Raw genomic sequence first — 71,094 nt, forward strand, 5'->3', positions numbered from 1 at the left:
CATCTTCAGGTAACTCTCCTTCCCTCCCCACACTTCAGTAGCAGTCCTAGAGCTCTTGAGATATGGCATACGAAACCATCCTATGCACTGCCCTCCTCCCAGGGTGAGCAGAGAGCTGCCCTGTTCCTGTCTCACGTGGGACAGACCCCTCTGGAAGAGGAGGCAGAACCCTGCACAGCTCCCCATCTGCTCACGGCATGCTGCACCCTTTCCACCTGGCAATGGGTCTGCTCAGCTGCACTCAGCACTCCTCCGACAGATCCCCAAACACAGGAGCCTTACACAGTGGGACAAAAGATAGTCAAGACCTTACCTGAAAAAGGTACAGCATTTTGTTGCAGTTTTAATAAGGGTATGGAGCAAGGCAATCACCACGTGCCAGAGAGAAGCAGGAGGAATGGGGTAGGGAGTATACATAAAGCAAACAGACAGCACTGGCATCCAAAGTCATATGGTCTGTAGTCAGAATTTTAGTACGTCAGTCAAGCCAGCTGAAGACATTATGTGACAGAAGAGTGGGAAAAGGACTAAGAGTCCTGAAGGAAACAGGGAAGTGACCTCCACAGCAATGCTAGTTGATTGTAATAGCATAAAACAGATTTTGAGGGAAAAACTTTCAAGACAGAAATGGGATAAAGCAGCACCGAAGGATAGAACATACCAAACTCAGCAGCTTTCTTGCTAAAAAGTCATTTGATTTCTAGTTGGTGAATTGCAGGAAATCATTCATCCAGACTACACTGAATTGTTCGCTATGGCACCATATGGGAAGTTATGAGTTATTTTAAGGCTGTACATTTCACACAGGAAAAACACAGCAGGACACATCAGCTAAAGAGCAACAATGGTATTTCAGAGGACATAGGCTGGAAGAGCTGTGCAATTCTTTAAGCATTGGGTTAAGGTCTGTAATACTTGTTAGCTAAACCATGCAAGGAAAAAGGAATTACTAGCAAAATATGCTGAAACATACGCTGGATACAGAGAAGGATTTCACAACCAGAAGAACTGAATTAATTGAAAAAAATAAGCTAAATGGTACAAAACACTGACTACTTGTTTCTTTTGTCTTAAGAATAAGATGCCCAAGAGCAGGATGCCCCCACCCACTAGCCGATACTTTGGCCTTTGCACAGACCTCCTCCCCGCTGCCCGAAAGGGGAAGGAATAAAACACGAATGGAGCAAGTAGATGTACTGCCTGGAGGGGTTAATTCCATTTTGCTACTGCAGGCTGAGGAGAGGAAAGGGTTTTGAGGAAGCCTTTGCTATAGATGACTTCCTTTCCACAGCAAAGTTTGCTGACAACAACTCAGAAATATAACCGGCGCTAACACTTTACAGTGTGGGTATTGATATTTTATTTTTTAAAAAGGTAAGAAGAATACATCATTTCAGTGATTGGAAACGTATACAGAGTTACATATTTCAAGGAGTTCACACATTAAAGAAACTCTTTTGAAGCCTGTTTCTTTAACGCATTGCCATGGGACCAACAAATTCTTTCACAACAGATACTGCTCATTTCAAATACTCTGTATGGCATTGAGAGCACCAGAGATCCTCTGGCACACCAGCACTGCTAGTGTAGGAGGTGCCTGAACTCAGGCTGTCATCAGAAATAATGTGGTAAGAGTGCTGTGAGCTCCAGGGATGCCCCAGCAATTCTGCAAGGTAGAAAACGAAATGCTCCAACAGCATAATTCCATGATCTAAGGCTATCCTGGGAAAATCCAACAGTATCTCAAAGCTGTCAGAGAACAGGCAGTTCCCACACATCTTTAAAGTAACTTAACTCATCCCCAACCCTGGTATGTGGTAACAGCTTTTTAAGGAGTGCATTTATATATCTCTTAAAAAAAATACTATTGTGAAATTTACATGAACACACACACAACTTTAACAACACCATGTTTTCAGTGGAACTTGGCTATTAGCTGCTTGCAGTATATATACAAAGCTGATTAATTGGAAAGGCTGCTACAGGGAGCTAAGCTTTCTTTCCAGGTTATCCCCTATGTGAAACAAGAATTTCTTATTTTATCTTCCATGAGTTGGCAATATTAAAAATTGTGATTTAAACACCAGGGTGCAGTGGCTTGTAAACATTTTGTCTTAGTATTTTATTAAAATCCAGTGCATTCTCACTTTCCGCTCTGACATTATGGATCAAATGGATTGATATAATCTTCTGGGAGTTCATGGGAGTTGTAAAAGGATTAGCCAATTAAAATCTTTTAGACAAGTCCATTCCTGGTGTCAAGTCATTGACTTTAGAGCAACACCAAGCATGGATTTGATCCATCATAGAATCACAGAGAATTTTTTTCCAGGATGTTGTATTTTCTATTCCATGCTAAAAAAAAAGTTATATTTTGCACAGTCCCCACTCTGCAGCAGATGGGGACGAAGGTTTGAAGGGAAGCAGTTTGCCAAACTCACAGGCCAGGCCAACAATTCAGCCCAGGAGATCCCAAATTCCTGAACATGAGGCCTGTGCCAGAGGTGTTGGATAGCAATGCCCACTTCTCTCCTGACTCCTACAGTCCTCAAGCCCCTTTTAGTAGGGAAAGATTACACGATACTGCACATGGGGAACAGGCTCACAGGAAAGTGTCTAAAGTAAATGCATCAGGGATATAAAAAAAAGCTATAATATCTCAAGACAGGAAAAAAAACTCTTCCTGTTGTTCTTGAAGCTCTTCTCAACTCCTTCCTCCTTTTGGCCAACTGCAGTCCTGAGTAATGAATGTCTGCCAGACCTGGGTGGCAGCTTCCTCAGACCCTTTCCTTGTGCTTCACATTGGCCAATTTGACTGTCTCCTGCTCAGAGGCAGGTGGAGAAGGCTCATCATGGCACCCAATCATCAGCTGATAGACCATCACTCCTGCAACAGCCCCGAGGAAAGGAGCAACAACTGGAACCCACCACCACTGCTTACCAGTCCTGGAAAACAAAGAGGAAATGCACAAGGTTAACAATTGCAGGCTAGGCATTAGGATACTTTTTTTGGGATGTGGAACAGTGCAAGATCTAGTTGCAAGTCAATGAGGATATCTGGAGGCATAAGACAACAGCAACCGTGGGTCCACCACAACACCCAATACAGGAGTTGCCTCTTGCTGCAAGTTCTGATGAAAAGTATTTCAGAACAGCTGCTTCCAGGACTTCCAAAACTGTTTCCCCACAAAGAAAGGAGAGAAACCATTGCAGTGTTTGAACTAGGCATCTTAACTTCCTTCCCACTACTTGCAAGAAAGCATCCCTTGAAAACACAGCTTGTATTGTTCATGATTTAATTGTCTCCAGTTATAACAAAATCCAGTTATAACAAAGGCCCTACATTTCCTACCACGAAAAAAAAGATTATGTTCAAGGTGCACTTGAACTTCTCATAGATGCTCTGAGGTTTCATCCCTGATAGCAAAGTTAAGTCATTTTCTGGAAACTGCCCAACTTATATGATTTCTTTAGAAGCAGCAGAGCAAACAGTGTCTTTTTAAAAATGTCTATACAGTCCAGAGATACCTCATGGGTGCTAAGACTTTCTGTTATGCCAGAAGTACCACCTAATTGGACTCAATTTTTTTTTCCCCTTGATGCCCGAAGTCATCGGCAAGCACTTACCAGAACACTTCAGAGCCCCAGCCAGCAATGGCTGTGAAGAGACGAGGCCCAAAGTCCCTGGCAGGGTTGACAGCATAGCCAGAGTTGAAGCCCATGGAGGTTCCAATAACAAGGACAACAAAACCAACTGTGAAAGCTTCCAGACCGGTGGGGACAGGGTTGTTGTAGGGATCCACGATAGCCAAGACGCAAACAATCAGGGAGGCAGTGCCAATGAACTGGGGAGGGAGGGGAGAAAAAAAGACAAAATTTATTCCAGGCCAATCTTTTAATCAAGTTACTTAACTCCTCTGAAGTTTCATGGTTTTAGGGTTCATTCTCTAAAGAACTGCACTAAGTCATCCCATGGCATTATCAGGCAGCACCCTACTGGGAAAGGGACAATGGAGCTCACTCCTAGCAGCTGACAAGCTCCATCACAGCTACACCTTTTCCTCTACCCACAGAAGAGATACGAATAGCCATCCAAGCAGCCAAAAGCAGCTGAAGACATCTTCCTGAACCTGCTTCCAGGCTGCCACAGCTGAGCAGCTGCTCTGCCTTTGTGGTTGGCGGCATCTTCAGGGAGGAGAGAGACCCCTCCAACACGAGCCAGCACCCCACACCCACTTGACCTCTGGGTCATGCAACAGCCACAGCAGTGCAATGGGAGTGAGGAAGAGACACCCATCAGGAGCTGAGACCGAGTGATGTCCTTTTCACTGGTGTCCTGGCAAGCGTTGGGTCTAACACTGGTTAGTGCCTTTAAGACAAGCTTTCTTGCTTTAAGTCTTTCCAACTCTCACCTTCCTATGGGCAAGTGAGGTACCCATACAGAAAGGATCTTGGAGCTAGTATCTCTCCTCTTGAAACTGCAATTCATTCTCTAATCAAATGAGAGGCCCAGAACCACCCCAAAAGACCCCTCTTCAAATTCTGGCATCCTCCCAGCACCCTCTTACCTGGTCAAAGAATCCGTTCACAACATTCAGATGCTGAGATGGGTAGGTGGCAAAGATACCAGCAGTGGCATTCTGTCCCGTTACGTACAGCTGGTTGTTGCCAAAAGCCCAGATGGCATCTGGAGGTGGGGAGAAGGCACCAGAGTTAGAGCCCGAAAAAAGAAACACTGATCTGAATCCTAATTCCTCCCACAAGGTGCTTAAACATCTGTGGTGCTACAGAAGTCATAACAGATATTGTTATGGATCTGATCTGCAGCAAATATGATTTGGGCTAATCTTGCCATTTCCTCTAAGCCAATATGCAATTATTTTCACAACTTGGGGCTGTCTCGTAGAGCAGTTGCCCCCCATCTACTGCTGTATAGAAGCTGGATAACTACCCTAAGCAGGTTGTATAGGTTCCCTCCATGGTCAGTTAAGAGAAAAGCAGATGTTCATCCCTGTTTTAGGCAGCTAGTTAGGATGGGGTTAGTTCTCTTCTGCAGAGAATCTGACTTCAGCCCACCAACTACTGGAACACTGCTTAGCTCTAACACCCATTAAATGCTGAGCAATTGTAAGTGCTGATTGCTTTTACTTGTTTTCATTACAGAATTACAGCAGTACTGCTTTGTTTGGAATTAGCAGCATTAAACCTTTTCCTGATCAGCACAAAGAGTGTTCAGTTCTCATCCATTGAACACTGTTGTATTGAGGAGCACCGTGAAAGAGGAATAGACTTATGAGGAACTGGATTTCTGGGATGTTTTCCAAGATGTACAATCACCCTGATAAAGGCTGCCAAAGCTGCTGGAAGTCCAATTGTCTCATACTAGCATCCAGACAATGCAGAAAAATTCAGGTGAAGTTTATCTTTTTTTTTTTGACAAGGAGAGTAAAATGGCTCTGGAACAATGCCCAGATGTAAAGACTATTACTACTAGTGTTTCATCAACATTTCTGGAAGATCTGTTTTAATCTGGATAATAGACACATGCACTTGCACACATGGACTATCTGCACTTACCATAGTACAGCCCAAAGACTATGCCAGCTCCCAGGAAAGCTCCAAGAGTCTGGGCCAGGGCATAAATTGGTAGCTTGATCCAGGGCTCCCGGGCCAAGAAGCACATGGCAAAAGTGACAGCGGGGTTCAGGTGTCCACCTGCAGAAAGACTGGAGATTAGTGCACTTTTGCAAGCAGAACTTGGGTCCCAGAGATAAGCCAGGGCACACCAGTCTCCAAACCAGTGCCACACAGGAAAAGTGCAGCCATCGAGGACTACACACCAGTTGTCACAAGTGAGTTCCAGCCTACATAAAGCCACAGCGTACCTGACACTTGTCCTGAGATCAAAATGCCAAGCATCACAGCGAAGCCGAAGGCCAGGTTAACAGTCAGGAAGCCTCCATGAGTCCCTCTGCTGAGCACGATCTGTGCAACAGAGCCACAGCCAAACAGCTGGAAAAAAAAAAAGAAGAGATTAAAGTTACCCTCTGTTTCACATCAGGGCCAGCTGCTGACTGACACCCTTGACTGCTCTGCTCACACCTGCATGCACCATTGAAGGCCTCGGGTCATGGATGAGCTGTAAAGCTTCAACCCCCAGTCATCATATCCAGGGATAAGAGGGAAGGAGAAAGGACACAAGGCAAGCCTAACACCTGGCTGGGGGAACTGAAGCAAGGACCAAAAAATCTGAATAAAGATCAGCCCACAGCTCACATCTCTAAGAGACTGAACGTCTTTATACAAAAAAAAATTTTAGGCAGCTAAAGGTAGGCAAGAAGAGTCAGTGAGACAGCAACAAGGTATTTACAGTACAACTTGTTCATATAAGGGATCTGGGCACCTTACTGTTAAAAACTGCTAATAATAGTCTGACCCAGTAGCACATAGATTGGCAGGGCACCATTTTGCGATTGCCTGAAATAAAAACATGGCTGAAAAAGGGCAGGGTCAGCCTGGCATTCACAGACAATCCTTCATGCAGCCCTGACTGAGGGATTGGGGCTGCCTCCCTGAGCTGAGCTACCTGCAATTGTCCCAAACCCAAGGCACGCTCCCTGCTGTGGGCCCTTGGAGCACAGCCCACACCACCCCAAGGCAACCACATCCCTCCTATGGCAAAATTATGTAGAAAAGGACCAGTACAAATTACGTACGAAAGGACCAGCTGGCCTGTTTCTGAAGTACCAACATGCATCAAGCACTTTGGGCAACAGAAGTTTTCTGTTGGGTGATAAGGGGTGTTGCCTAATAGCTAGAGGGGGCACGTGCTCATTTTCAAAGATATTTGCTCTGAATGGGTGATCCTTGTGTTCCCAACCACATCCAAAAGCCATGCTTCCTATGCACATCCTTAACAACCCAGGCTAATTTACCTAGGTGGTTCAGTTCATCACTCATCCAGCTGGACGCCTTCTGCCTGGCCAAGTCTTTCCACTACCTACCATGTACTTTAAGAGGCCCTAATCCTGACCTTCTGTTTGCTTGTATCTTCCACTGACTCTGCTTGAGCTGATTCTCAATGTGTACCAGGGATTACTTCACCACCAGGTACTCTGAGCATCCTTAAACAAGGACAGATATTAGAGCCCGCTCCTGGCCTGCTCCCAGAGGCCAGAGATCCTCCAGGTTAGGCATCAAAGCTCTCCTTACTTCTACTGAATGTGTGCCCATATCTACCCACCCATCAAGTCTTTCTGCTTCTATAAACTCCATCATTTTAGAATTGCTCAATTGCCACACAGGCAGCATCTGCTCCTAGGGGACAAGCCACCAAATAGGCACTGGGAGGCAGGGGTGGATCTCTTCATCTCTCCTGCCAACGCTGGACATGATGTTGAGCAACACACAATTCAGAGTAAAGGCAAAGCCAAAACACAGCTAACTCATCCCCCTGATAACAGATGAGTTTCTGTTAGTAAAAGCAAACACTGCACTCATCAGCCTGCTGGGAAAGGGGTGGCCAGCTAGGCTGGAAGCGACCTCACGAGGTGGACACTGCACGCAGGTGCCTCCTGACAAGGAGCCAGGTCCCCAGCACAGGATTTCGTGCAGAAAGAACAAAGGAACAAAGGAACCTGCAGAACTTGTTAGTTAACAGGAGGTGACATCCAGCACTGCTCTCTACCAGGTGCAATCAGAACAGCCCCTCCAATGTCCCAACCCCAAGATTCCCAACTGGAAAGCCAGGGCAGAGAAGACGCCCAGCTGAAGGCAGAAGGGATGAGTCTTGTTTGTTGTGCAGCAAACAGCTATCACTCCCAGCCATGCCCAGGCTACTGAGGGGAATGTAGCTCCAACTGAACAAGTAAATACTGGCTAATAACCAGGGTGACATCTGTTCCTTCTCTTACCCCAGAGGAGCCCCACCACACTTCAGTCAGAGGTTTGGACAGAGTATTTGGCCATGGTGTTCACCTCTAAGGCCACACAGCAAGCACGTCAGTATGGCCAGGGAGGGACGAGCCCACAAAAAGCCGCAGTGGGCATCTGAGTTTGGCAGGGCTGGCCCCAGTTTATTCCTATTGATGAAGGTATTTGCGTTATTCATGCTGAAAGAACTGGCAGTTCTGCAAGTGGATGGTGGTTGGCTCATTAGCCACTTATCTTTTAGTCACAGAAACCACAGAGTAAAGTTCCCCACCCCGCCATCCACCACTTCATTTACCCACAAAGGTCTTCTCTCAACCTGGAGGAGTTCCAGCTCTGCCATTTCTCAAGAGGTTGTTCCCCATCCTCCTCTCCCCCCCCATCCTACACCTTGCAATCGCTCTCCAACTTTTCTGCAGGAAAGAGCCTATGGGCCGTGCAAAAACACCTCCGGGCCACTCCACGGGAGCATTACAACTGTTTATCAGATGAGCCCTGAGCACTCTTTGGCTTAATTCAGCACAACAACAGGAAACCTAACCCTAAGCAGATGATAAAAAAAAGTAAGGTGATATTTATGAACAAGTTAGAACTTTGATATGCTTGTGTGCAGTTCCATCCCCTACCAATGAAGTCCTCTAAGCACAAACACATTCTTACACATGACATCCAACCGCGGCACCTGAACTTTAGGAATCCATTCAAATCATGCCCATCCCCGCTCTTGTGGCTCGTGGTTTTACATTATAGCATCTGGTACACTCCAGCAGCGCTCAGCAGCAGCCACTGGCACACCTTCCCTAGCCAGGTGTATCCTTGACACAAGCGATACCACACAGTTATGTTGTGTGGACGGACGCAGCTTGATGCATTTACAGACAGAAGTTAAAATAACTATCACCATGTCTGTGCAAAATACATGTTTACATGGAGTGGGATTTTTTGCACCTTTATACATCTGAGTTATGTGATGAGTCTGATCTGGTCATCTTGAATTCCTCCCCCACACTCAACGGAGAGAAATTGCAACATCTGGAAGGGAACCCATCCTCCCAAGATGGGCAGCCACACCAAGTGGTTCAATCTAGGGTCTCACTTTCCTCTGCTGATGTAGCCAGCACTCAGGACAGCCAACTCTGACTTTCCTGTTTAAGTCTGGGCAGGACAAACCCCACTGCCACAATGACACTTGTCTTTTGATATACTCTTTCAAGACTCTAAAGAGGCATCAGTGACAGACACAGCACCTGGAGCACATACTGTCACTGTGGTCTGCCATGCTGCTCAAAGGGACAGAAATCAGACAAAGTTTACAACCCCGTAGCAGATTGTCATGATCCACTTTTCCAAATCCTTGCCCTTCCAGGTGCCTATTATTTTGTTGTGGTAGTGACAAAACTTAATCACAACAATTTCCACTTCCTCTATACGTTAATTTTCCCTCCAATTCCCTCTTCCAAACCACAAAATACAGGATACCCTCACTTCTTTTTTTTTTTAAGTATTGGAAAAGGAAGACTTAAGAGTTCAGGAGCAGTGCCCTGGTTCCAGTTAGGACAGAGTTAATTTTCCTCCTAGTAGCTGGTAGGGTGCTATGTTTTGGATTAGGATGAGAAGAGCGCTGATAACATGCTGATGTTTTAATTGTTGCAGAGCAGTGTTTACACCAGGCCAAGGACTTTTCGGCTTCTCGCTCTGTCCTGCCAGCGAGCAGGCTGGGGGTGCAGCAGCAGCTGTGTGGTGTTTAGCTGCCAGCCGGGTTAAACCACAACAAGCAGTTAGTTTGAACTGAAAGGCAATGAAGGTCAAATAAAAAGAAAGTCAGCATTTATCCATTTTTTAACAAAAGTGCTTTAAGTCCATGCAATGGATGTAAAAGTCCTTAGTCAATATTAGTCCACTGTGGTCAGGAGATAGCAGTGCACACCCCTGGGAAGATGATGCCTCACTCTCAGGATTTTAATAACCCGATGCCACCACATTGATTTTACATTACCAGAAAACATCCCAACCAACAGAAACCCAGGTTAGTCCCCCACATGGCATGGTGTGCAGCAGTCAGCTGTTATATCCCTGTGAGCCACTAGGCAAGTTCAAAAGCAATTTTTAAGTGCTAATAAAATGATTGCAACAAGCCATTACTCCGATGCATTAAAGCTACTCTCCTAGGAAGCGAGGTCGCTGCACCCATTAACCAGGATAATGGAAGCCAGCTCCCTAATTTCATCTCACTGGCTGAGGCAGATCTAATGGTTTCACTGCCAGCAGGGAGGCTTCTCCTTCACAGGCTGATCCAACTCCTTGCACTGCAGAAAATGAAAAGGAGCCCACCACAGCATCAAACAATAATAATATAACAGGAGTCGTAGCAGGTTGCTGGGTGTAGCTTCATACTCAGGGAAACCAAACCTCCCTGTGTCCAGGGCACGTGAGGCTTTGTCACCTCGGGTGACAAACACCCCCGTCTTCTCCCTGGCTAAGGACAAAAAAGGCCTGGAGTTAGTCAGAGCTGGTATGAAGGAACCTTGGAGGACAAAAAGTTGAAAGAGGTAATGAAGAAGCAAGGCCACCTGGGTTCACAGACAGCTCTTGTGCAAAGCAGCTCTGTGGGTGAGCTCAGGAGGGTAGCACCCAGCGCCCCCCTGCGCAGTGGCCAGGTTCCCTCCCTCACTTGCCCTCTCCCTCCTTTGTCAGTGCTCTTTCATGCCTCCAGGTGCAGTGCCTGGATGCATTTGTACTTGGACTTCAGACAGACTGATCTCTAAATCAAGATGGGAAAGTTTTGTTGGCATAGCCCAGGAGGAGTGGTGTTGCCCAAGCTGCAACTCTCCGGCTAGCAAACAAACCAGGGATTAGGCAAGGATCCCACTGTAAGTCTACCCTAATCACCTTGGTGGACGGGAAAGGTTGCTCAGCCCTCACTGCCCTCTGGTTAGGTGGGGAAGATGCCAGAAGGGCAGTCAAGCCCAGGGGATACTCTAAAGGAAGGGAACCTGAGCTATTGATGGAAGATTTTAAGCATCAGAGACCTCTTTATTCATATCAAAGCGGAATTCAAAACCTAGGGCTTTCCTGAAATCCTCCCAAGCAGGGAAGGGAGGGAGGGCTCTCACTACAGCCAGTTTAAAGCCACCTCCCAAATCCTTCCCCGCAGCTCACTGTGAGGCTGGGTTAAGACACTGCAAAGCCCAAACGTGGCCTCTTGCTGCCCTCCCCATCTAGTGGGGTGGATCTGAAGGCAGATCCATCTCCAGCATCCACAGACCTTCCTCAATGCCACAGCCCACACAGCCAGAGGGACCTCCACCAGCCACAGGGACAGTGCAAGGAGCACCATTCATGCCCTTCCTCGAAACCTCTCTCAAACCAACAGGTGGGTCATCATTTAGAGTTTGCAAAGCGGGGGAGAAATATCAGATCCTACAGTCTGGCTTCTTGTCCAACACAGCTGGAGCCAGCCTGGACAGAAACAGCCCAGCAGGGAAGGGCAGAGGTGGATGGTCTGTAATGTTACAGCTCTCTTTTCATCACCAGCTGTCTCAGAGCCAGGTGGGGTGGCAGGACTTGAGAGATAAGAGGGAGTCTGAGGGGAGCTGCACCATACACACTCATGTGCTATGATAACGCTGCTCAGAGATAGAGACCGCTCTCAGCACACACCAAAAAGGAAAACAAAAAGCAGCCAACAGTGGAGGATTTGGGCATTAGTGAGGAAACTTGTTATTTTAGCTTGTTTCCCCCACACACATGCTGAAGTAGGAACACATTGTGGCATCCCTGATGTCCCTCAGATCAGGAGGCTTCAGCTCTCAGAACAACCTGGGTTTCTGGTGGGGTTTTGCTCACAGGGTTGGGCATTGCTGGGGGAAAGCCATGTCCCACGAAAGGATGTTTTCAAAAAAAAATAAAAAATCAAACTCCAAGTGCAACAAGCTGGCTTTAAGAAAACTGGCACAAATCAAACAGCGACACTGGAAATTGCTGTGCCACCCCAGATGGCTGTGGCAGACTTTAAGCTTTGCACTGCCTACAGTTAAATGAGGTTCCCCCCTGCCTTGATCATCCCAACCACTTTGCTATTTTGGTTTCTGTGGTCTGCAGCACACTCATACCCCAAAAAGCTCCCACCTGGCCACAAAGCCAGGACAGCCTGACTGAAAAGCTACTGGGAGCAGTTCTGTTCTTTCCTCATGCCTCAGCAGCAGTGAATCATAGTTAGTCCAGTTTGGAAATCAGTTACAGCAGCAAGCTACTTCTCTTGCAAATGTGAAAACCTAACAGAGCCACCTTTGGTATTCACAGCCAGCAGAGCAAAGCAAACAGACCCAGCCTTTAACGAAAGCACAGAGACCTGCCACTGGAAATCTCGCTTTAGCGAGTTGCTACAGCAATAACACAAACAGCAAGTCACTCGGAAAATGCCTTCAGCATTCGCATTGCTTAACCACTGCCAGCAAGGGGTGCTTCCGATGCAGCTATAAAGTTCAAACCTAACGTACCATTCAGAAAGTATATTTTGAAGGGGGGGGGGGAAGGGGGAGGATCATCTTAATTATCAAAGGAAACAGAATCAGCATTGCCGTTCCTGTAGCAGGAGGGACACCGGGCACAGAATGCAACTCTGTTGTGCAAGGTGCTGTGAGCTGTGAAAGCTGCTTGCAAGTTGAGAGCACCTCTCCTTTGCACTGTTCAGGGTTTGGCTGCTTAGCTGAATTATTTTTATCTTAAAAAAAAAAAAAAACAATGTTTTTCTAGATAATGTTCTGCTACCTTTACAACCCCTGTAAAAATAAGAATCAAGCACCAGGTTGATTCTTACCAGCAAAGAGACTTTGCAAGGGTCTGAAATGGTTTTGCTCTAGAAGAGCTTTATAGAGTTGCAGTTATGCAAGTGAGAGGGAGGAGAGAAGGAGCTGAAGCCGTGCCAATATCTACGGTGGGACAAGTTTTACATTACACAGTGCTATCTCAAGTAAGCTGCAAACTTTAAGCAGTCTCACTCTGGGCTCAGGAAGTCGACTTCAGTGTGAATAGTACCAAGCCCTAAATCCATCCTCAACACTGCTCAGTTCTAATATTTTCATGTTCAGTCAATACCATCTCCTGTGAACGGATCTCTCCATGTATCCCATAGCTTTCCTCAGGTATTTATTCTCTGAAGCCCATAACAGATGCTTCTTACTGGGCTCAGATGCAGATAAATGCATTCACACCCAGCTCAGCCTGCTGGCAGGGCAGGCAGCAAGGACTATTGCGGGATACAAATGCCCATTTTCCCTCCAGGCAGAATCCAGATCTGTGTCCTGGGATTATGCAGCCTGAACCACAACCCAGGTCCTCTGAAAAGGGGGAAAAATAGACGACTTCAAGGCCCTTTATGTTTCAGGCAGCTGATAAAAGAGACACAGGGGAATGCGGGTGATGGGAAGCAAGAAAAAAGTGACTTTTCATATTAAAAGAAACAAAATGTCAAAGTCGCACTTCATTAACAGAAGAATAGACTAGGACAGCTCCAAGGGATTAATTTCCCCCTTTGCATACCCTGTTTCTGCCTGCTGACAACCAGGAAGTGTTTGCCATGCCTGGGATTTTACCACTTCTCCCACCACCCGCCCCATTTTCTCCCATACGGGCACAGAGCTCCCACAGCCCTTCGTCCCCTGCATGGGAGCCGCAGGAGGTCCCAGGTCACTCCTACAAGATCTGTGCACACACACAGACACAGCAAGCGTGGTGCTCCCTGGGGCTGTCCCTGGCTGAGGGGCACTCATTTTGGAAGCTGGTTATGACTTTGGACCAAACCCTTCCATGCTCTGAGCACATCCTGACTCCTCTCTGCCTCTCAGCAGCAAGGCAGTAGGGAAAAGTTGTAGCAGTTGGAAGAAAGGATAACTTTTTTTTAGCCACAAGCCCTTCTGAAAACTCACATCCACATGGCTAAAGGCTTGCCTCGTTTCTCCACCAATACTAACTTGGCTAGCGTGAGACATTATTCCTCTTCACAAACACTGCCTTGCTTCTATCCTGAGACTAAGCGCAGCAACATCAGTGATTCGTGAACAGCAGCGTTCTGCTGGCTACTTTCCTACCAGCTTCTACGCACCTTGATCCAAGTAACCCTTCCCTAAGGAACCAGTAGGTTTGCAAGTCACCAAAGCTGGGTCTTTCTGGAGAGAAAGCCATTGCACTGTGCAAAGCTGCTTTCTTTCAGGAGTATTAACATTTTATGGCCTCCCACACCAGATTCAGTAGTCCCCTCTTCCTTATCAGAGAAGTACATGCTATTAAAGCGTAAGACAGCGTCAGTCCCTCTGCTGTCCCCAGGAGCACAGGCAGCTTCGTCAAATCTTCCCCTGCTTTCAGCCCCTCCAACTACCAGTGCTTTCCCCAAACAACCCTGCTATCAGTTACAGCAAGAGGTAAACCCGCTGTCACTCCACAGAAGCCTGGAGGACTGCTCTGGATCCCCACCACTTCAGATGAAGTTTTGCCTTTGACCTCAAAGACACCCACCCCACTTTATTCCTCATATCTCATCCCTTTGGGAACCAAGCACTACAACAGGCAGAAGAGTTACGTTGCCATTCAGCACTTAAAAAAAACACATGGAGCGACAGCTCAGCACTGCCACGCACACGGGATCAGCCGCCAGCAAGGGCTGCCGTGGTGGCATGCAGTCCCACTGATAAGGCTTGAGGGATCCGCAGCAGAGAAAAATACTGCAACATTAAGTTCTGGCTTCTTCATAGGATGTACAGAGAAAAAAGAAAAAAGCAAGGAAAAAGCTTTCACTGCCCGGGTGATAATAATTGTACTGTTTCAGTGCCAAGAAAATATTCCAGGGCAGAGAGCGAAAGGAAGTTTTGCATGATCTCCAGGAAAACTCCTGCTCTTACACAGAGCCTTCTCTGCTCCCTGCGCTCCACAGGTACAACACAGCCCCCAGCACCTGCGGAGCACGGCAGAGCCCACCCTCTGCCAGCCACCCTAAAGCTCACCCTACAGCAACTTGCATGAGCTTTTCCCCGCTCCATGGGTAAGGACTTCTCCTCTAGAGCCCACAGGGCATGCTGCACTGGAGCTGGGCTCATCCATGGGACAAATTCCAGCAGCAGCACAGCCCCTTTGCCAGGACAGCGTCCCCCTCACCAGGACGATGTCCCCCTCACCCCAGCACAGACTCACCACCAGGATCAGGGTCCCCAAGCACTCAGCCAGAGCCTGTCGCACTAATTTGTTTCTGATCCTCAGGTGCTCCTCGATAGTAGCGAGAACATCCTTTTGCCTCCCCATCGCAGCAGAGGTGCCTTTCCAGCGGTGTCAGGGAAGAACAGCAGCTGACACAGCCTCAGCAAGGTTTCTTCCCCAGCAGAGCTGCCTTTGCTTATAAATAAGTTTGCGGTGCCTGACACACCTCCCAGTGACCACACCCCTTCCACCCTCTTCAAAACCCTTTTTTCTCCTCCTTTTTAGCGTGAGACTGTTTTCAGCTGTTTTCTTCACTTTCTTTATTGCTCACACAGGTGAGCAAAAGATTCGGGACTTTCAGAAGGAGGAGGAATTAAGGGTGGCAGAGATGTCCTGCCCCAAACCCTGCTGCTTTCACCACCTAGTGTGTGGGGCTGTAGCTGCTTCTCTTCAGCTGAAGTCCAAAAGCTGGGCTGAACAAACAACATCTTTGCCCGTTTGTGCGATCGCAGCACCCTGCTTCCAGCTTGCTTTTCCTCCCAAGCCCACCGCAGGATGGCAAAGGCTCTGCTGCCCCTGATTCAGAGGCCGTGGAGGTTTTTGCAGCAGAGCAGTGGGGCAGGAGGGTCGGTGCCCACAGCTGTGCTGTGGGCTGGGGCCAGGCACCTCCTGCCCCGGTAACCCCCCCAGCAGCAGCTGGTGTCGCAGAGCAAGGCCAGGCCTCCCCCAGCTCCCCGCCCCGGCTGAAGGGCTGCAGCTGGGTCCAAAACATTGGTGACATTACAGCTTCCCCCTCCCAAGGCTCTGCGAGCACGTTTTCATCCTGGTCCCCATGAAAGAAAAGAAGAAAAGCCACAAGAGATCCCCAGCACGGCCTCAGCAAGGAGACCACCGACTCACTGAGCCGATTCACTCATTGACCGTTGCTGCCTCCTTGTTCTCAGTGGCATCCTGCATCACCCCAGGCCGATTTTATGAGACCACCTGAATGAAAAGCTGTCCCAGTCCGTAGCATCTGGAGCTGCTGGCAGGACGTGTGCCACTTGTGGCATCTGGTTTCTGTTAAGCCAGCAGTAAAAACTCCCCGGGCTCTTTGACTCTGCGGGGCTTGACGCAGCACAGCAGGATGAATGCGCAGGACTGAGGGGACCCCTTTCCCGGATTTGTTCCCTCACCTCCTCTGCAAAACCGCAGATTGCCAGCTTCTCCTCTTCTTTAACCATCGACTTTCCCGCTGGAAAAGCACAGCTCTCCAATGTGGTGATGAATGGGCTTTTATTCCCTACAGAAGCCGCAGCCAGACCAAGGATCCAAGTCAGGAAAATAGTTAGGAAAGCAATAACGTGTGAGGAATTGAGTGGAGGGGAATATTTGGGTCCAAATGCAATTACAAGGGACAGGAAACATCCCTCATTACTTTGGGCCTGGGCCTGGTTTGGTAACAAAAGCTTCAGTGGGGTCCTCCAAACCCCAGCAACATGGGGTTTGCAAACCAGCCCCAAGGACACCCATTTTCCATCCTTCCCCCTCCCTCCCCATGTCTCTCTTGTGCATCATCCAAGCCATGGAGGACCCATAGCTGCTCCTCTGCCTCTCCTCATCTTGCACTTCCCATCTCCTTTATATTCCCCTTTGTCCTTTTCACCCTGACTTAGTCTGAAGCCACTGCCGCCAGAATTGAAGCCATGGTGCACTTCTAAGCTAAGATCTGTGGGGTTTTTTTTGCCATTTGTTGAGCCGCTGGTGGGCAGGTGCTGTGGTGTATGTTTATAATTTATTTAGTCTGGGTCCTGGATCCCATTCTTTCCCCCATGGTGGGGACAGGGCCATGCTGGGTGCGAGCCATAAGACCAGAGAGCCTGCAGAGGAGCAGGAGGGATGTGGAGATGCGATCTTCTCCAGATAAGCAGATACGTGTCTCCCATAAGTGCAGCACCCGATCCCCACTGGCTACGAGTAAGAGTCGAGGGTACAGAAATTTCCTCATGGCTGGTGAAGGGAGGGGAGCAGTCTGGGCTCCCAGGATGATGACAGAAGATAGTGGTAGCTCCAGCATCAAAGCTGGTGCTTGGAAAAGTCTAGACAGACGCGAGCCCGAGGAGCCGGGGTGGGGTGGGCGCTCTGACACCAGCTCCGTGGCTGACTCACTGCCCATTAATTACACTGCCTGACCCTGAGCAAAAACTTCACCTTTCCACACCTCAGCTTCTCCAGCAGTAAATTGGAGAGAGTGACAGTGGATTCCCTTCCCGGGGCGTCGTGAGGGTGAATCACTGCAGCCCAAGACCCAGCGACTTAAACTGAGCAATGGGGACTTATGCAATTGCTTTCCCAAGAACTGTGTTATTGCTTACGAAGGAGCATGGGGAAGGGACAGTGATGCAGTGCTGGGGGAAGTGGAAGATTTTTTCTGAAGCAATAATTAATCGAAGTGTGAATAAGGGCTGAAAGGTGCCAATTCTGGAGCTTCTCCGTGCCAAGGCAGGAAGTGCCCTGCCACACCGAGCAGCTGGACTCCAGGGACACAGGACCCAAGCACAAAACAACTGAAGATACTGCGTCATCAGCAGCTATTTTTCAAAGAAGCACATCTGATCTGTTACCTGGTGCACAAGGTACTGGTACCCATCCGCATGGTTAGCAGTCTGCGGGTCAGCAGGAGTAAACAAGGAAGGACATACGAGTAGACCCTGAGGTAGACCCTCAGAGCTGTTGGCCTTTCTTCGTGTTGGGTGGGCACAGCAAGATATCCACACCTTTACCACTGCTTTGCACAGACATTCAAAGCCACTCTTCCACAGCACAGGGGTTTGAAAAAAAAAAAAGGAAATTTCCAAACCTCTGTCACAAGAACTCATGCCTCACCCCTGGTGGTGGTGCCAAAGCTGTAGTCAATCACAACATCAGGTGAACTAGAGTGAACTGTCCTTATCTATCTGTACAGTGTCAAAAAAAAAAAGGAAAAAAAATAGAAGGGCGATGTAACACTAATTTATGGAAAATACTGGTTCCCCCAGAGGAAAGCTCAAAGATAAAAAAGAAGCTCAGCTCAGCAGGGAACTCAGAGAGCATTGTTTGTCCTGTTTAGCTCATTCCACAAATCTCAGCCTTCTATCCCAATATTTTCTGGGGCCCAAAAGTCTGGGAGTATCACGGGATAAACCAAGATCTAAACCCATGCCCTCTGACCGCAGTCCATCAGAGCACTTGTCTATAAGTTTGTCACTTTCTTACTCCTTCCCTTTCTCTCCTGCAGAACCTTGCAACGTGCCACAACAAACTCACTGTGCTTGGGCTGTTATTTCTAGACATGATCCAAAACCAACACCCAGGCTCCATGCTTGCTGTTTGTGTTTCAGCCTTGCCACTTGGCTTCTTCCCTCATTGCTCTGCTCCAGGGGAAAGACACAGGTGAAATTTTAAAGGAAGAACCCAATCCTTGGCTGCTTCCCTTCAGCTGTTTTCCTACCGGCTCTAGTGACACAGAATAAACCCAGGCTTATGAACTCCTTGGCTTCTGCAAAGCGCTGAATCAGCCTCCAGCAGTGTAATTTTTCGTATTAAAAAAAAAACAAGTTTAACAAAGTAACCAGACTTATCCTCAAGCAGCTAAATGGGTAAACTTGGACCGATTGGTTCCACATCTTATCCAAGCCAAATTCATTCACCCATCCCAGGATACGTGGTGCAATCCACCAGGGGGAAGAGCATGAATCACACAAATCTGCAGTGAGTCAGTCGCTGCACTGGGTCACCTGGTGCAAACGCCATTATGCCAGGAGAGGTCACTGGGTCAAAGCATGACGGGATTCGTTCTTGTGAAATCTCCCTTTGGAAGACACCTCTGACCACCTCCTTCCCGTGATCTACCTGAGAGGAACATGGCGACCTGTTCAGCAGATTTCATTAAAAATAAAAATTATAGCTTGCCTGGCAAGGCAGGGTAGGAAGTGAGTGAGTAGGAAGTTTATAAGCCTTCTCAACGATTCTAGCTGAAGGGTTGAGCGCAGTCATTTCAACATCCTGCCTTGAATCTCCAGATTGGCAGAGGCAGGTGTTCATTTCGTGTCTGGGTCTGCTCAGCTCTCCATCTTCAGCTAGGAAACGGGAGAAATTCCTCCTGGAAACAGTGGTAGTCTACACAGCTGAGGGTTGCTGATGGCATCTGTGTTTTGAGAAACTTAAGGTGAAGCTGCAACTCTAATTTAGTTTCCGTGGACATTTAACAGGCATGGAAGTTGGCAAACTGGGTTTGGACTTTGACTTATAATAATGTGAAAAATATTTAAAATTAATGAAAAAGGCTCTTCATGAAGTCCACTGCTTAGGACCAAGTGAAGCAAAAGGTGACCCTGAACTGAGTCTACACATCGTATCACTCAGAAGAATTCCATAGGGTTGAATCCCCCAGAGTTATTTTGAGGAACACAGCCTGTTCCCACTGGTGGTTCCTTGTCATGCCTGATTTACTCCTCATCCCAAAGCTGGTCCCAATTTACAGGAATAAACTTTGTTCATCACATGCAGTTCCTGTAGAGAAGCCATTTTCCCATGTAAGCAGTTGCATACCAGAAGAACTACTGTACATTGGAAGAGCACCAATTGCTCCAGAAGGAAACTTTTTAATAACACATCTGAAAGGAAAGCTATCACAAACAGCTCTCCTGAAACAGGGTGTTTGGCAGGAGCTTCCCCCATAAACTGCTCTGTGCAGTCATTGAGAGCTGCAGAGCCGGGCCTGGCTTGGAGACACTGCTGCTACTGAACACCGCAGCAGGCGAGCTGAAAGGCCTTGAAGGCAGAAGACGCAGAAATGGGGTGAAAGTCAGCCAGCCCAAAGAGTGAGTCAGGAGCAATGACAAGAACTTTCCCTGCCAGGTGAGGAAGTGTCCATGAGTGAGGAGGGTGTCTGCTGTCCCACCCAACCACAGGCAGTCCCAGCACAGATGTCCCTGGGGAGAGAAAAGATCACTTTAAGAGCTCACTACACCTAGATATCATTTTAGTTTACCTTTATGGTGTTTGTACCACAGAATGGGTGAAGTATTTGTAAGAGGAACATGGAAGCCTTGATTCTGTTCTACAAATCACAGCAGGCTTTCACCTCACCACCGCATGCAGGTCAGGCGAAGGAAAACTAACTGAAAGTGGAAGAGGGGCACAGAAGTATCTGAAGGACCAGCAGGTGAGTGGAGTCCCTCCATTCCCGTATGGGGTAAAAGTGCTCAAATAAGGCAATGCAATGAACCCAAAGCCAAGATGGGACATGCCACTGTCAGTAAGTACACGAGGAGGTACAAGAACTGTTTGTGCTGGCACAAGTGCAACTAGGGATAAACTAGACATGGATAATTTTAGGCTGGAGGGTAGAAACCATAAAAGCGTGGATGTCCTGTTGATATTTTCCATTCCCAGGAAGGTATTTTCTGTTTCCAGGAAGGTATTTTCCTTTCCAAGGAAAAACCAGGGCAGAAAGTACCAGAGGGTTAAATTAGAAATGGGATAGCTTCCAGACAGGAGACACAGTGTTCCCTGAAATAGTTAATTCTTTTTCCCCTATTTCTGTACCCTGACCCAATTCTAGAAGCCCAAGTCTTGCTTGCCCTCATACGGTCGCAGAACAGAAATTCCTGCTAACCTGCACCCTCACAGGAGAGAATCAAGCTACCAAACTGTAACAGGAGCTTTGGAGCAAGCTGCACTCTCTGTCTCTTATGACCTCAGGGCTGTCTAAGGACTTTAACTACAAATTCACCTGGGCGCTCCCTAAATCCACCCCTGCAAATGCAAAGTAAGCTCACCTATATTTGCTGCAAGTGAGAACAGAGCCTGCTGTCCTCCTTGGGACTTTCGTTGCTTCAGCTGGTTTTGCATCAACCTGAATCCCGGGGAATTTCCATCCTGGCCTCTTTTATTTTTCCCCTGGTTAGATTAAGTATTAAACATCTTCCTTAACCAAGCAGGCATTGAGGAACTGAATCGTAATGGGCATTTCTGAGATTCCATAATGCAGCAGGGATCTGGCATGGACAGGCCACCTGAGAGGAGCGCCTGCGGCTGTGGAGATAACAGGGCTGTAAAGAGAAGGGCTGGGCTGTTCGGTGGGTGCAGCACTCCAGGCCTGAAGAGAGGGAAGCACCCACCTCCCAGTTCACCTCTCCCAAAAGGAGGGAGAATGTCCTCTACCCGACAGCTCCTGTACGGACATTAGCAGCCATGGGACACGGGGTGGTTTGGGGCTGTAGCTTTTAAGCTGGATCTGGAGGCTTCAGCGAAGGCTTCATCTCATGGGTGGAGAAAAGCAAAGGACTTGAATGGCTTTCTGATGAGAGCCACTGTCTTCTCCTCCTTTTCCTTGGATGGAGCTACGTTGGGGCTTGACTGATCGTACCACTGACATGGAATATCCCAAGGGTGACGATCCAACATTTCCTTAGAAAAATGTCTTGGCCTCTTTTTCTTGGCCTGCCCAGAAGGGGAAAAGACAAGGCTTTGCACACCAGAAGCCCTAAGAAGAGTCAGCAAATGTAGATGCCAAAATAGGATGTAGGAGATACTCAGAATCTCAGTCCTAAACCAGAGCACTGGGTACATACAATAATTCCCATGTGGGGACACAGGAAGCCCAAGTCCTGGATTGCTTCAAGGCCCAAGACAAGGATGAGATGAAAAATTTTCTCGAGAAACCCACTGTCAAACCAGAGTGGCTTGTGAAAGGAGGTGGGGAGGACATGGCAGGGGCAATCCCTCCCCGCAAACGGGCAGCACAGCTCCGACCTCCCTTACCTCCCCATGCCTCCCTTATGGCCGAGAGCAGGCCTGGCTGTTGAGACCAATGGCACCAAGGCCACAGGAGCCTCAGTGCTCCCCCTGGGGCAGGGCAAGGAGTCTGGGGATCAGAAACCAGCAGACAGGAGCCCGTGAGTCACTCATGCATCCGTAGACAACATTTGGCAGCAGCTCCCAAATCCAGTCTTCCTGGGATTGGATTTGGGAATCAGAACCAGAAAACCCTTTCTCCCACAACTCTGCTGGCTGCCAGCACCCGGTGAGGGCAGGATGAGCCCTGAAAGCAGCACCAGGTGGAGCAAGCATGCAGTGTACTGAAGGAACGAGCATGGGGTCCTCTCCCACCACCCTGGGGGGCCTTGCATCTCCCCCCACCCCGGCTGCAGAGGGGATGGCTCGCTTCGTCCTTGCAGCCCCAAGCTCCCATCCCCAGCCCTCCCAGCAAATCCCAGTAGGGCAGTCCTGTCCCCACCACAGCTCCTGTTCATTTGCAGACTGGAAATAAGGGAACACCAGGAAGGGGACGAGAGAAGCCCCAGGTCTCCCCCTCACAGAATCATAGAAGGGCTCTGTGCTTTGCTGCACTGTGTGTTTTGTGGGGTGGTGAGAGCAGGGCAAGGCTGCCATGGTACGAAAATTACCTCCTGCAGCTCTGGAACAACTGGTATCATGCCACACACTGCTTGGGGAGCTATTTACCAGCAAAATCTGTTAACGATAGTCATGGGGCTTCCCATGCAGGCTTTCTCCATCCTCTGGGGACAGGCAGCATCACTTCTGCTTTTCCTGTTAACCTACACACTGACGTACACATTCTTCAGCTCTGGGGCATCAAGCCCCCAGGACCTCCTGGGAGGTGCAGGTGATGGGTCTTTCATGCCCACCCCCGTTTCCCAAGCCCTCCACTCAGACATCACGCCCACCCCTCCTGCTATCACATCCTGCAGGAAGCCCACGGGGACCTGAATCAGACTTGAGTTGGGCAACTGGAGTCAGCAAATTGGATACCTATTACTGAACGGTGAGATAAGATCATTTACACTCATCCCACTTGTGGTTTGGGGAGTATCTATTGCAGGCACCCAGCTGGGGCATTGGCTCAGCCTTGCAAAACCCTCATGAAGAGGCACCAACCCAAGCTCCACACATGCTCTCCCACCCCTCCCACAACGAATACACTCAGCTGGCAGAAATGATGGTGTGCAGAGAGAAGGGTTAGGTCTTGGCATGGCCACCATCCTGCTCATCCATCCCTCCTCCCGGCATGTTGGGGTTGGCAATGGCAAAAACAGGATGGAGAGGCAGAGAAAACCTGGTGGGATACCCCGTCATGGGCCATTGGGAAGAAATAAGACATGCCAGTCATTCGTGGGAGGTTTCCCTACGGGATGTGCCAGGAAGACCTGGTCCCAGCTGCTGCCAGAAAAATCATGAGAAATCTGAACTCAAGGCTGTTATTAACCTACATAGAAATCTTCTTGCCTTGCTTCTCCTCCAGGACATCGAAGGTGTGTATGAGTGGGAGGAAAGGCAGAAGTCTTCCTGAGGTAGGGTTTACCACCCCAGCACATGTGAGACCCCCAGAAGTCAGGAGCTTTGCCACCTGCATGCCTGCTGCTAGCACAGAGCACCCTGCAGCTATTCCAGCGTCACCCCCAGCGCCCTGTGGACACAGCACACAAACATAATGGTGGTGGCTGGGTTCACCAGGCCTCCAAGCACAACTTCTCCAGAGCCAGTACAGGCGGAGAGCCAGCAAACATAGAAAAACTGGGTTTTCAGCCAGGGACCCTTAGGATCTGATCCCAAAGGATGCAGACCCAGGGCACATGGGAGGACCAAGCTGTCACAGAGGGAATTGCTTTGGCGGTGGAAGGACCTCCTTCTGGGGACACGTCTCTTCTGGGACTACAGCTGGGATGTAGCTTTCAAAAACACACCACTTGGGGGATAACAGACCTGTGCCCTAGAGGAGGTCCCATGCCTTTTCACCGTCAGGAGGTGCAGACATGCTCAGGCTAAACAACCAAGGGGTTACTTCAGGCTGGACCACAGCTTGGGAACTGGGGCTGACTGCTGGTAAATCTTGAGGGCCCATATCTAGAAAATAATCAATCTTTACTCACCAAAATTGAGCTTCATCAGAGGCCAGGGAAGTAGGCTGCTCCCCTGACACCAGCCCTGATAGTTTTCTGCTTGTTGCAATTTACTGTAAGGTGCTTCGGAGATGTTTCTGGAACGTGCAGTGCCCTGAGGATGACTCCGGGCCATGAAACTCTAAACCAGCTCCTGGACCTCCACGGTAAGTGGTCACATCTGTCACTATTACCTCCAGCTGCTGGAGCCATTGAACTCAGGTCGCTGCTGTCTTTCATCACTCTTGTTTTTAACGCTTGGTAAACAGGCAACTTTCCATCCCCGTTTCTAGGGCAATGCATCATTCAATGGATGTACTCCAAACCAACCAACACCTTCAGATTGTTGTTAGCTTATATAACAAGAAAAGCTGGGCTAAATCCTCTGTTTGTGTCAACTGGAGCATCTTCAGCTTTCAGCAGCAAAATATTTGGCCTCTAAAACGTGGTTGCCCTGGGTCCTGGGATACTTCCCTGGTTGTGTTCTGAACTATCAGCCTGTGAGCGACACCCCAGATGTTTTAAGACATTTTAATCTCTGCCCTAGCAATGCAGAATCCCTGGTCACTGTCTGGGGTTGTACTTTCGGTAGTTCACACAGTCACAGAATGGTTGAGGTTGGAAAGGACCTCTGGAGGTCATCTGGTCTAACTCCGTTGAGCAAGCAGGGCCACCTAGAGAAGGTTGCCCAAGAACTTGTCCAGGTGGTTTTTGAATATGTCCAAGGAGATACCTCCTTTCATGGGAAGATGGAGAAAAGCAGAGACGTCATCTGTGTACCAAAGCTGAGTTTCCCTAGCTACGAATTTCAGCTGCAGTAGGGTTCAAAGAGCCCTGCCTAGGAGTTTGTGTGGAGGACATCAGGTGCCCTTCATAGAGCTGGGATTTCAAAAAAAAAAAAAAAAGATGGTCTGGTTCTGCATCCCTGTGTCCATCGGGGCTGCCAGTGCCACCAGTATATAATTATATAATTGCAAGAGCTGGAAGGCCAGAACAGAGCCCAGCTTGTCTGGTCATCTGGACCAGCTCTTGAAAGTCCACGGCAGCACAGATGTTGTGACAGATAGTGCAACAGACAACTCCTCACCAGAACTGCTTGTCCACGCACCTCAGGAGGCTTTCTGGAGAGCACTTGGAGGAGAGGAAGGGAACCGCACATGATGGCAGGTCAACAAGACTGACACAAGAGTATCTGCACCCAGCTTTGAAGAGTGCAGGGCTGTGAGGTTTGGGTTTCTGTGCTTTTTTAAAGGATGTTGAAAATTTAAAGATAGTGAAGCCAGCCGCAGGAAAACCACCTGAGGGCTAAAGCAAATACCCTTCGCAGGGAGAAACACAGAGTTCAGTGTGCTCAGCCTTTCAGAGAGAAGACGGAGAGGTAGCTTGATTACAGGGCACAAATACCACTGTGGGGAGAAAAACACAAGGTCTTTAATTTCCAGGGGAAAGACCCATCAAGCCAAATGGCTTTTAGCCTCGAGCCAGACAAATACAAACGAGAAGCCCAGGCACGAGGGATTTGCACTTCCCCGGAGCAGTGCGGTGGGTGGGTGGGCACAGCAGGGGGGTGTCTGGGTGGAGAGGGAGGACACAAGCTCACAGGGCTGGAAGACTTTTCTAGCTCCACTGACCATGGGTGCTGTTGCTCCAGAGCGTGCTCCGTCATGTCCCCCTTTGAAAGATGTGTTCACTTCAGCGGAGAGATGCAAGCAGAAGTGATTTGTTAGCCTGGGGCTCAGCTGGGCTGCTCCCTCCCCTCTGCTGCACTAGTCATGTTGTGTGGCATCCTTGAGCTCCAGGGATGCAGAGCCAAGCCAGAATAATTAATTGTGCAACACCTTTATGACTGGGAAACCTGCCTCCCCTCCCTTATCTATTGGCAGCGCCCGGGGGCGAGTCATCTCCTGCTGAGCCACGGGACAGGCACGGCCCCAGCACAGGGCATGGGCACCCCGGGTCCCACACCTGAGGGACAGGATGCATTTGCAGAGCCGTGCCTCGAGATGAGAGACACTTCTCTGCTCCCACAAAGAGGTGATAAATGTGGTTAAACACCCTGTCCGAGCTCAAAACAAGGATTTCAACTGATCCAGCAGGTCTGGCTGATATCTCTCCTTATTCCCTTTATTTGAGGCTCCTGCAGTCATCCCCCACCTATCCTCTATCGTCCCTTCACACCATGTGTGTGCCATCGGACACAGCCAGACCCCACAGGCCTGGAGGGTGCCACTGCACAAGCACACCCATGCAGGAGGCACAGACATTTCCCAGCACCAGCGCACGCAGCCAGCACCCTCCTTCGTCCCCCCGTGCTGAGCCCAGGGCAGGGACGGGTGGGTGTCCTTGTTCACCACTCGCAGAGCTAGCACCTTCTGGGCGAAGGGATCAGGAGTGTTTTCGCACGTTCATATCGCACAGCCTGTTGTTCTGCTCCCCAGCCTGCCCGTAGCGTTGCCAAACAGGCACCGCTGGGGGTTGAACGTTTTCTGCCTTGTTTGTTTGCCTAAAGCACGTATGCACACCTCTAGCTGCCAAGACATTTTCAAGAGCTTCCAGAAGTAGGCTAGTAACAAATCTACTTTTTTTTTTTTTTTGTCCATGTTAAAATCAGACATGTAAAAGCCCTGGTGGCCAGGCCTTGGATTTGGGACTCAAAATATGGTTGGGAGGTAGCTGCTTCTGCCCACTGGTGAAAATCCAGCCCAATGTTCTCCAGATGCATCGGAGGTGTCCTCAGGAGAGACTTGGTAGATCTTTGCTAACAAAAGACCCCCGAAATTTTGAAATTCCTCCACCTTTTTTCTGAAAATCCACCTTGTTTCTGAACATTTCTGCAGTTTCTAGGGAGGGCAAGGCCGCTCACCACAACATCCCCACAGAGAAAATAGATCTCTCAGGCTGGTGTCTCCTGGTGGCTCCATGGCAGAAGGCCCCAGGGTGAAAAGCAGGGACTGACCACCTCCCCCAAGTGCTTCTCCAAGAGATTCCCAGTGGTGTCTATGAGGAAGGAGTCTTATCTGAGAGGTGACAAACCCAGACAGGAGGGACAAGCACACCATGAAATGAACTGTAGTGACGACAGCACTGGTGGAAGGAAGTTCTGAGAATCCGAGAGGGAGATGAGGCTAGGAGCTGGAGAGGAAAGTGATGGGGATGGAGGTTTGGATGTGGTGCTAGGGCAAGCCTTTCTTGGAGAAACCTCCTCATGTTTCCTGAAAAAGAAGCCAAGGCAGACAAGAAGGCAGTGGGGGACAGGAGTGGCTGGACCTGGTGACAGGGACTGCCAGCCTGTGGACGTGGTGGGAAGGGACGGAGTGGGAGGCAGATGGGAGGGCTCCAGGGAGAGCTGGCACTGGGGGACTGTGCCTGCAACAGGGGCCAGGAAGGAGGCGTGCGCGCAGCTGATAATGGAGCCAGCAGAAACAGCAGAGGGTCTGTGACCGTGAAGTTGTGTGCAGAGGCATTTTAAACTAGGATCTGAAAGTGGGAGCTGAGGCTCAGCAGAAAAAGGGTCTAGGTTAAGAAAAGGAGAGGGGGGCAGTCTCTGCAGAGAGGCAGAGAGCAGAAGAGAAACCAGTTTAGGCCTTGACAGACTGAAAGCCTTGAACTGGTCAGGGAGGTATGGAGGAAGGCAAAAAGACTGCAACAAATGGGAAGAAATGCTCCAAAAAGGAATGAATCCTGTGAAACAAGCATTTATCAGCCATGACAGACTCTGCTGCTGAGCCCAAACAGAGCCCTAGCCTCACTCTCTTCTCTGTTGTCAGCAAATATTCATCAAGACTTTTAGGCAAAACATGTTTCAACCTCACTTCATGGCAAGATCAGGGCTCCCCACCAACCAGTTGTCCTGGGTTCCCTCTGCTCTGGTGGAAGGCGATGGTGGTGAATCACAAGGACTTGAGTAAGCACTGCGTTGTGATCAGTTGGGTGATTTTTTTTTAGCCACAGAGAACTTCTCCGGAAGCATGTATTAAAAGAAGTTTACGAAAGCTTTCACTTCCAGCCCTCCAGCCCCTCAGCATTAAAAAGTACCAACCCGAAGTTCACCCACACGGCCTTGGCTGAGATAGGGCTGCATCCCTAGAGAAACAGACCTATATGTGTGAACCACACGCTGGACGTGCACTGACACAGGCCATTAAGCTGTACACCTGGGGCACAACTCAGCCAAAACTAGGTGTTTCTGAGGTGCCGTAGGGTACTCAAGCCAATTGGCAGATACAACATGGGACCTTTAGGAGATCCTTCCTTGCCTGGAGGTCAGGCAGGACACCTAAGGCATCTGAAAGGGCCCTAGACATCTACATGTAAATAACTGAACCTAGCCTCAGATGTAAGACATTGGCATGAGGTTGTAAATCCCATACAATGTCTAGACAGCTCTTCCTTTACCCAAATACTTTGATCTATATCTGGGCCTTCAGCAGGCTGTTACACACTTTTGCAAGGACTTTGACTTTGCAAGTCATTTGGATGGTTTGGCAAATATTATCTCTGGACAACAGAAAAAAGCATCTCTAAGATATCAGGCCAGATCCAGACAAGACCCAGATCCACCCCACTATTTTGGCTCTGTTAGATGCCTACCTTACCTGTTGCAATGGGGTCTTAGTGATTTGCAAAGTACAAACAGCAGCAAAATTAGGAAGAGTCAAGGCAGTGAAGAGGAACAACCCTACAGGAACTGAAGCCTCAGTTAAGCCTGGAGGGCTCCATCCCGAGCTTTTTGGGGATAGGGAGCAGGATTTTGCCTTCTGCATTTTAGCCCTAGCTGCACCTCTGGTGTCTTCAAAATGTGGCTGCAGCAGGGTTTAAGAAGCACCTGGGAACTGCAAACCTTTCTGACAGGAGTTCAGCCTTCCTGGTCCTGTTATCTTTTCCTGCCTCAGTTTCCCCTTCTGCACCATAAAACCTTATCTACCCCATGTGGGCTATGCAATGATGACTAATTAATGTTAATTAAGTGCTTTCAGATTCTCCAATTCAAACAGCTATACAATTGCAAAATATTAATTACTGTTTACTTATTATCATGAAGCCAATAGCAAAACCAGCTGCTTATCTACTTCTGCCATGACTCAGAAAGAGGATGATGGCTGATAAAGATAGAGATGTAGAGTCCAGTTAATCCTGTACAGTGACATGTGTGTGTGTGTGCGTGTGTGTGTGCATGTGCAAAGGCACCTGACATCCCAGGGCCAAGGCCAAGTTAGGCCATGCTCATGCCAAAGCCATGAACACTGAAAGTCTGTGCAGGTGAGCAAAAGCCCATCTTGCCAAAGAGATCACTGGGGAAATGGCTGTCTAGCAATGATTCACATGTGTGAAAATGTGTTCATGAGAGAGAGGCCTTGTGTCATAGAGAAATGCAATAGTCAAGGCTGTAAAAATTACTGTGAATGACTAAAAAGTTGTTGTAACATAGGCTATCCTCACAGTGTGCTCGGAAACCTCATTGTCAAAGATAACAGAACATGCATGAGGGCCAGGAGAGAAAGAGGCAGGGAAAACAACATCCAGGAGTGAAGTGATAGACAAACAGAAAGGAAACTGAGCTGAATATTTTGTCATTCATATGAATTGACAAATCACTGCAGAATGACAGAAATGAGTTTTGAGTCTAACTTTGAACCAGTCGGTGGTCAGAGGACGGGAGCAAGCTGGCTGTTCCACAAACAAGGGCCACGTAGATTATATGCTCCAACTGATGGTTCTTTAGGGCTGACAGTGTGATGGAGCAAAATGGATTGACTCTACTGACAGAGAGGCAAACCCAGGCAAACTCTATTAGACACACACAGGACCCTGAAAAGGGACGAGTGGCACCGGGCTTGATGCAGGTTGTTGAGGCCTCAGAAGAGGAGTGAAGAGCTCACACCACTGGAACAAGAGGAGTTACGCTTTCCAAGGAGCACTGGGGAAGGGAGGAGAAAGCTTGGAGGAACATAGGAGATTTGCAAAAAGGGTGGACAGGGTCTAGAGATCCATGTAAGAAAGTGCAATCTGGGTTTGCGAAATCTGGAAATCAAATTGCCATCTGACCTCAGAGGACCTACCAAATCCCTTACACGTTCTAGCATCCCTAAACATCTCAATTTGCAGCCTAGCATTTACACTGATGTGTAAAATTACCTTCCCTGTGAGGACATGAAAGGATAACCTGGAAGCCTGTGGCTGTGGCTCCTGCCTGGCCACTTGCAGAGCACCAGGTGCCTCTGAGCCATGGGGACTTTCTCTGCTGGTCTGTTCAGAGACAGGTGCATATACTGCACACAGCCTTTGCAGCCTAATAGTTACATACCCGGGGAAGTGCATGAGGTGGACAGATAAACTTCTCTGAAGAGATCCTTAGGAGAACAGAAATGGTTCTGAGCTACAAGAGGAGGAACCACAAGCACAAATTCATTTGCTTGTCGGGGTCTTCAGTTAATACAAGCAACTATAACAGAGTAGTCCAAAGGAATTACTCAAGATGATGCGACTCCGTAATGTGAAAGTTGGGGCAGCTGAAGTGACATGAAACCAGATGCAGATAAGGACTGTGCTGAAGATAATGGCAACAGCTAACAGCATTCCTCATGGAGAAGTATCAGCACATCCCAAGTTGGCTTATGGCCGAGGGCCCATGTGGCCCTCAAGCAGCTTCCTCTCTTCCTTCCAAACCCCAAAAGGGATCATACCCAACCTAAAAAGTGTAGTGATCCAATGTCCTCCACACAGTACCAGCTACAGAACAAGGCCAGAGGACACCCTAGAGCCCACGTGTTGTCACCTGGAGAGATGGTGACACAGCTGTCATTGCAGCACTCTAAGCAATCATGTATCTCACCATAGCATCCACCATTCACCATGGTGAAGAACCAATGTCAAAGCAACCACAGAAACCCTTTTTTTTTTTTTTTTTGAATCCTGCCTAGCTCCCCAGGAGAAATGTAGAGCAAACAAATGTGTTCTGTGAGACGCAGTGACATAATAACATCTCTCAGATCCTGGTGTCGGGATCTAGCTCCTGATTCTACCCCCACCTCCGACAAAGAGGTCTAGCCTAAGGAAATACACTTAAGCCTCAGGGTGTCTGTGTGATATGATCAGTCTGGAAGGCCCCAGTCTGATGGGGAAGTCTCCTTCTTACAGTTGCAGACAAAAGTTCAGAGCAGTCGGAGCATTTGCCCAAAGCTAGTCAGAGTCAGGCACTCAAATGTCTTTTGTCTGGCACCTGAACCACCACACTGATACCTTTTGAGTCATTGTGTACATTCTCCTCTTCATAAAGGGCTCCCCAGTCACTCTTGGCTATTTCAGAGTCAGCTTGTGCAGCCTGAGCATCACAGATGTTTAGGTAGATGTTCTGCTGGTGACCTTGGTGCTTTCAGGATCTCTATTTGTCTTTAGTTGCAACATTGCTTTTAGGAGCAGTACTCTTCCTTGTGACTTTGTGGCTACCGATCCTCCATCATCCCCTTGAGATTCCATTGAGTCTCTCTCAGGATCCCATTGAATGTTTGGAATGAGCTCACTCATTTGGAGAGAACAAACAGTTTAAATACGGCTTGATTTTTAGGGATATTATTTTACATGGCTACAACTCTTTCTTTTCCCATCCCTCAAAAGTTCTTGGAACTATATTTTCCAAAACATCTCAAAGAAATGACTTTTAAGGCTTTCCAAACATGTCTGGGCCCAGGCCCCTAAAAGGACCAACGCTTATTAGGCTGCCTTCTTATGAAAACTGTATGCTTACCTTCATCCTGTGTGCCTTTACCAGTTTTGACTGAAAATCTAAGTCTTAATAAGCAGAGTTTATTCTTATAGTCTCTCATAAGATCTGTTTTGAACGCATGAATAAATCTCGTTCATGTCCACATTATAACACTAGCTCAATCATGAAATATAGGACAACAACTTCAATGACTTCAGTATAAATAGGACTAAACAGTGCTAAATAGAAATAAATGGATTAAAAGGTAGGTGTTATGCCCAACTCTAGGCCTAGAGTCTGATCTTCTGTCTGTTCTGCCTGGAGGTCCTCAGAGGAGACAAACCAGTGGCCATAAACACTTCTGACTCCAGGGTGTGGATCTTGAGATTACAGTAGAGATCATTAAAGAGAGAACTTGCCTGGTCCCCCAGTGAATGCAGAATCAAAAAGTACATTGCAGACATCCAATCTGTCTCTTACTGTCCAACAAGAAGCAACAATAAATAAATGATGAGTCACAGCATCTTCCTGTTTATGCTTCTTCAGCTAAGAGGAGGTAGATTTCCATCTGAACAACTCCACCCCGTCTGCATCTATTGTCTCATTTGTCCTGGCTCCCATACTCCCTACTTTTACACTCTCTCACAGCCCCCATTCCACCTAATCTTGTTCCCCATCTCTACGTTTGCCAAACAGCTGACCTTACTTCACTGCAGACAAGCTAGGACACCCCAACACCCCTAGCACGAGGATCCCACCAGAAACAAGGTCTCAGCAGTGCATCAGTCATAAGAGTGGACCTCCTTTTAACATTTCTGGGTTCCCCAACCCAGATCTGCTTATGAGGGCAGACCAGACCTTGCCTTATTTTAACAAATGACACCTGCAAATTGTCCTAGACCCTTGGGAGCATGCACATAGCTGAACTACTCACAGCACGTATCTCTGCCCTAGCTGGGTTTCCTGCCATGGTGAAAGTTGGGAAGTAAATGCATGCCAAGAGGAGGAAAGGAGAAGAAAGGAAATACCAACACTGCCTTGTGAAGGTGAGGCCACTTAATCCTCATCTTCCACCATCTATCGGATCCCACAACTTCCTCCTCTGTGAGATTTCTCCTGGCTGTGACCAATGACTTCACACTGGAAGATGCCTCTGTCAAAACGGACTGGACTGACAGCCACCCTCGGGGTGTCAGGTGGAAACTCCTCTGCATGTTCTGCAGGCTGAAGGTGGCAATGGCAGAAAAGACAACATGGTCTTTGTTTTTCTCCATGCATATGTCAATTCAAATTGAACTGTCCTCTGCCAGCCCTCCTGTTTCACTTGTACTGTTGGATCTCACGTGCCAGTAGCAGAATAAGGACAGACAGATCCAAAGAGAGGATTTAAAATATGGATAATGGATTTTTAAAAAGGAGCAATGAGCAAACTTGGGGAATTTACCTTAGGGGGGCGAAGGAGAAAAAAAAAAAAAAAAAACCTAAGTGAATAACACAAGTGCAAGAGAGCACTGTTATGTTATGTGCTAACATAAAGACATTATGGATGGTTTTACATCACCACAAGTGATCAATTAGTTCATCAGAAGTCATTACTGCCAATAAGCTGATGTGACAATTGACTATATGCAAAAGACTAGACAATTGCAAATGAAATTAAATGGGTTTGCTTAACCCAGACATGGAGGTGCTTGAACTACTCCATTTAATTTCACAATCAGAACAGGCTCCAACACAAGGACGAGTCTGTTACTATATTTCAGCTGACAGGTGATAATTTCTTCTGATGTGTTGGCTTAATTCTCTTGCAATCTCATGAGCATGCCTTTAGTTAAGCACAAAGGCAAACTGTCCTGATGCAGAGAGAAGAGAGGAAGTACAGTAAGAGATTGCAGTGACTGCATCAGACGCCATTTGGTGATCTGGGAGTCAGAAAGGAGTTGTACAAATGGAAATGCTGTCATACAAGTAATGATGAACATGAAGGAAAAGTCAAGGCAGACAAGGATTAGCTCAGATAGGCTGAAGTACATGAAAAGGGTTATAAACTAGTGAGATATATGAAGGGCTGCATAGAGAGGGTTATAAAATTACACTGGAATAAGCAGAAGATGAATAAATGCAGAAGACCTACTATTTACAAAAAAAGACAGGTAATAGCAAGTAACTGAGTGAAAGCTGGTACAGCCCATGCTGTGCTCCAGACCTAGGAAAAGGTTAACTGAGGCAAGCCACCAGCTACAGAAATTGTTAATAAGGGGTGGGAGAAAGGTCCAGAATAGGAAAAACACAGGTCAGCTAGTGTGCAGAGTCAAATAAACGGGGGGTACTTAAGGAAGCAGCTGGAGACACTTCAGACCCATTAGTAATTATCTCAGAGATCTCTTGGCGTTCCCCTAGGACTGCTGCAAGGTAAACACAATATCTATCTTTAAAAAGCAGGCCCGGGAGGACACCAGGAGTCCCAGCTCCATCGAGCCACCTTCTGTACCCGGGAAGCTGCTCTATTCACCGCTCCTTTTGTAAGTGCTGGGAACGCAGTGAGGTGATAGCTGCATCAAGACTGGTTTGTTGAGAAGAAATCACGTCAAATCAAACCTGTTTCCTGGCAGATTACCCCATGCTCTGGGAGGAATCGGGAGATGAGATACCACTCTTGGCATTGTCCTGCATGAAATCCTAATGTAATATCAACAGACCACAGCTGAAGTTCTGGTTAAAGAACAAATAAATATGCACTCAGAAATACTTTTGTGCAACATGCTCTCAAATCTGGGAACATCTCTAAAGAATGCAGTGACTGGCCCAGAGGGGCTAGCCTTTTGGTCTATATATATATTTTTTTTTAATTTACAGGCAGAAAAATAGGATGTTAACAACAGAGTCTGGGAGAGCTTTGGGGAAAAGGTTCAGGTAAAATATAAATGACTTTAGGAAAACAAATGAAATTCAGGAAAATCAAATTTCTACTGTCAGAGAGGAGGACTCAGATGCAAAACAACAAAAGGAGGGTCTGGAGACAGCATGGGCTTACTCACAAACTTAAAGGCTATGGTTCCCAGGTATAAAAGGATAACTATTGTGCAGGTGATGTGGACAGGAGAGACAGATCTAGGGCATGGGGAGTCATTATTTTGCTTTACCTGGTGCTGATGAAGCTGGGGTTGGAGTTTGGTGTCCAACAGCATGTGCTACACCTCCAAAAAAGTACAGACAAGCCTGGGGGAGTCAAGGACAGATCATCAAGAAGGGCTGAAGGTTTCAAAGGGAGAGGTTTGGTGGGATGTGCAGCCTTCCTGGAGCCCAGCTCTCAACTGCCCAGAGCCCAGCATGAGGATCACGACGGTGGATGTGCAGGCAGGGCTGTGGCACCCACACGAGCTGGGGAGAGTGAGGGTCTGCAGTCACCACTGAGGTGTTGGTGCCAATATTTGTGCTCTCCCAGCTCCAGTATGAGCTGGTATCACTTTTGCAAGCAAGGGCTTTGCAAGTTGCTGCAGATTTAAGGGAAAAGAGCGCTGTGCATTCAAGTGCTTTGCGTTGGTGAGGTGTTACCTTTGCTCAGACATGGACATGGTGGATTCCACCGGTCAGGACCCAATTAAAACACTGACCTTTCTCCCTGCATAAAACCAAGGATGTGAGGCCCTGACTGGGAACCAGAGAGCTGCACACATTCAGCAACCTGAGTCGAGCAGTGGCCATGAAGGGGGCTGACAGAAAGCCCGCGAGAGCGAGGGAAGCACAGAGTCACCATCACCCTGTCAGTCCTGTTCCCTGACTAATTCCTCAGGTGACACAACACAGGTGATTCAGTGGGGAGGACGGGGCTGCTCTTGCAGGCTGGAAGCAGCACCCCTCTGCTTGAGGCCCCACCATGACCCACATCCCCCTCGTCACTGCCAGGCCTGGCCTCCATGCAGCCATCCCCTCCCCAGCAGTGCTCCATCCCTCCTTCTCCTCAGCCGCCTCACGCAGAAGGGACCCAACTCATGATGCAAGATTCATCAGCAGCTGGGAGAAAGGGAAGTTGGGTTTTACTTTCACAATTAATGTTTTTTAGTGCTGTCCGCTCCTCCAGGGGGTGCCTCTGCAGTTAACACTGGGTTGGATAAGCCAGGACCCTCAGGGAAGTTTTGGGTCCTCATAGGGCCGAAGAACATCTCCCCAGGCTGGGACTGCTGACCAGTCAAGTCAGTCTGCTCCTGTAATAGTCTGAAGGGGCTCAGGAAGGAGACCTACCCAACAGATGGGTGTGCTCCCAAGGAATAGGTTCATGGAGCAGAGGAAGAACTTTGCTGGAACAGTGTTCTTTGAGGATGGGCCCATCTTTCTAACAAAGCCCCTCAGCCACAACAGGCCTCTCAGCACAAAGCTGCATGGCTTGCTGTATCCCTGTTTACACAATTACCCCCAGACTTCCCTAAATTTGCATGTAGAATATGTAGGACATCCTTCACATTAGCTCCACAGCTCCTGGATTTCGATACTTCTTCCTCTCTCTTCTTCCAAAAGTAGATGGTTTTGGTCATTAGCCTGGAAGAGAAACTTCAGCCCTACCCACCCAGCTAGCTGGGCTGCTGGAATTTCTGTCAAGTAACAAGCTGACCTGGGCCACTTCCACCTTTGTCCTACCTGTTCTTCGTGCCCGGTTCAACCTCCTTCTCCATGTCCCACAGAGTGGCAGGACTTAGTGCTGCCAGCCCCAGTGACCACCAGCAAGCTGCTTAAAGAAAAGCTGATCTCAGTTCCTCCAGCAGAGAGTCTCCTCCACTGTTCCTGCCTCCTTGGGCAGCCAGGCACCTTGTCTCCAGTTCCATCCAACCATGCATGGCTCAGTGAGGTTCCCTGAGACCTCCCAGCTCTGAAGCATTGGGTCCACCAGGACCTGACACTCACTGGGTCTCTGGTGCTTGAGACCTGTCGTTACTGAGCCTCCTGAGACCAGTCTTAACCCCAGCTCAGAGGTGTGTGCAAACCAGGGCACATCTAGGAGAGGCTTAAAATCCTACTGCTTTTGTATTAATGGGGTATTTTGGAAATCATGAGAAATTCAAGCTACTTTGTACCAGGGTGGACAAAGAAACCCATATGACCACAGGTGGCTTGCGATGTGGTTTAGGAAACCCTCACTCAATTAATTGCCACCTCCTAGCTGAGACATGGAGCTGGAGCGTGTATTAATTTGCATGCAAAAGCAAAGAAAGATCAAGACACTCACCTGGATTTGGTCACAAGCCAAAAAAAATAACCTTTACATGCAACTTATAAAGCTGCTTTTCATAGCAGGTTTTAAAATCAGGGACCCTTTGGTCCAAAAGACAAGGAAACAATTAACGTCTTCTTATGGGAAGGCAACACCTACACATACAAGACATCAGATTTAATATAGACACAGCATCTACATAAAGAAAGCAAGCTTTGTAAGATATTTATGTTTTTTAATGAGATCCTATTGTGCAAGGAATATTATATGGCTTGTTGGCTGGGAGCAAAGATGTAGGAGGTTGTTATTAGAGCCATTAGCTGTGTCAGAAAAACACAAGCCCACGTTCTCCTTGAGAAAGACACTAGTTGGAGAAAGATACTAATTTAAGTAAGGAAAAAAGCACTCTGATTTTGTATGAAGACTATGTTCCTCTAGAAGCACTTTCTAGCACCCAAATATCTCAACCTATAAGTGATTGGAAAATTCTCCATAGATGTTGATTATCTTTCTGATTCAAGACTCTAACTAGCCTTGGTTATTCCTTAACTGATTGTGACAACAAAACTCTTCAAAGAACTTTAGTGTGGATTTTTTTTTTCACCTGATATCAAACACCTTAATGTAATTAGCCTTTCATTGCTAGGTTATCTAAATCTGGGAGTGTTTATGTTGCATATGGCAAACTCCCTAGAAAAACAATTGTTAGTGTGATCTCTGCCAGAATACAAAGTATTTGTATGAATCAGGAAATTATTTGTCTGGCAGCATATAGACATCTTCCTTAGAAAATTCAGAAAGATCTGACGGATGTTAGGAAGGAAAGATGGTGACATTTTTAAGAAGGAATTCAGTGTCAATACTTTCTTCAAGAATTAATGACATTAAAAAGACTATATGCTTGCTGGAGAAAATCTATACAAATAATAATATTCAACCTATTTATCTGGAGTAAAATTTCCACTCCTGTACGACACTAACAAGACTAGAATGACATGTCATCAAACTGAAATCCATTTGAGTAATTTCTGTACTTAAGAAGAAATAGAAACAAAGATTGTTTCCATAAATGAAAGAGTCTGCAAAGTAACAAGCAGAAAATTTCAACAAGTTAACACCATGGGAACACTGGATCCTTGTGAGGACACTGAGGGAACATACCAGCTTGCTTTAAATCCAGGCAACTATAAAAGAATTGTATTTTCTTTCTATGGGTCTTTGGAAAGAAGTGATCATTAAAAAAAAAAAAAACAACAACTCTGAACTGAGCATGGAAATGTGTCTTTTATCCTCATCCTCAGGACTCAGCACTCATCACACCCTCTGCAAACAACCCTGGCAGAAGGAACAACAGAAATAGAAGAGTTTATCTCGTAGAACAATTGTCAGACTCAGCAAAATGACATATCAGAGACTTCAGCAGTATAGGTGGGGCAAAGCTTTTAAGCCACTGCCCAAGAATCAGACGGACACCTTTCTATACGCTAATGTGTTTTTTAGACATTCCAGTTAATTCAGTATATTCTTGTTAAGTTCCTGATTGTTTGGGACATATTTTCTTGGATGTGAAACATAAACAAAATTTCAATGAGAAAGAAAACCAGTAGGATTTGACTGCTTTACCTAGTTACTGAGATTTGCTATCACAAGACAAGACTTTAGATAACTTTTTCTCAATAATAGGATAAGAGAACTTCTTTGATTTCATATGGTTGCTTAAGAGCACTTGTGCTTGTCCATTGAACCTAAGAGTTTTTTTGTCCTTGACATGCCCACGAGGATTCTCCAACAAGGAAATGTTACTGCTGTTTGTGAACCCTAGTAGATGACACCATGCAGCAGCTCTTCTATTAATTTGGGCAAAAAGGTGAGCCTGCTCAGAGCTGTAATCCCTGCAGAGCCTTTCTGCAGAGAGCCACCTCAAAGAGATTGCAGCAAGCAGGAAACACTGTTTGCTTTCTGTCTACTTTAACAATAAATCACCCTACAAAATAACTTTACCTTTGATCATGTGCCCTATAAGTCTTGTGCAAAGATACCCATGAAACCCTTTGGAGTGGAAATCCCATCTCCATGAATTAGAAAAGAGAATCTCTTAAGAAAAAACAGGCAGCACGTGGAAATGCCTCAGGTGGTGTCCACTTTGAGGTGAGATCCACTTGCACCAGTGCTGTGAAGTTAATGGAGGGCAATAAGTTATAGCATGCTGGAGACATAATGACTACCCCAATTCTAAATTGTGCTTCAGCTTCTCAAAGCCTTTCAGACACAGCAGTCAAGGACTGGAGAGACAAGAAGCTTTTAAAGCCACAAATGAACTGCAGCGAATGGTACTGGAATAGAATCAAAAGAGCAAAGAAAGCAAGCTCCCGCCCTTGCACTGCAATTACAGAGGTCTTGAATCTGCCCTTGTGAAGTGCAAGTGTCTCACCTCACCTGTCTCGTCCCCATTCAATACTCTGTCCTCAAGCCACCTTCCAGATCCATCAGCTCTTCCTCTCTTTCTCCTGCCTCTTGTTAAAGTCATTTCCAAGAGTTGCTGCCTCTGTAACAAAGCTACATGTGCAAAAAGGCTTTTTCTGGCTTTCAAATAGCTCTCCTCACTAGCAAATAGCGATACTGTGAATAACTGCATCTTTTGCTTTCTTTAAGCCACAGCAAGTGTTTTTTTCAGGGAACTGGATCTTTGGCAAACAACAGCAGAAGCATCACAGCCAAGGTTTCTGCCTGCCCTTCTTGGAATCACATTTTGTCTGACATCTACCAGGTAAGATTCAAGACAGCACGGATTAGAGGAGAGGTGGATGATGCTCAAACTGTTTGTTTGTCAGCACTGTGAAGTTAGCCTCGGATCTGAGACTATAAAAAAGATTTTCTGAAGCCAGATTTTCTCAGAACCAACATGTCAGTCTTGTGATACAGAACTACCAAAAAAAAATAGACATGGGGAGGTCTGCCTAGCGATTTGTCGATACTAGGGGTTGGATTAGTGGATTAGTGTTGCTCAACATATTTTTGCTAATCCAGAAAAGGAAGTGAGCAGTTAGGTGACAACTGGATCATTGCTCACTTCCTTCTCAAGAGTGTTTATGAGTATATTGAATAACAGAGACCATAAATTAGCACTGCTTATAAGACATAGAGGACTGGGGTGCAAGGTGACCTTGAGGGAGCCAAGAGGGGTCAGCCCTATCCTTGTGACTGCAGACAGATGTTTATCTATCCTGTTATTTGAGATTCCCATACTGGGAATCTCCAACCTGCCCAGATAATGCATTCCAGCACTTTGCAATCCTACTGTCCTTAAGATTTTGCTCCCTTCATCTCCATTGCTACAGTGTGCTCTCCTAACTTTCTGCACCTCCAACTGAGAGAACTTATTCCTTCAATCGTAATTCACACATTCAAAAACTGGCACGGGGCCCCTTTCAGTCTTCTCTGCCACAGCAATAGTTTGCAGTCTCTCACTTCAGGATTGGACCCTAAATAAGTTCTCCTGCAAGTGCAGACCTTTATAGAGATGTTATATCTGCAGACAGCTCTATAGCACATAGAAATGTGCTTTTCTCAGGCACCTCTTCCAGACCCTTTAAAAATAGACTAGAAGACAACAGACCACAGATCGAAAAATCTCTGCTCTAGACTAAACAACCCGTTTCTTCAGTCTTTCTCCATGCATCATGTTTCCCACCCTCCAATCACTTCAGTTGCATTCCCCTGGACACTCTCCCACTGGTACATATCTTTCCTGCAGGGCAGTGCCCAGAGCTGGTCACATTACTACAGCGTAGGCATTGTCTACAATAACAGACTGTTGGAACTACTTCAGGTGTCCTACAAACAATGCTGCTGTTTACATATCCCAAGGATGTTTACCTTTTCCTTTCTTTTTTGCAACACCATGACTCTGTTGACTTACGGTCAGCTGATAATTGCCATAGCCACCTGCAATGCCTTCTCTATACAGCTGCAGTCTTCCCAACTGTTTGTCTGCCTCTCCCCTGTTTGTTCAGAAAATGGTTCTTGCATCTGTACTCAGCCGTGCACCATCGTCCACAAACCATATTCCTTCTCTCCAGTCAGAGCAAATGAGAATGGTGAGCAAAGAGCTGACAAGGCTAGGTACGGCAGCTGTACAATGGTCACTCCTCTTAGAAAGGCAGCTAGAAATCTATAATGACATCTAAGAGGAAAAAAAAAAAGCACTGGAATCATTTAAAATATTGTTTACTTACACCACTCCACAGAGAGACCTGACCACCACAGCTGGTGGCTCACTACAACCTCTATCCCATCTGCAGTGAGTCACATCATTTCTTTTTTATTTACATTTTTACTTCCAAGTGAGAAATTCTTTCAACACCTCCTGACTCCTTCATCTTTGGAAGATGAAGCCCGAAGTGCCCATGTTTCACAACAACCTGCACAAACAAGTGTGTGTTTGTGATGCTGGCACCACACCGCTTAGGTTATCTTCAGGGAACGCAGAAGTTCACGCAGACATTCCCAGAAGCAGAAAATAAAAGAATAGCTTTCCTAATGCCTGAGCCATTACCCAGCACAACCTGCCTCGTGGCAGAACTCACTGCAAAAATCTGATCTTGACGCGACTTTCATTTTCACCTAACATTTCACCCGTAAAAGGGTAGTAACCCTGTGAGCTCCAAGTAGGGTGGAGCTTTAACATCCTCCCAAGGCTCTACACCTCGGCTGCTTCAAGGGTAAGGTGGGCAAAACAAGTGACGGTGTCTCAGGAAGAGTGACCAGGAGAACCATCCAGGGTCATCCTGGTACTTCACACATGCTTCAGCAAGAGCTGAAATTCCGAAAAAAACAGTAGCAAGAAATGAGGATGGATGAAGTCTCAGGAAGTTTTCCAGCTTTATCAAAAGAATTACATTTGGAGACTTCTGACTGAGCATATTTACTCTGAAATGCCCAGTACACAAGTTATGTGGGGTGTCTCAACTGGGGTTTCCTGCACACACCATGCTTCACAGTCAGAGCAGAGCAATCTACCTCCTGCAGAGGCGATGAGGACAGGCCAAGCAGATCCATGACGGATCTTGTAATGCACATTTCAAGAAATTTCCCTCTTATTTCTCTTCATGCTGAAGAACATTGTAACTTTCATTAAGCTTCTCAGCTTGTTCAGGTCACAGATTAAGGCAAAGCAAAGGTCCATCAAGTTGTCTATGTTCTTTGCGCTCTCAGCTTCCTGTGATAACCAGAACGTCCCTTACTATTTAGACTTCAGCTGACTGTGGGACAAGTTCTTTAGCACTCAGAAGCCCTACAGCCCTCCACGCTGCAGTTTCTCATGCAGGACATTGTTCTCATGCCTGACGATCCCGTCAGCCTCCCAGCTCATGTACAGCCAGGTGTCAGGTTCACCTTCCATGCCATTGTGAAATACTTTTAACTTAAATGAATACAAAAGAATATAAAACGCCCAGTTTTCCTCCACACGCAGCTTCTGCAACAGGGAAGAGTGTTATGAGGGCCCTGGTGCCCGGTGCCAGGGACGAGGCAGCCCCACCTCACTGAGCTGTGTGAGCAACACTACGCCAAGTCCATCCTCTTAACACTTCCCCAGCGGTCTCAGCAGGGACCTGACCTCTTTCACCAGAGGGGAGGAAGGCTGAAGAGCACTAAAAATGGTACAGGGGAAGCTCTGGGATGCTGCATTGCCTCATCTGATCCCTTCTTCTGCCCCAGGACAACTCATGCACATCTGCATGGGGAGCCAGAGCATGTTTTGTGAGAGGCGCTCAAGGGCCCTATAGTTATATATATTTTTTTCCATTTGGCATCTGCATTTGCTGTTTCCAACCCATTAGCTGTTCTGCCACAGTATGGGCGTGGATGCTTCCCCTCCTCAGGCTAGGATGAGGCCCCATTCATGGATTAACCACCTCAGTGGGCAACATGAACAGCAGACACGATTTGTGTGCTCAGGCTACAGCTGCCAGGAGGAACCAGGGTTTAATCTCATTCCACGGGGGGTCATACCCTCAGCTCACGGCCTGAATCACATCCTCCTTCACCCACCTCACATTCCTGACCCGCTTCTAGCACAATCCAGCCCTCTTAGAGAGGGAACACTGAGGGCTAACTCCAAAGGCCTCACCGAGGCATTCAAGAGGAAAGCCGTGCCTGGGGCTCCCACTGTAAGCAGCACAAAATGGGGGCAGCTCAACCTCCTCTAGGCCTGGCCCTCAGAAGGGAGACCCCAAGGCCTGCTGTATTTCTTCCTAAGGAGAAGGGGGTGCACACCAGCAGCAGTGGCAGCGTGGGTTACACCTCCTGACTTGGCACCCCGCTCCACATCCTTGAAAAGAGGTTTGCTGCACCCCGCGGAGAACTTTCTGGAGATGGTTGCGGACCAGAGCCACCAAACCCACAGCTGCATGCTTTCCTAGTCCTGTAACTCTGTATTCTCTCGGGCAGCAAGCAGAACAGAAATGGTAAACCTGTTTGTGGCCCACCACTTAGCCTTCTCCCATATACGAGCAATCAGGCCTGGTCTTTGACTCGGCAAATACCCTGCAAATAAATTACATAAGAAAACCCTGATTACATAAAGTGTATTGCACAACGCGTTATATAAATCTCAGGTCACGTCCCAATCAGCCAGCTCCATTACATTAAGAAAAAGTAATCTGAGGATCAGCAAGGAAGGCAAAGGTAGTAGGAGGAGGATGCTCCTCTTCTAAGCAGGCGTGTGGCATATGCATGGCAAACAGGCCCACCGAGTGCCCTAGAAGAGCAGTTCTCAGCCAAACCCTTACCTGTTGGCTCTGAGCCTGCCCACAGAACTGGAGGGAATGTTGGGTGTCCTGCAAAACGCGGATCCACAGTCACTGCCACCTCGCCGTCAACCTCATCTGGCTCCGACCAGGTAGCCCAGAGGCAGAGGGTGTCCATCCACCACTGTAACACGTCTTGGAGGGGAGACATGAGAAACTTCTCAGGAATGCTTTGTTCAAAAAGGCCCAGTTTGCTTTTCTGAAAATTCCTAATTTCAAATCAGCAGGAAATAACCATGGGAACATTTGAATTCTGACAGTAATAAAGCAAAAATTGTACCAGTGGGTGGAAACCAAGACCAAGTGGGAATGCTGTACCCATTTTTGTACCAGAGGTGCACCCAAGATGTGCAACAAAGGCCAAACAACCTTTCTGTGCCCCAATATTCTTTTTTTTTTTTCTTCCAGAAAAAGTATTTGGGATTCACAGATTTTAAAGCCAAAGAACTTTATTAAATTGGACCTGGAAATTCCAATTAATCCACTATGGGGATGGCAGGAGGGACCCTCTCCATCTCTTGGAAAACCTCACTCTTGGAGATCCCTAAAACTGCCTGTGGTTTTAGTACTACTCTTTCAGTCAGGTTTGACAGGTCTTGGATGGGACTTTGCAAGCACTTCAACACAGGAAATATCTGCAAAGGCTTCCATCATGCCTAGCAGGGCCAGACTGAATCAGCAGGGATCTCAGTGAAGTTAATTTGTTGCTGTTGTTTTTAGTGATAATAGAGTACATTACAAAGGAAAAGCAATAAATCTATAGGGGAGATGATACACTGAAAATAAACAGTGATGTTTCAGCTGTGCTTTGAAGTACCATGGAAAGGCCCAGAGGCAAAGAAAAGCTGGGAACTGCTTGGTCCATTGTGTCAGATCTGCAGAGGAGAAGCTTCTTGTACCAATGGGGAGACTGAAAATTGTAGGGAGATAAGAAATGCCCTCTCTGAGGACTGGTTTTGATGCTGGGCCCAGCTTTTAAACAGAAGGTGGTGTTCTGGAAAGAGATGGGATTGTAGGAAATACCAAGGGTTGAGCAGAGGATTCCTGAGCCTTGGAGGCAGGTGATTTCTAACAGTTCTTTCCAGGAGAAAGACCATGAGGGAAGCTGGGATTTTGTGCACTGGCGTATTTCCCTTTGGTCCCAGAAGCATCAGATTTCAATATGGGAACACCAAGATGGCCAAAACCATCTGGAGGGAAGTTGTACCTCTGTGGTACCTCCCAACACAGCTGGCAGCAGATCTGGGGTGCAAAAAAAAAAGCAGAAAGCCTGCCCAGCACTATAAAATCCAAAGGGAAATTGTGAGAGCTGGAAAGGGAGTCAGAGCACAAGCCGGCGTGATTTCCCCATTCCCTGCAGCCAATCCTGCCCAGCCTGGGGAGGGAGTTCCCACTGGTGTCTCCTGCAGGAGTGAATGAGTCAAGAGCTTGCCACAGGCATGACACGGCATGCAGATGTGCATGGGCAGGGAGACAGCTTTCCTCCTTGGGCCATGAGAACAGTGAAAATAACTCAGCCTTTTTACAGCCAGAGTCTCCTTGGGCTGGGCCAAGCAGGCCCACAGGAGTGGAGGTACCATGGACACGTCCATGTGCCAAAGCCTGGCTGCGGCACCAGGCAAAACCCCAACACTTGCTGCCTGCCTGAACTCAGTGGCCACTGGGATAGCAATTGGGTTTCCACCCCCTCGTCCTCCCTTTCTTCCCAGAAGGGTATTATCTAGGGGTTATTCAGCACACAAAGGGTTTTCTGGGCCAAGGTTAGTTCGCTGAGTCATTGGATGGAAAGCAAACCTGTGCCACCAGGAGATAAGGAGGGAGCTGCGAGCTCTTGCACAACTTGCACAAGGCGCTCGCTTCCCGAAGATGACTGGCAGAAAGCTGACAGGTTTTGTACTCAACGTGAAATTCCCCGGGGAGAGATGAGATGCCAGCTCATGGGATGCTCTTGTTGGCTTCGCCTCCTGCTCCTCCGCCTGGCAAACTGGCTCTGAGGTGGGACCATGGAAACCTGGCTGCGGCAGTGCTTGCACCAGATCCTCCCTTTGTGTGAAATGGTATTGAACAGCCACTTCCACTCATGCTTTCCCCCAAAAGACAGTTTTACCAGCCACATATTCTGCATTCAGGAGAGCTCCACTAATTACCAGTGCAGACATTGCTCTGGGACCCACACAAGAGGAGGCAATTGCAGAGTCATGCTATTTTCGCTAAGACCATAGAATCACAGAATCACAGAATGGTTGGGGTTGAAAGGAACTTCAAAGACAACCTAATTCCACCCCCCTGCCATGGGCAGGGACCCCTCCCACCAGCCCAGGCTGCCCAAAGCCCCATCCAGCCTGGCCTTGGGCACTGCCAGGGATGGGGCAGCCACAGCTTCTCTGGGCAGCCTGGGCCAGGGCCTCACCACCCTCTGAGTGAAGAATTTCTTCTTTATAACTAATCTAAATCTCCCCTCTTTCAGCTTAAAGCCGTTACTGCTTATCCTATCGCTACACTCCCTGATAAAGTGTCCTTCCCCAAAATCAGGCATTGAAGCTCTTGCTACCACAAAGCTCCCATCAAAGTCAAACATGAGAAGGCAGATTTTGGCAAAACGGTCTCGTAGCTGGTCCTGGCAAGCCTTAGTGAGTGTTTAGTAATCCAGATTCCCTGTCTGAAACACAAGCTGATGCCTTGCGGGGCTTTTTGTCGCCACGGGCAGCACACGATTGGAGAGGAGCCCTCAGAGGGAGAGCCAGCAGTGAACCCTTCCCTGCACCCAGTGGTCCTCACCTGGTGGTCATGGGGATTCAGACTCAAACCCCTTCTCTCCCTGAAAAAATCAGGCTCCAAACTGGAGAGATCAGCTCCCATGCTAACAGCCACACTGAGTGTCTTGTGTCAGAGTCCCAGGTGAGGTGTTCACATTTCTCCTTCGGAAAGCTTTTCCACTTCGCATCGAATAATTCAGCGGCTGAAAGAGAAAGCTCAGGTCACCTCCTGCAGCAAAGACACGGCACAGGGCCTTCAGCAGGACAACTGGGGGCAGCCCTTCAGCTTGGTGCCCTCTCAGGTCCACCCAAGCTTTCCTGAGGGGCTTGGGTTCAGGTCTGTGCAGGTGGGGAGGGATTTGGACCTGGGTCTCTTGCAGTCAAGGGATGGGACAGAGAGTTAAAAAGGTAAAAACGGGAACCAGCAGGAGAAGGAAAAGAAGCTAACTGCAGGAGAGATCAGACCAGGACTACGCACTGTCCCCTGGAGTTAACGGGTTGGAAATGGTGGGCTTTTGGCTCAAACACCCCCATGCTCAAAACAGAACATCTTCTGATTTGGGGTAATGCTGTGAATACCCTGCTGTGTGCTGTACACAGGTCAGGGCAGTTAATGTCATGTTTCCTGGATGGAGGAGGCCAATGGGTCTGGAGAAGGCCCTGTCCCACAGCGGGCCCTTTCCCCAGGTGTCCCATGGGAGCCTGGCACAGGCTCTCCAAGCCTCGAAGAACATCTCCAGGACGGCACTGCGGTGCCACAGGCTGTGCAGGGGTCACAAACAGCTGCAAGGCACAGGAACACCAGCACTGGAATCACCCACGGCCCTGTGCAAAACAGCTCGGGCTCATGCTGCCCCTTGGAGCCAGGGTGATCTATGGGGAGATCTTGGACTTGTGCTGAGAGTCCAAAATCGCACTCTGCATGGGACCAGCTGCCCCCCTCCCCAGAAGCCTCTACCAGAATAAATTTTTTCCTCCCCTTGTTTCTGGGATCCACTGCCTGGCCAAGGCACGGCAATGAAAAGTGACGTGAATATGCTTTGGGAGACATAACAGTGACGTTCACACTAATAGCTATCAATTAACTTAATTATATGGACATCATTGTGTATTTCTTGCCACAGTATTTGCCAGCATTTTTCCATTATCTTTATTAGTTACCATAAACGTTAAAGCATTTTGGGAGCTCTGATCTACATGCACGAGCTCATGCACACTGTAAAGCTGTGATGGAAATGGTCCTCACCACACAAAGGGAGAGATTCTGTCCGTGAGATCCACACCAGGCAAGAGTCTGGCTGCCTGGTCCAACTCGTCCAACAGCCATCTGGTTTTACAGCCACTCCTGGTGCTCAGAAATCATGTCTTATAGGGACCCACTGCCTGGCAGACACTCTAAGCAAAAAGAAGTTGTGTGTCTGGTTCAGACCAGAGCAGAAGCAGCCACTGCTGAGCCCAGGCAAAGAGAGCTGCTCAGCAAGCCTCGTGATGCCTGGCCATTGGGCTTGGGCCAGGCAGAGAAATAACTTCTGAGAACAGGTCTCTTCTTTGTCTTCTTTTTCAGCCTTTTACATTTCTTAATCTATAGCTCATCATCTGCTAGAGCTTTGGGACATCACTTACTGCCCAGCCACCTCCTTATCTTCCTCTTTACAGCTTTTGGCCAAAGTCAATGAAGTGTTACGAGGCAAGGGAAGCTGACTTCTTCTTGGAGGCATTAGACAGAGGCAGCCGCGGACAGAGTAGACAAGTCATGGATGTAATGCGGGAGCACTCACCTCCCCTTCTTCAGGTCAACCAGGCACTCCTTGCACATTCATCTTGCTCTGTGCCCTCCTCTCTCCTCGTGTGGGGTTGGCTCCTTCTCACGCTGACAGTGATAAAAGCAGGGATAAATCAAGTAACTTGAGAAAGATCAGCTTGTCAGACCAAGTCCAAACACCACCTAGTCATCCAGGGAGCGTCCTGTAGCCTGCAAGCAGGAGCTGACAGAGATCCTCTTCCAAGGGCTGAGCCTACTCACAACCAGCAGATTGCCCTGGCCAAAACCACCCCCTGCATACCTGGGTGTGAGCACTGCTATCTACCTCCTCATCGTGCACAGCCCAGATCTCCCATGGGCCGTGGAAAACCCTCAAATCAGAGAGAATGGCAGCACGGAGAGCGGCAGCATGTCAGGGAGCACTTCAGGGAAGAAATAGGGAGGAATGTGCATTTTTATCTTGTCACATTCTTGCATATGGAAGGGGAGAGCTGGATCCCTGTGAGCAAGCCAGGGATTCAGTCCTGTGTGGGACCAGCCCATAGATTTCATCCCACAGCTGACCCAAACATCACCTTGGGAACATCTTTTGGGGTTCACATCACAAAAGGGCTCTGTCCCTTAAACACAAGTACAATGGTGGGAGAACAACCTCTGTAGGGTTCCAGGGCTCTCAAAGCACCATAACTCTGCTCACAACCAGTCCCACCTACTCATTTTTTTTAAATTTACCCTTGGGAAGCTGAGCCATGGGGAGCCACCCGAAGGCCCCATAAGAAGTACTGAGATGGAGAGGGTGCTGAGTGAAGTTGGAGGTCTCATGCCTCACTTCCACTGCATTGCTGAAGAAAGGGACATCTTCAGGATCATTCAAGGAGAAGCAGTGAGGCAGCAAGATGAAGCAACGATGTGGGCAGCAGCAGCATGAGCAGGAAAACCTGCTCTAGGGTCAGATTCCTTAGTCCAGGCCTCAGTGACGTCCCATTCCTGGCGTTATTGCCATTGACCCCTGTGGGGCAAACGCTGTCATCTGAAGACCTGCGAGGCAGATGGACCGTAACCATCCAAGCTGACCTCCAGCATCGTCCAGGCCAAAGAGCTCCATGCCCAGCATTTCCTGCCCTGAGCCTGTCCTTTCTGCTTGGAGGGGAGGGTCTTGGTGTCAGACCACCACCAGGTCGTGCCTGAAAGGCTGTGCCACCCGCTGCAGCGCTGGGCAGCGCTGCTGTGACGTTAGCAGCCAGCTAACACGGAGGTACAGCACCCAGAGGCCAGTCCTGCTCGTCCAGCACGTCCTCTCCACCCCATGCATACTCCCATACCCCCCGTAGGGTCTCCAACACGCACAAGGTGCTTGGGGCCAGGGGAGAGCAACGGAGCACTAGGACGCTGTGACTTCAGGTGGCTTAGAAGGGGCCTTGGTGGATCACACCCGCCAAGAGCAGAAAATAGGCTTGGCCTTGAAAGCGTAAAGCAATTATTTATTGGCCAACACAAGCAGAGAAAAGATAGCCAGGAGCTCCTCAGCTGGGTGCTAGCACACTCACCGCCTTGAAAAAGTGCCCAGAGAGCCTCTGCTGGCCGGGCACCGTCAGTCGGTCCTCGTGGCTCCCTGGGGTGTCCCCTCCACAAACCCACTGACTGCCTGCGTTTTGCACCTTTCTAATTTGCTCCCACCTCGACTGCCCAACCGGTGCCTGCAGTTTCACCTTCCCCACCTGACGTGGCTCTGCTCTGGGCTTCCTGGCAGCGTCATCCCACAGCACAGCCAGTCCCCAGCATTGGGAAGGGTGGCACGGGGTAGTGCAGAGTTCCAGCAGCTCAGACCCTGCTCACGGAGCTGAGCCCAAGGAGCATGGAGCATAAGGAAGCGCAAGCACAGCTCCCGGGGAGCTCTCTCTGGTTTAAGGCAGGGAGGTAAAGATGCTTCCCAGCCCCTGACTGCAGTGCCAGGGGAGGAGACGCACAGCCCCTGAGGATTCCACGATCCAAAGTTCAGCCCCAGAGGAGCAAACACCACGGCACAGCTGGTGGCATACGTGGTCTCCAGCCACACGCCTTGCGTGACATCCAGCAGCACCCCTCCGAAACCCCAACTTTATTGGGGTCAGGACAAACCTGCATATAGAGGGCAGGAGCATTCATGTGTCCTCTGGGAGAACACCCCTGGGGCACGTTACTGCTGAAATCCTGCTGGTTTCCTCCTGCTGCTCCACCAGCCAAGCGGATGTCGACCAGCAGCAGCTTCAAGGCATGGGATGGGCGGTCACAACTTCTGCATGGGATTCTTCTCTCAGGACTTTTGGGGATAACACACAGTCAGCCTATCCGCCCTCAGTTCCCCTTGCACCAGCGTGCTGTAAAGCCCAATTTAGGCAGCAAAGTCCCATTTGCATGGATCTGCCCCAGCGGGGACAGGACAGCGCACGGAGGGGCAGGAGGGCCCCATGTGTTAGCAGCTGATAGTTTTATCTCGGAGAGCTCCCGAGCACCACCAATCCGCACACCCAGAACAAAACCCTCTCGGCAGCCGCGAGCGGCACGCTGCAGGGGCAGCAGCAGTGATAATAAATAAAATATTGCCATGCCAGGGACTGGGCTGTTTTTGAGATGCCGTGCTGCTTTTCCCAGCCTGCAAACCCCCTAGGCAGCTCCAGGTCATGTTTTTAGAGGGGGTGAGAGTGGTGTGAGCCGTGTCCCTGCCGGGATGTCCCTCGCAGGGACTCGCCCCATGACTGTGTCCCCAAGCCTCGCAGCACCAGCTGAGACAGGAAGATAAAGGCAGCCGTGTCCCAACACTGCCAGCTCCCCATTACGCGGTGTTTTTATGGTGTTTGTCACACACAGGCGGCAAAGAGCACAGCCGTGCAGGGAAACTGCTGGGTTTGCCCCAGCCCTGCAAGCACAGTTCAACCCTGGCAGGGAGCACGGGCTGGGAAAAGGCTTCTCCCCAGCATGGTGTCAGTGCCACACGCCCACAGGACGGACAACACGGCACCAGGGTAAGCTGGGAAAACACACTTTTGCACACTTTCATCCAAGATAAAATCCCTCTCCACAGCTCTCCCCCATTTTGGGGTCACTCCAGGGCTTCCCACCGCAGCGGTGACGTGCCACCCTGTCCCTCCCTGGATGCCCCATCACATCTCACCTCCACCCACCAGCACTTCAGGGCAGGAACATATCCAGTTGCACTGCTGCTAAACAGATCTCAGTAACTGATGAAAAGCAACACCATCCTGGGCAGGAGGTGCAAGCATTACTCATGGGGAGGATTATTTTTGGCTAGGACAAAGGCAGGAGGTGCAGGGATGGAGAACAACAGCCCCCTTGCCCTGGGGAAGGAAAGGTCCATGGGATGGCACCCAGCCCAAGTCCTGGTGCCACCACCTGCAAGCCCCGGGAGGAGGCTGCCCTGCTGGAGCCTCACGTTGGGGTGGGAAGGAGCATGGGATTGGGCTGCCCATTATTCCACCTGGCTGAGCCTTTTGGAAAGCTAATCGGAGAGCTACAGAAAACATTTTCCTACTTTTTCAGCAAACTTTTTTTTAATGGAAGCCACAATCAGAGTTGTTGTCCTTTCCGGACCACATTTCTCCCATTTTTCAATTCCCCCCCCCACCAACCCTTTGATTTTTCCTTCCCCGTGGAGCACCCTACACTTGCCGAAGGCCCCTCTCACCTCTTGCACAGCATCACGCTGCCTTCCCGTGCAGACCCACACGCCTCCAAAGCTGCGGTATGCCACAGCTGCTTTGTCAGCAGCACTTCCAGAAAGGATCAGCCTTGGCCGGGAAAAGCGCTTCAGGTTCAGAGCGTTTTCCTGAGAAATGAAACCCTGATAAACAAGCCAGCCCTGATCCAAGCAGCACGGCTGCTGTAGGAACAGGTCCAGGAGACACACAGCAACCTAAAGGAGCTTATTTCCTTTCCGTGCTGAAAACATCTGCTCCTTCCTCAGGTAGACGTGGAAATTTAGGCTAAAGGTTTTCAAAAGCGACCAGTGATTTTTGGGTGCCCAAGCAGGATGTTCTTTGCCTGTGCCTTTATTTCCAGAAAACAGGCTTCTCCCTTTCAGGGGGTCATCCCAAAGTACCTCCAGGATCTCAGCTGCCCAGACTCAGCAGGCTGGCAAACCCCAAAGCTTTCAAACTGCTCTGATCATTCCCATCAGCTTTCGAATCACCCACCCCCCTCCCAGCTGCGTCTCACCAACTTGTTTCCCTAGTTTTGTCCCAAAGACCCTGTGATTGCTGCCCAGAGCTACGATGGGCGCCTGGCAAACTGGGGTCTGGTGTGAGGAGGAAGGCTCCGTCCATCATCCTCTCTGCAGAGCCAACACCAGCTGCCTCCCAACTTTTCTTGTACAAGCTGACCTTTCTGGAGAAAGTTGCCCAATGGGTGTCTCAGATAAAGACCCACGAAGACACAGCAGGTTTTGGGATGGTCTGCTGGAAAGCAGATACCGCTGAGTCCTGTCTCAGCTGACCCATCCACTCCCTAAGTGCATCAATAACCCCCGTCACAGCCCAACCTCACATTTAGAAACACCTCCCCTGTGGTGCTCACCCCCCACACACAACAGGCTCTCCATAAAGAGCTTCAAAGGCCTCCTATCGCTCTGCAAAATCACCGTGGCAGCAACACCTACGCACCCAGTGGTGGCAACACATCAAAACCCACCGGTATCGCCCCAAGCTCCCCCTGGTCCTGCCTCTTGCGACACCCCAAGGCTCTCCGGGGCAGCTCTGTTTGTACAGCTCTTGTTTGTGGATGGACAACGGCTAAGCAAAGAGGCAATCCTGCAAGCAACCGAGTGCCCACTCACTTCCCTGAAAGTGGAAACCAAGAACAGTTTGTTAAATAAGCCAGCTCTGAATAATCCGGGCCCTGCCCCAGCTTTCACAATGGAAATTTGTCACGGTACACCAGGAGTCAACAGGACTCCTGTTAGTCAGGCAACAGGAGATAAAGTTTGCAAGCGAGGCCTCATTTGTCCTCTCTTATTTACCTGTTGCCCAAAAAATGAGGGCGCACCAACATCCAGTCCCTAAAAGCACTGCAGATAACCATGTCACGGCAACAAGACCATCTAGCTTCACCGGGTCCCTATCAGGGCAGCTCCTATGGGTAACAATGAGGTTTACCAAAACTTCAGAGCTGGTTTTGTCAAGTAAACGAGCCTCGTTCATCGCTTCAAGCAAGCAGGAAAGGCTGCTTGTCCCAAAACATGCTTCTCCTCAGCTCCATCCCTCCAGCTGAAGGGGATGCAGCGCACTTCTTCTGCACCAGGGCTGTGCTCAAGAAGCTTTGGTGGTGGTGAAAATCCAGCAGCACAGGCCTGACCTAAGCTCACAGCTGGGTGCTGAGCCCTGGCATAAGCTTGTGAAACATTAGCAGGTTGGTACTTGCATGAGGGATTGGTTACAAGTGAGTTCATTTATCAGCAGGTAACTTGGCATTGTTATTTTTATAGGAGGCTAGCCTGGGCACTTCCTGGCCCCTTGCAAACAGCAGTGTTTTCCCCAAAAACAAAGAGGACAAAGCACACGGCAGTGCTGCCAGAGGATGGAGGAGCAGAGAGGGAATCCAATACCTGGTACACATAGTCCCGTACACATAGCTTTACATCTTTTTAAAGGCAAAAAAGAAATGGAATAGCAATGCAACGCGTGACACGGGAACAGAAGCAGATAAAAGCAGCAGTGCTGCAGGGCTTCCCCTACAGGTTACATCCTTCACACGTCCCATGAGTTGCCCTACTGGGGACGACAGGGCAGGGAAGACTACTAGTAGCTGCAAAAGCAGAGACCACTCTCCGTCAATATTCCCGGCCAGGGAATAAGCCAGCGAGGGGCAGCACTCCCTTGTGCCCCATCCTCTGATAGCCCCAGGGAAGGGGGGAGCAGGAACTTCCAGCCACCTGGTAGAGCAGCGGGTTTGGAGGAGCTCTGCTCCCCTGCGAGCGAGCATCAGCCTCAGCGCACACCTCCGGCCTTATGCAAAAGCACAGAGATGCAGCAAGGATGCCCCAGCCCAAACCATTTACATCTGAAGCACACAGCCAGGGGAAAAGCAAGGGCAGGATGGGGTGTGGAGAGATCAGCAGAGGCAGCGAATGCACAACCAGTGCAGCCACTCTGGTGTTCTCCAACAGTTTTGTTGGCAGGTTTACAGGATCCGTGTCAGACTGCACGTTCGGAACGAAGGCAGATAGGGGCAAAAAGCAGAAATAATCTGAGTACCCAGGCAGATTACAGCCATCACTGAAGGCAGATAAGGCGATTCGAGTATCTAGAGGATGATAAAACAAAAAACAGCTTTAAAAAATAATCCCTAATTAACTGCTTTCTGCAAGCTGTCGAAATCACTGCCTGCATCACGTTTACTAATGGACTTGTCAGCATCTTCAGGGGTCACGGTAGCAATAGAGAGTGCTGCTTTGTTCTTGGGTTTGATACCTGCTTTGCCCACTAAGTGCTTTAGATGTTTTTAGTTTAGGCGTTCTCAAAAAAAGATCTTGCAAGCAATAAATTGGTAAAGGGTTTCACCTACAGCCTCCCTCAGCTGCTGGCAAAGAGAAGAGCAAAAACTGCTTTTTGTGACTTTAATGGAGCATATATACCCACAACCCAAAACTGGGGATGCTGCACAGAGGTGTCTATGTTCTATATGACACATTGTGCCTCCACACACTAGATAAATGGGCACTGGCTATAGAACAGCAGCCCAGCACCCTGTCTCTGCCATAGCCTGCTTTCAAATACTTCAGAGAAAGCATCTGTAAAAAAGAAAAAAACCTCTCCTCCACAAATCCTCACTTCTCATAGCTGGAGAGGCTGGTAGGTCTTGAAGCAAGAGATTTGGCAACCCATCCAAAATGCTCCTTTATCAAGCAACAACTGTCTACAGTTCTCAGACTGCCTAAACATCCTTTTGTCTTTCCAAGCTTGATCTATTTTTGGTTTCAGCAATATCTGCTGTCACCAGGTTGATTTCTTTCACCCCACACACGATTTCCTTGCCATTTGCTGTCAGGACGTGCACTGCCTTGATCAGAAGAGGGGAATGGGACCAGTGCATTCTCTTACTTCTTTCTCCCTCTTTTCCCATCAGAAGTCTCCACAATCATTTCAGACAAGAGGCTGGAAGGCACCTCTGGCGATCGAGTCCAACGACTCCTGCTTCTCAGAGTAGGGTCACCCACAGCAGGCTGCCCAGGACCACGTCCAGTTGGGTTTTGATTTACCTCCAGGGATGGAGTCTTCACCACCTCTCTGGGCAACTTGTTCCAGTGTTCAATCACCCTCATGGTTTCAAAAAATGTTTTAAATAGGATTACCTGCATTTCGGCTTACGCCTCTCATTCTGTCACGGGGCACCGCTGACTCTGGCCCCGTCTTCTTTCCTCCCTCATCAGGCATTTATACACATGGGTAAGACCCTCCCAAACCTTCTTTTCTCCAGGCTGAATAGCCCCAGCTCTTGCAGCCTCTCCTCATATCGGAGGTGCTTCAACCCCTATGTTACCCTCATTGTCCTTCCCTGAACTCACTCCAGTGTCCCCATCTCTCTTTTACCGGGAAGCCCGGCACCGGACATATGGCTCCAGAAATGTCTCACCAGACCCAAGTCAAAGGGGAACACCTGCTCATTTTTGGATGGCTCAGTGTTTCTTTGGTTTTGCCAGCCATGAGTGTAACAGAAGCTGCTATGAATCAGAAAACTGCCGAACATACACTCCGGACAGAATTTTCAGGCGTTAATGTTTTCACATGAACACTACTTTGTCTCCTATAATGAACAGGAACACTTAAAAAAAATTTAACCCATTTTTATATTTTTTCAAAATAAAAAGATATCTGCATTCTTAAAAACAATAGGTCCCATCACTTTTCTGAACAAGCCATATAAAGATAAATAGAGTCAGATGCACAGTTCTGAAATGTAAAAAGCCTAAGCCCTTTCCTAAAAGGGCTGATTTATAAAATGGAACGGTCCTGGACTGAACGAACTGCTTCAGGACAGGTCCTTCTTACACCTCGCAGTGGTCTCAGATAGTCCATTTCTCTGTTCGAGCTTCCACTCTTTTGACCAGGCCCGCTCCCAAAACTTCAAAGTCCTCCAAAATTGCCTCCACGTTGGGAACGCAGACCAGCTTGTTGTTCACGGTTGTCACCATCCTTCCTTTCATGTTGGAGACCTGCAGGACACAAACATTGTACAAACGGCAGCACCTGCTCAGAGCTGCTTTGCTACATTCGTAAGGCCCAAATAAAAGTAGTAAATCGCCCTCCTGCCTTGCAACATCCAACCCCTGTGTCACACCACTACACCGCTTCTTGCCACCACCATCTCTTATTATTAGAGATAATGAAGTGCACGAGTGGCCCTTTCTGCCCCTTTTAGGGTACATTCTGTAGCCACAGTCCAAAGACTGTAAGGGAGGACAGGAAATAACTGCCAGGGTATGGTGGAGATGGGAAAAGAGCACACGGGCACATGGAGGAGCCTGTGCAAACAGAGCAGACAGTATGCAAAAACACTAGGCACCACACCGTGACCCTGGATTAAGAGCTGGCTGCGCTCTGCTCTGTTGTTGAATGTCAAGACCTCAAGACAGAAGAGATCTTTGGCTCCACCAGGATGGGAAAAAAAAAGAAGAAATACACCTCATGTTTAATCAAGCCACGCTCAACTCAGATGCCAGCATCTCCTCCTCTCATTTCACCACCATGAATAACTGGGTTTCACAACCGCATCTAGGCTGAATGGCCAATGCCCCCTGGCCATGAAGAGAGGGGAGATAAATCACCCAGAGACTGACAGCAGAAAAACCTGGGCTGCCAACTCTGAGCCGTGAGTCACCAGTTTCTCTGCGTCTTTCCTTCATAGAAAGCAGCATGAATCACTCCAGTGTGCCTCACACTTCGTTTAACCACCCTCTAGAGTTCGCCAACCCACACACTGTAGCTGGAGTATATCCCTGTACAACAACGGGACTCGAGCACCTCAAACCTGGGCTTGTCACCCCAGCTTCTAGCAGACCAGGTGTTGCTGTTAAGAGACACCCAGAGGAATCGGACAGCCTGCTGCACACACCAAACATCTTCAGCAGCAATGTATTGCCCACCTCCCAGAAGGGGACCAGGGAGCAGAACCTGGGACAGAGAGGTTTTTTGGTTTTTGCTCCCTTTTGACCTAGTGAGCACGGTGCTAGGCTTGTCCAAGGGCACATTCCCTTCTCAGCTCTGCGGATGACTTCTGAAGGGACAGGACTGTGGCCACATCCCTGTCCTGGTTTCACCCCTTCTAAGACTGGGACAGAAGTATTAGTTCCACTTCTCAAAGGGCTTTGGGCTGGTGAGAGTTAGACACAACAATTACAGGAAAAAGCCCTCCAAGCTTTCAGGTTATAAAGTCAACATGCCTTCAGCAGAGTCAAAAACTCACCTTAAAAGGCTGAGGCTGAAAGCTCAAAGGTTTCCACAACACTGCAATCACTTCCCCACCATGCTTGTCATAGAAGAACAAGGCGAGATCACTGAAGGCATCCTGGGGAGAAAACAAAGAGGTTGTGCCAGACTGCCCAGAGGCAGAGCCAGAGCCCATCCCTTCCAGTGACACACAGTAGCTCTGCACAAGCATGGACCAAACCTGCAACACGCCCAGTGCATTTCCAAGAAGGAAAGCAGCATAAGGACAAGTCCTGAGTGCCTCCTGTTGCCTCTTCTCCCTCAGCATCGATGTGCAGAGCCTCAGTTCTGCACGCAGATCTGATTGCTAGCTACCTCCGGCTGTCCCAGAGAGCAGAAAAATAAATCATCACCTCCCACAGGCCTGCAAGAGCACCCGGAAAACAGAACCAGGTCTAGCAAGTTGAATACCTGGGGTGGAAACCCACTGAGGCTGTTCTTCACCATGGTCACCTTAGCAGCTGGATGGACCTGGCACCATCAAGCTGCCCAATCCCGGGGCCCAGCACATCCCAGACCTCACGGTGCAGCACATGACAAGAGGCAGGTCCTGCCCAGCCGGCTATCCTGCCACAGAAAGTTTCGCTACAAGGCAGCAAAGACAAACCCCAGTCAAAGGCCTTCCTGAAGGTCAGCATCTAGAGCTCTGCAATCTTGTGCAACCAGAGCATCGAAGCTCCTTCTTCCCCCAGGACAAACACCACACGAGCTGTCAATACCCAGCATCCCAAAAGGACACTTAGCAGAAATCTCAAGTTACACAAAGTCCTACAAGGTGCAAATAAATATTTGATGGAGGCACTGAAGAAATCTGCTCTCCTTGCCCCTATGTTTCAGCAGCTGTGTCAACGAGTGACCTCTTTGGACGGCGCTGGGCAGGAGAGCTCAAAAGGAGCTTGCAAGAAGAGCTGACTGAAGCCCACAGCCTTGCTTCCCCAAAGCCCACGTGAGCTGGGTTCCCAGCGCTGCTAGGAGGCAGGGGATGAGCACTGCAGCAGAAGAAAACAACACTGCACACAAGCAACTTCAAACCCAAAGGTCTGTCCCAAGAGCTCAGCGCCCAGCACGCTGGTACCTAGAGATACACATCCCAAGGGCAGCTGAGCAAGCAGCCAAGAAGCTGCTCCCTGATACCCGTTCATCACGGTGCAGACTTGCATCAGGCAATGCACGTGCTTAATGGGCTGAGCAAAGACACCCCTGCAACACCAGTGCACGGCAAGTTTCTGCACACGGCCTGGCTGGTTTTGGAGCAACCTACTGCAAGAAACAGTCCCTCTGTTCCCTCTTCATCCTTCTGATGGTCAACAGGACCACGACAACTGCATTCCCCTGGTTTCCCCAGCTTCATCTCTGTCACACTCTTACAAAGAAAGGTCTCCTCTGGCATCATTGTATCATGAGGTTTTTGTGATGATGTGCATGGAAAAACAAAGGCAAGTTTGGAAGGCACCATCTACGGACATGGCAGGATTGCAGTAGGAGGAAAAGGTGGATCGAGTTGGTATTACCGCTGATCCCGAAGGGTGGGGTGGCATTTTAAGTGTAAGGAGCCGATAAGCAGGGAGGGGCAGCGTTGTCTGCAACCTTCACAACCAGATTTATGAGTTCGGACTTGAAGCAGCACAAACAGAGGGCGACACGATTAGGCCAGCAAGCTGGGAAGGTCCGGAGACCTGCCAGCTCATCCCACTGCACGGGACCTTCAAGGGGGCGAGGCTGGCCAGGGCATTACCTGGTTTTTCAAGACGGTTTGGCCACTTTCTAAAAATACACTGAGGAGGAGGCAGCAACCTGCCCTGGTGCTTCTCAGCTGAGAGCGATGGGCAATGCTCAGAGCCCGGTCAACAAGGAAAACTCCTAGCTGTGCCAAAAGGCAAATGGCAGGAGGGAAGGAAACCTCGGCAAAGGGCAAAGCACACGGCACGATGACTGCCAATGCACAGCTCTCTGAATCAAAGGGGACCAGAGCATGTTACAACCTGAAAAGGCCCCGTTAGTCTACGGGGTGAGGTCTTCAGTGCCACGTGATGCTCCTTAGGAGAAAGGTATTTTTACATTGGACAGGAACCAGGAGCATTTGCAGGAAAGGAACCCTCCCAGGCTCAGCTCGTTTCCCGATAAAACCGCTGCTCTGCCTGATACCCAGCACCTTTTGTACATCCAGGAGGGAGCAGAGGGCTGACATTAAAACCACGGCATCCGATTCAAACCCCCAGCGAAGGGCGAGCTCCTGCTCCTGTGCTGCTCCCAGCAAGGTCCACGTGACAGCGCTTCAGGCCGGCTTCCCCAAGCTGCAGAGATGCACGTCCAGCTCTTGGGAAACTGCAGCATTAAGAGGGTCTGGTGCATTAGTCACTGCGCTTCTGTTTGTACAGAGGCTTGGGAAGTAAAAGCAAACAGTTCACCTCCCTTTCCACATCCCATACTCTATGCCCTGTGCCACTGGGCTTGCCTCGGCTTGCAGACACCTCCCTCAAGGGAAAGTTTATGAGAAAATGGATAAAGGTGGGGACCACCACTGAACCCCTACTCCCTTCCCAAGCTGCCGTATCTTTGGCCGCAAGTCAGCTTTAAAGGCCCAGGGAAAGCTCCCCCTGCTCAGAGGGATCCTGACCACCAAACCCTACACCTGGTTCCCAGTTTGTACAAGGGATCTGCAGGCTGTGACCCACAGGGGCCTCATCATTCGGCCAAAGGGCAACAAGTGCCCGGGAGAAGATTAGCCCAAGGTCTGTAGGGAGCCACCTGGGTAGGAGGACCGAAGGGATGCAGAAAGGCGGTAAGTAAAACAATACCCTCATCTGAAACGGGATTACTGGATTAAGCAGCTGGGGCTGAAGCATGGATTTAGCTATGAGGTAAGCACTTGCTAGTTAAGCAACTACTTTATTGTTGTTTAGGGGTGGGTTTTTTTTTTTGCCTAATCATTTATCCACCCACTTTTCTGCTGTGCTTGCTTACAGCTGGAGATCGGGCTCTCATTGCACCACTTCTGCTACAAAATTTGGGGAGGTCTCTGAAATGGGCCTGGTAGCTTTTCCTGGTACACTGCAGTTGATGAATGCCTTTGCCACTTAAACATTTGCCCAGTGGTTAGAACTATTTAAGCACTCTCAGTGAGGGACCTGACAGTATAAAACTCTATTAAGAGCTACTTACTTCCAACAAACTACAGGCGTGGTTAATGCTTTAAAGTCTTTGTCATGCTGACACAACCTGGCCCCAACACCCACAGTATATGATACAGATGGAGCCCCCACACACAGAGCAAGGAGCACTGTCAAAAAAAAAAAACAGGCTGGGGTTGATTCTGTGGCAAAGGAATTTTAAAAGAAAAAAGAAACCTGAGTGTTAGGTTTGGGATTTCCCTGGTAAGATGTTTTTTTCAACCCACCCAAACTGTTCCACCTCCTAGCACCTCACCAGAGCCACATGAGCATCCCCCTCCTGGGGGTTCAGGTTAGTGGCAAGTAGGTATGGCAAGTGGGGAGGGAAAAAAAAAATACCACCACCAAAACCCTACGCCCACAAACTCCTGGCTGTATTAGGAAACATGCCACATCCACTGGTCCACCAAGCAAAAGTCCCTTCCTATGGGAGGAGGAAAGCATTCCCAACACAGAAGAAACCCAACCAAAAGCACCCTCTGAGCTCAGCCAAGCAGCACGAGGAACAGGTGCTTTGATACACACCGGTGTACCCGTGTGCATACACACACCCTGACCCTGGGCACTGTGGTAAGGGTCATGGAGCTGCTCCGCAGCTGTAAAGGCAGGGAATTTCCTGCCACCTCTGTAGAGATCCAGTCAGGAACGTTTCCTCTGTGTCACAAAAACCAAAGCTTTTCCATTTTGTCTTTGTTTCTTCTGAAAGATGCTGTAGGAGGAGTTAGGCCAGTCAGTCAAAGCAAGAAGGGAGCCGTCTGACCTGAAAACATTTCCCCAGTTCCAGCTACATCCCATAACCACAACTTGCATGCTGTAAGAGACGAGAACTTTTAGTATCACCAACTCCTTCTCAACATGCACTAACAAGATGCGCATTCCTATACTGCAGGAGGAAGAAAGAAAAGGGCTGTAAGTCTTCCACGTAGGTCTTGTCCAAAGGTGCACGAAGTACAAAACATTGCTTTAGAGGAAGGGATGTTTACAATAAAGCAGGAAACATACTCCTGCTCGTCCACACAGGAAAGATCTCCTCTGTACAAGACGACATGAGCTCTGTAACAGGCACATGCAATCAAGAGAAAGCTAAATCTCAAAGACAGAGCGGTTCATATCCAGTGAGACCAAAGACCTTGTGAAAAAAAGTCTTAACAGCCATTATAGACAGACAGACTGACTCATTCAACTTTCCCTTCCATGAAGGAACAGTTCTGGACCTTTGCAAGGCAACCAGAGTCTTTGGGCTTCATGAGCTGCTGAATGGATGCAGATGGACATAAGCATAGCCACAGGGCTCACTGGATGCAGGCAAAAAGATTTTTCCTTGAAGAACAGACACCCAAGCCACCCTGGAGCAAGAGCTGTGCTGACTGACCCTGTGCTGACATCCCCAGCAAAGGGAGCAGAACTGCAGGCGCTGCTCAATGGCAGCCACGACTCAAACCTGCAGTCGTGATGGGAAACCTCAGCTGAGTCGCTTAAACGTGATTTAGTCTTGCTGGAGAATCCCCAAGGACCTGACACAGGGATTGTTCACCAAGGTGCTTGGGACAGTAGGCACTGGGGAGTCTGGTTCCAGGCTGAGGCGCGAGGGAAGCCCTCTCTGTGGAATGTCTGGCACCTGTTTTCCTTCAAAAGCGTCTGTCTGCAAAGCCTTTTCATCTGGACCAACTCCCAGAACAGGCCTTTTCCATCAGATCTGTCCTGGAATTTAAGAATTCACTGCCTGAATGCCATGACCAGGCTTTCATCTTTACCCAGAGCCTCTCAGGCACCAGATCAACTCAATCAGACCAGTTCCTGTAGCACATCTCCTTGAAGCAGGAAAAATTAAAGCAGTCAGGGCTTAGCACCTCCCCTCCTTTTATTTTCTCCTACTGGGGGAAGGCGTACAGCAATCCTGAAGCTCCAGAGCACTCCTGCCTTGCCCACCCCTTTGATTTGAGAACAACAGGGCATCTCTCGGTGCAAACAGGTTGGGCAGGACAGAAGTGGATGTCCTGGTTACTGGGCCAAGGACACTGGATACTCCCTGTCCCTCTCAGCTCAATAGCATGCCCAGACGCTTAAAAATCTGACCTTTTCTGAGCTTGCCACATTAAAAGGTATTTCTTTTCCACCCATAAAAAGAGAACAAAATCCCACAGCATTGCTGCATGGCAGATGTCTCCCTCTGTTGCTGTAAAACCACCACGGCTACAACCCTGTTGCTCAATTCTGTGGTTTGTGCTATTAAGGCAGAGCAAATTACTCTGAGTCAAAGCCAGCCACTTCTGTGTCCAAAGGCGTTCTCATCCAAAAATCTTCTGTAAGGATTTGCTGCTGCCACTGAGCTACTGCCACACTCCTTTCCGGTACCAACATCTTGCTGCATTCAGATCAGCCCCAGGGCTCCCAGCCTCCAGGGCAAGAAGGAGCTGAATACTGCTTTGAGCCGTAAAACCAGGGGAGGGAGCACACAAGGATGCTGGAGAGGCTACCAACTGAAGCCAGGTCAAAGCACGGCAAAGGCCTTGCATCAGGACCCCAAGACACAGGGCTGGGTGATTACTGACAGGGTAAATTTTACTGACAGCTCTGCATCACCTGCTTGTTGGTATCCATGCGGTACAAAGTCCGCTTTTGAGGCCTTCTGACATGGCTGAGCAATCCGTGAGCAAAGGTGCCCCATAGCAACTCCTTCACATGCAGCTGTTACCTCTGATTTTTTCCAGAAAAAAATACTTGTTTACCCAGAGATATTCATCAGTCCTTTCAGATCTGCCTGTTACTGACCTGGAAGCTACAAGAGCCAAGTGCACTGGTACTGCAGGACACCTCCCATATGATGCCCACAGGGGAAACAGAGCCATACCTACCTCAGAGCCTTCAACAGGAGGAAATGTCCCCCAGAAAAGGCTGCCAAGGCAGATTTCAGGCTCTCTACTCCCAAGCTTGCTCTTTTGAGAAACCCGTGACCAGCTCCTGCTCTGCTCCCTCCCAGGCACCCTCAGGCCAAAGAAAAAGAGACACTGACTGCACGCTCCTCTTTGGGAGCGTTACACTGCTTCCAACAAGGCAAAGTGACCTTTGCATGAACCCACGTTTCTTCACTGGGATGTTGGTATATTGGATTTAGGGCCAGCTGTGATTTGTAACCCAAACCAAACCCTATTCCAAGTCTATTGTTACCTGTATTAGACAAAACAGGCAGTAGAAATTCAGACACTTGGGATGTCGTAATTGAGTGGATCATTAAAGTCAATTTCTTAGGATAATTAAAACTGCTTTCCAGGAAAGATCTGCACTCTTCTCTTCTGGAGTCATTGCTGACATCTCTTTGAAGACAGCAAGTTGAGTAGAAGCAGAAGAAAGTGCTCTAACTGCAACACACCCTGATGAGTTTCCTGACGAGTGCCTCATTACACTGCCAGATTTGCTGCAGGTCTGTTAACAGCCTCCCCAGGGAGCCTGCTTTCCCCACTGGCTCCTCCAGGAGTCTCTAATTCCTCTTGGAGTAAGAAGTCAGCCTCTTTCCAGGTCTCCACAAGAGTCGCTTAGACCTGACCTCTCTGGAGATGCAGCAGCTCTGGCCCCATGCACACAGGCATCTCCAGCATCTTGGCAGCTGCTGAAAGACTCCATTCAGCTCTAATCCTCCCTTCCAGTGTGGGTTAGAGGAAGATTTCAGGCTTAAACTCCATTTCCTACCCAGGGATATGCCTTGTGTCCAGGTTTCATAGTGGCAGGTCAAACCCTCATCGTTCAGAGAACAAGAGGAGCCTGCCCTGATATTCCATCTCAGATCCAGACACGAGCAGGGAGACTGAAATACTAAGTTGTTCCCAGTCACTGGGCTTCCTCGTGCAGGGTATTCCTCCCCCTCTGTCTCACACATCCTGGACCCCAAGAAGTCTCCCAGTGGTCTCTGCAATCTGCCTGGGGGACTTGCAGCTTCTCAAACACTTTCCTTCTCAGAAGCAGGAGACCTCCCACCCTGCACCGGGCACCTCCTTTCCCTCTCCTCCCCATCCTTCCGGGCAAACAAGCAGTGCCACTTACAGTAGAACTGGGGGAGGATTTTGATGCCTTACTCAAAGCATCTTTGAACTGAGGACCTGCCTTCCAGCAAGCTGCCCCTAGCACAGTTGCTGTGCTGGACCAAGCAATCAGTGCACGTTGCAGCAAGGGAAATGCCATTCAGATACTAGGAAATAAGTTTTCACAATAGCAATGATCAAACATTGAGACAAAAGCACAAGGATGTAGGAAGTCTCCATCCCTGGGGATATCAGCGTTCAACAGGACTGGGCTCTACACAGCCTCCTCTACTGCCCAAGCTGCATCAGCTCTGGGTGGGGAACAGGACCAGAGATCTGCATAGCACCTTCTTTCCAAGGCGAACTCATGGCTCCTGTGTTCTAATACCGCTTTCTAGTACCACTCACAACGCCTCTGCAGGCAGGCAGATCACTTGAGAGTCAAGCCAGTTTTTGATAAAAGGGCATCTCTGCCCCTCATCTCCACACATTCATTAATTCAGCTACTGCAAGCACAGCTAGAAAGCCCCAAAAAGGCAGAGGCTGCACATCTGCTGCCCAGATGTCACGTGGATCCCACTGCCACCCAGCTCCTTGTGTTTCACCCCAGCTTGCCAAGACTTTGGCATGACCACACGGTGGCAGAGCACTGGGCTGATGACTTTTGGATACTCGTGATCTCTGTTTACCCACTTTACTAAACTTTTCCTGCCACCACATGAGTAACCAGCCCCAGAGAAACAAACCTGTGACCAGTATTTGGTCTCAATGGTGCATGCACGTGTTGGCCTTACAGCAGCTTCTCTGTGCAGTCAGTGCCAGTGCCTCACCAACCCCTGAGGAAAGAATTTCTTCCTAAAAATCTAAAATCTACCCTCACCTGCAACAGCAGGCACTTAATGACCTGAATTAATGACAGACAACCCCCCGTAGCTCCCCAAAGGACTATGCTTACTCTCAGCTCCTGGAGGTAGCACTGTACAGGGTCGTAATCCACCACAGGAAAGAGGACATTCACTCCCGCGCTGTTCTTCACCACGCCCCGGGAAAACGACTTCACTGGCCGGTCCACGCTCTCCAGGTGCCGAGGAATCTGTTTGGAGTTCAGGTGGATGAGGACATCGTAGAGATCCAACGGAGGGCGGAAGACAATCTGCATGGGAAGAAAAAAAATACCAAATGTAGGGCACAGGCAAGCAGGAGATATAAAAGGTTTCCCAAGTCAACGTTTGTATTCCATCCCTTTCTCCTTAAAGCAGCAAAATCAAAGCTGTAACCAGGACGTTGTCAAGAGCAAGGTGGCAGCAGCTGTGGCCATCTCCTGGTGGATAGGCTACATGCTCCCTGCACCAGAAAAGTGCACCAGGAAGGATACACCTGATTGCTGCAGCCCAAGTGTCCAGCAAGCCAAGCCCTCTGCCAAGGGAGCTGCTTCCTACCCACAGCAGACACCCAGCCTGAAGGGCTGCCTCTTCCACCCCACTGGGTTCCTGGGTCTGCAGAGACAGCTGACTGGTGTCCCTGTGACTAAGGGACAGTCCCTAGAGAAGAGCTTTCCGGGGGGCAAGGTGGTTCCCTCCAGCTACAGTCACAGAACCTGGGAAGGAGGGAGTCAAAGGAAACCCCAGGGGACACGAGGAGCTGCAGGACAGCCCTGTCTGTCCAAGGGATTGTCCCAAAGGGCAGCAGCATCTTCCAGCGAGCAGAGGATGAGAACAGGCCCCATTAGTGGAAGAGAACAATCCCAGACGCAAATATTTGGGCAGGAGGGATCTGGCACTCTGGATGCATTAAAATGGAAAACTTAAAACTGCCTGTTGTACATTTTTGTGGAGTAAGTGGCATGGGGACACAAACAGAGCCACTGGACACTGCTCAGCACAGCGCTGTCAGAATACCCACTGCTTGGGGCTGGCTTATAGCCAGGCTAGGGAACACACACGAACAACATCAGTGACCAGCATCAAATCCCAGCTCTAATCCACCCAGAGCTGCCTTTCCACCCAGACGAAGCCCGTGGCTTATTGTATCCCTGTGAGAGCACAGACATGGAGCTCACAAACCCATCTCTGCATCCACATGAGAAGAGGCACATCCCCAGGTGACCCAAATATAAAGGCAAATGAAAAAGCCCACTGGTAGACATGCGAGAAGCAACTCCAAGTTGCCTTGGCAAGTCTCCTCCCCTCCTCCCAGCTCCACATTTTGCTTACAAAAAGGTTAGCAGCTCTGGAAACGCTGCCCCAAGTTTATCCCTAAGGAAAATGAAGGACAGCTGTACAGGCCAGAGGGATAAGAAAGGATCCCGCCGCAATGAACAAGAGGAACTGGGTGGGAAGGAGGACCAGGGAGGTAAAGTTGAGGAGTTAGGAGGATGCTATGGACATGCAACAGCTCCTTTTGGGAGCTAGAGCCCTCCAAGCTCACCTCAAACCTACAGTTTTGATCACAGGTCCCCAGTGCAACTGCAGCACACCGGGCACTTCTCACCCCTACAGCCAAGCCCTCCTCCTCCTCCTCTTCCTCCCCCCCTCATGCCAGGGCTCTGACACCCAGCCCCAAGCCCCGAGCAAAGCCCAGCCCCGGGGCAGCTCAGGCCCACCCTAGCACAGCCTAACCCCAGCCTAAGGTAAACTTGGCCAAGCTGCCACCCAAAATAAGGGTTTGGGCCTGACCAGGGGTTGCAGTGACACCTCTCCCTACCCCTGGGTTGTTTTTATTTCTCAACTCGATGGAGCCCAAGACACTTGACAAGCAGCAGGTGGCTGGGGTGAGCCTGAGCCAGGGAAGCAGCATTCCCCTGAGACTTTTTCCAAGTCCACTTCCCAGCCTCCAAGCAAACGACACCATCCGAATGGTAGCACTGCTTTGTTTCACCACACACAACTCCCCAGGTAAGGGCTGCTTGAACAAACCTCCTGTTTTCAGCTGGCCTGGGAGCATTCACACAACAAAGCAGTGATAGCAGCAAAGAAAAAAAAATCATTTTACAGCCCTGTAGCGGACGCTGCCCCACCTCAAGTAGATCTCACCGCTGTAATACGTCCAGCAAAAACACAGCAGAAGTGAAAGCCATGTCCAAAAAGTCCTTTTTTTCACTGCCTAAACAGGAAAAAAAGCCCCTCCAGAATGTGACTCTGTCATATCTAACCACTGCTTGGCTTTTCAAGTCCTGTCAGCTTCAGCTGCCTAAGTTAGGACTTGGCACGCCAGAACAAGCTCCCCTCGGAGGCCGACATACCTCCCTTCAAAAGGCAGGTAAATGTGCCTGGATCTCCCCTCATCCATTTGAGTAAAGGATGTTTTAACCTAACAAACTAAAACACAAAAAATGAAGTGGGAAAAGATGTGTATGGCCTTTCTCCTCCACTCAAATTAAAATAAAGCCTTCCTGAAGCAGCTGCTGGCATCCTACCAGAACCTTCACCATGCTGGGTTCAGTTAGACTCAAGTGCAGAAGCCGAAGTCGCTTAGAGGTGCTACTGGATGTCACTGGAAGACCAGGAATTTCTGCCCTTTTTTTTTTTTTTTTAAATAGCAAGTTTATTTCCTTCTTCACAGGCTACGGCTGAAGCTCTGCTCACCACAGGCCAGCTCCCTTTCTTGGGGCAGGGGGCCCAGCAGCTAGAGAGGATCTGCAGAGGGAGCTGAAAGGGCTGCAGCTCCCTCCATCGACAACAGCACTCGACTCACAGAGAAGCCTGCATTATTTTACCCTGAGCAGTTTAACTAGGCATGAAGCCTGATGTTAAAAGCCTACTGTTTGGAATAAGGAACTCTATACGCAGGGGCTGCAGCTAGGAAGGAGAAGATGGAGTAAGTGTCCCTGTGCTTCCCAGGACACTCCCCTACAGCCAAGCTGGCAGGTGAAGGAGGGAGGGAGCTTTGTGGGGTTTCTCATTTGATTCACTTCACACAGACAGTTTGCAGCTCAAGAAGAGAGCGAGCAGCCTCCTGTCACAGCATGATTAAGTGATGTGGCCAGAGTGAAAGCACGACCCAGCAGTAGAGCCAGGAACTGACCCTAAGACACCCCAGCTCTCAGCCCCCTCAAAACCTTTTCCCTCAAGCCGGCCTGCTCTCATCAGGAACTGGTAACCCGACCTTGGCCAAAAGCAGGTCCCTACATACACGGGGGTTCAGGACGCCCTGCTGACATCCTACGTGGAAGAAAATAAACCCGAAGTGTCACTGTTGTGGCTGGACATGGGCTACAGCATCACTAGTGGCCTCGTATTCACTATTAAATTGGAAACATTACACTGGACATGCCCACTTCCCAGCCAGGCCAAAAACCCCTTTTCTCCCCTCATTTAACATCACTCGCACAGCGCGTTTTCCATAGTACAGGGAGTGCTGCAGATAAACCCATCTTTTCAAAGACACTGGGAGCCAGCAGGTTTGTTTCCTTCAGTAATAAATAATAATGCAAGGAACAAGAAGCTACTAGCACGGGCTTCCCCCCAAGGGGCTGCTCAGAGACACCCACCCCTGTCCTGGGAACGTGACCAAAATGGACGTTAAGATCCCATAAAGATACACAAAGGCTGCCAGAATATCACAGCTGGCCATAATGCTAATTCCAGGGAGGCAACGCAGAGGAACAACAAGAGAGTCCAAGCAAATCTGGGTGGAAAGCAGCATAAGGATGAACACAAGCCTGAAATAAACCAGCCCTGCGGCTTCCCCTCTCAATCACCAGGGGAAACATCACCCACCAAGGCTGCACCCCATCCCTGACCCTTCTCAGCATCCAGCTCAGGTACAGGCTGTCTCCCCCCAGGACAGACAGACGGACAGCATCCCGAGGTCCCTGTCCCTGCTGTGCAGGAGCAGGAGGTCCCACCCATCCCAGCCGGGAGCTAAGTGGCAGGCAGCTGCAGATTCACGCTGAGGACAGCCAATAATCACCCTATCACACAACATCCTGGATCCTTTTCCAGCTGGATTTGGCCTGGCCATGACACAGAAAGGAAGAGTAGTTACCGGCTGTTCTGCCTGTTATCATCTTCCTCTTCCTCCGTCCCACAATAGGCTCCCAAAAGGAGCAGATGGCGCAGTTACGTGCCTAAGGGAGTGTGGAAAGGCTCTGTGCAGCTCATCACTAGAAAGCAGCGCATCCCTTGGATGTAAGGAATCAAGCTGTACCCCGAGGCAAGCCTCCGCTCTTCTGCCCTCATCCCTTTATGCCCTCATCTCTCCTGAGCTGTCAGGTTCAATGAAAAAGGCTCCCAGAGCGTCCCGGCACCCAAATGCCCAGCAGGGTCGTCAGAAAAAAAAAAAAAAATGTGGAAGACAGCGGGATGCAGCCCTGAGCCCTGCCCGTAGCTGCCACACAAGGGTCTCCTCCTGCCACCTGCCTCCCTCGTGTCACTGCCGTCCTCCCCTAGGGAAGAGCCCAACTGCAACAGCGCCAGCAGCCGGGAGAGGAGGTAAAACAAGCGAAGCCATTCACGGTTCTTGGCCAGCACCAGCCACCCTTAAACATGGAACAGCGCTGCCAAAACTCAGCACGGCACGGCAGTGCTTCACACTTGTGCTTGGCCCAGCAGCCCTTCACACGTCAGCCGCGCTCCTCTGCGGCTTCACGGGCACAAATCAAGGGCCCTGACGGTGCCAGACCCTGCGGTGACAAGTCCTGCTACCACCAGTTACACACAGACTACGCAGCGGACCCGAGAGCAGGAGAAAGGTGTCTCAGGTGTCTCAGCACCTGTGTTTTGTGGAAGAGACTGGGCACGCCAAAACCTGCGCACCAGCCCCAGTACTTCACAGCGTCACTGGTCTGGTCACAGGACAGGCTACAGAGCCACCACGGGAACTGCCCACATAACAAATGAGGCTAAAACTGCAGAAATAAGGGCAGCTGGCAGTGGGCAACACCTTCGGGGTGCTATACAGACCAAATCCCAAGAGAGAACTGTCTGTCCCATGGGCAGACAGAAACAGCGCTCCTGTTTTGTAGACAAGGACACTAATGCACCTGAAGGATGAGGAAGAAAACGCTATTTCCACACCTCAGCTTGCTCCCTACACAGAGGAGACGCAGTGACTTGGATTTCATTGCTGCTGAAGGACCACAGTCCAGGTACACAGGGGAGCTAACTTTTCCTCCCCTTCCCTCCCTAACCTTTTTTAAATGGAAGTAAAACCCCA

General features: G+C 49.1%; 2 protein-coding genes across 4 annotated transcripts in view; both read right to left on the reverse strand.

Moving 5' to 3' along the window:
• Positions 1 to 1,336: 1,336 nt before the first annotated feature.
• Positions 1,337 to 15,450, reverse strand: LOC308185989 (aquaporin-3-like). The gene is made up of 6 exons (XM_080574775.1): positions 15,115 to 15,450; positions 5,886 to 6,012; positions 5,578 to 5,715; positions 4,569 to 4,687; positions 3,628 to 3,845; positions 1,337 to 2,946 (listed from the first exon to the last, which is right to left on the reverse strand). Exons 1-6 carry the CDS (start codon positions 15,220 to 15,222, stop codon positions 2,778 to 2,780), a joined length of 879 nt encoding a protein of 292 aa, XP_080430901.1. The 5' UTR covers positions 15,223 to 15,450; the 3' UTR covers positions 1,337 to 2,777.
• A 40,645-nt stretch (positions 15,451 to 56,095) lies between these two features.
• Positions 56,096 to 71,094, reverse strand: part of NOL6 (nucleolar protein 6) — a 29,569-nt gene continuing 14,570 nt past the window's right edge. For all 3 annotated transcript variants that reach the window (XR_013943866.1, XM_080574741.1, XM_080574742.1), the window contains 3 exons: positions 65,894 to 66,091; positions 57,730 to 57,831; positions 56,096 to 56,479 (listed from right to left, as the gene is read on the reverse strand). Coding sequence is in view for 2 of the 3 variants with exons in the window: in XM_080574741.1 (XP_080430867.1) it covers positions 56,330 to 56,479; positions 57,730 to 57,831; positions 65,894 to 66,091 (450 nt within the window). In the remaining variant the exon portion in view is untranslated. The remainder of the gene's footprint in view (positions 56,480 to 57,729; positions 57,832 to 65,893; positions 66,092 to 71,094) is intronic.

Source organism: Anser brachyrhynchus, assembly GCF_964034855.1.
Source record: "Anser brachyrhynchus genome assembly, chromosome: Z".
Lineage (NCBI taxonomy): Eukaryota > Metazoa > Chordata > Aves > Anseriformes > Anatidae > Anser > Anser brachyrhynchus.

Excerpts from the sequence above, each read along its gene's own strand:
- LOC308185989 (XM_080574775.1), bottom strand. The coding sequence starts at position 15,222 with ATGGGGAGGCAAAAGGATGTTCTCGCTACTATCGAGGAGCACCTGAGG. Across the intron at positions 4,688-5,577 it reads AGTCTTTGGGCTGTACTATG|ATGCCATCTGGGCTTTTGGC; the intron begins GTAAGTGCAGAT and ends CCCCACCTCCAG. Across the intron at positions 2,947-3,627 it reads TGGGGCTCTGAAGTGTTCTG|GACTGGTAAGCAGTGGTGGT; the intron begins GTAAGTGCTTGC and ends TTTGTTTTCCAG.